This window comes from Dendropsophus ebraccatus, chromosome 6 (genome assembly GCF_027789765.1).
Source record: "Dendropsophus ebraccatus isolate aDenEbr1 chromosome 6, aDenEbr1.pat, whole genome shotgun sequence".
Taxonomy (NCBI): Eukaryota; Metazoa; Chordata; class Amphibia; order Anura; family Hylidae; genus Dendropsophus; species Dendropsophus ebraccatus.
Genome location: NC_091459.1, coordinates 94,564,041 through 94,636,129, shown reverse-complemented (window position 1 = coordinate 94,636,129; position 72,089 = coordinate 94,564,041). Strand labels below are relative to the sequence as shown.

Below are 72,089 nucleotides of genomic sequence, written 5' to 3'. Positions count from 1 at the left end.
ATGCTTCCACCCAGTAGGATGGTTGTAGACGGCATTAAAGTGGCTTCTTCTTCCAGCCAGACTCGATTGCCTCCCTGTAGCTGGGCAGTGGTGGAAAGGAACATGGTGGCATATTCTCCTCCTTTACAGGCCTCCCCATGAAGACTCGTGGACACCAGGGTTCCTCATCCTCCTCAGACCCCCTCTAAAGCACTGTTGGATGCCAGAGCTCCTCACCTTCCTCAGGTCAGGTCACAGACGTAGCTCCATGGGGGCGGAAACAAAGGGGAAACACAGATTTCTAATGGCGTTTAGCAGGCTTTTCTGGCTCTTGTTTTGATGCATTTTTGTAAGGGGGTTATTGCACACCACTCAAAACAACCATGTCACCCATAGAAAGCAATGTGATATTAAACATCTCTTTTTTGCGGTTTATGCTGCAAAAGAGTCCAAATAGTGTAGCTACCATAGTCTAGTTTTAGTACAATTCTTTAACGTTTGGTCTGGACTAACACAAATTTTACGCCAAATATTTGACTTTGTTCCAGTCATTTTCATGTAAGTTTCGACCCCAGACCTAAAAATGCAGCAGACCATACGTTTTAGTCCGGAAAACCCAAGTATGCCTGAAAAATGAACTAAATGTAGAAACTAGCTAACTATGTGTGAGCCATTGAAATCTATGGGGCCTGTGCCTGTTTATGTATGGAAGGGTCTGCATGCCTTTTAAGAATTTCCCTTTGTATCTGGAGTTTTTTTTCCCAATGTATTTTTTTGCAAAAGCTGCCAGATATTTGTTTGAGAAGTCAACAATGAACTATAAGAGTACAAACATTTAGGGGCAGATGTATCAAGCACCACTCAAATTTTAAATTCCAAGAGCATTGCTAGCACTGAGAGGGCGAAGATTTTAAGCCTAATTTTTGGCTAATGAAGGAAACATTTTAATAAATATAAAGCAATGCAGTGCCCCTAACCCCTAAAATTTTGAGCAGGGGGCAAAACTTACAAATGTCGCACATTCTTTGCACAGGGTAGGGTGGGGGAGGGGGATTTCACAAATATTTGCGACTTTTTGCTGGTCTTTTCTGGTTACAGAGCTTGATACATCTGCCCCTTACTGAACTGTTTTTGGGTCAAAAATGGCTCTAGGTGTAGCATTTCTTTCAGGCATTTTCAAGTACATTTCCCTATGGGAATTTAAGCATGCAAGAACAAGGTACTGTTTGTGAAATAAACAAACAAAGAAACACCATCAAAAGTGTAAGAAAAAATGACTGCTTTGAAGAATGACAATCTCTATACTGCGCTATAGAATATGTCGCTGCTATATAAGCAGCTAAATATAAGCAAAACAATATGCACCAGAAACCAGTTTGGATACGGTAGGTTGTGTTATTCCACACTATCAATATCCCTGTCTAAATCCAGCCCTGAAGAAGCTTTACATAAGTTTTTCTCTGCTGGCTTTTCTTGATTTCTATGCTCAAGCTATCATTTTTTAATAGAATCATGGCTGATCTCCCTGCTTGTCAGCCCCTCATACTGTAGCAGGAATGCTATGCACACCACTTGCATTATTCATAATTGCTGTATCTGCAATGCATATGCAGATGTGATATGCATATATATACAGATAAACCCATTACTTTCACGTCCAAAGCAAATAATTAAATGACTGCTGATTTTGACAGAAACAAGGTAACTTTCTTTCCATCACCGGATAAAAAAGGAACGTCTGTTTTAGTCGACTTGTGCAAATATTTACTATTGAAACTAACCAATACAGAGGCATGCATAGGAATGAGCGGGGCAATGTATAATATTCATTCGCCATCTACCCTTGAGTTTTATAGTAAAACGGTTTAATATCTTCTGTTAGGTTTCCTCAGTGCAACTTTAAGATTATACATCCACATTACTTCATGTTTGACTAAAGGATTTTGTTTCAGCTAAGCTAAAAATACCACGACTATCCAGTGATACAGATCTTTAAGAACGTTAAGTGTGGATGCTCAGTGGGGTGTTGTCTTCAAAAGCAAGTGGAAAATCCTAGAAGCAACGTGTTACTACAACAACTGTGAATAGTTAGGAATCAGTGGTTAAAAAGACATAGTATAGGCCTAGGGTGCCCTGCAGAGGCTTCTAGGTATTGTAGACACTGACTTACCGTGTAATAAGTATTCTTCACCGTGTAATAACATAGACATAGGTATACCTCAGGACACTAGCAGAATATTTTACAAACTTTCAGGATATGGACACACGTGCCGGCTGCCACAAGCCTTGCCAACATGCTGTCATCGTGATTTTTTAATTGATTGTTAATGGCTCCATGATTTTAAAGGTAAACAACCTTTTTACACACAAAATGGCGGCATAGTTTTGATGGTAATGCTGATGTTTACCTGTAAAATATTGCAGCCATTAACAATCTATTTCAAGCAGTTTCCAGTCACATGCAGTTACCATTATGTGTGTCCATACCCTCAACATCTTTCGGCTGCATCTATTGACGACAATTAGACAATTTCTTACAACTGAAGCTCTAAGTGCCTAATGTCCACGTACACAATATTGCATCCTGATGATCTTGGTACAATGGTACCCTTGAGAAAGTCTCGTGACAGAGACGGAACACATGGGGTTTCTCGGACCCCAACATGGACCCCCGGGGCCTTATGGTGATATTAATTTATTGATTTGGCTCTCACTTTGTTCTTATTACTTTCTGCCATCATTTGCTTTGTATCCATAGTTTATAGGCATGTACACAGACATATACTGCTTATGCTTTGACTCTATCTTATGAACTTATTTTTCCTCTTGTGGGCCAGTCTTATCAGCTGTAGGGGGGGTCATAATATTTATATATGTCGGTATGTTCTGGTACCATGTTTATCAGACACAGACCTCTTGTATGTTGTGGTTTTAATTGATTTTATTATGCATGTCCTGCACTTGTAGTTTTGTGTACTAATAAAATTTCATGATTTTCACTTGAGCATAGCGTTTACTCTATTATTTGTTTTGAGGATGTGCCACCCATGTATGTGTGACATGGCTTTTCCTTCTTTTTGGATTACCTGTTAGGGGGTGGGATATATCTGGCAGCAAGTGAACTGTCAGTTCTTGAAGCTGATGACATGGCAGCAGAAAAGACGGCCAAGCATGAGGATCTGAGAAACTTGGACAAGGGTCCAAATTGTAATGCCTATACGATTGGGTCAGAATAATTTGACCCAATTTTGTCAGTGGATTGTATCTACCAAAAATTATCTAAGGAAGGATAACTGAAGACAATTTTATGGTTTATTGATGCATGTAGAGAAAAGTGCTAGCCCACCAATGATCACCACTGAAAGGAATTGCTGTAAATGTAACGCTGGCTATCATAGAAAGGAGTCACAACACTGAATATAGGGCTGATATTTACAGACTGTTCAAAATGCCCATGCTGACCTTCTTTCTACTGCTGAAAGTGCCTACACTGGGCATGCAAGTTTCAGAACTCTACCACGGACCATTGGAAAAAAGCTTCCTGGTTGGATTACTAATGTCTTACCATACAAATGGGCAGGTTTAGGAGACATCAGATACACTATGGTAAAAGGATAAGCTAGAGGATGCAGTGTAATGCTCTGGGAAATGTTCTGTTGGGAAGCATTTCGTTCTGGCATTCAAGTGGACATTTCTTTGTGAGGTACCACCTACTCAAACACTGACACCAACACCAAGTAGACTCCTTTATTACTGTAGTATTTCCCAATGGCAATGAACATGATATTGTACTCTGCCACACTGCAAAATTATCCTGAAATGGTTTGAGGAACATAACAAAAATTCAATGTGTTGACATGGCCTCAAAGCAAATTCCCTGGAGCTCAATCTGACTGTTCATCTGTGGGATGTGCCGGAAAAAAATGTCCATTCCATGGAGGTTCCAGTAGACAGTACTGAATCATAGACCTTGGAGAAATTTAGCTGCAAGTCTTGAAGGGTTTAACATGAAGAATCAGAAAAGGTAAAATGGCACGTTATGTAGTTCCCATTAAAATCAACCTCCATAGGCTAAATAGATTGGTTTTCATTTTCATGGCTGGATTCTCTTTCTAACATAAAGGGAATGTACTCTACATGCCTGGTACATACAGTATAAAGTGCACATAGTCAGTATAGATTCATTAGAGTCTGGCTTATAAAGATCAAGGAGCATACATATGATGATTATAGAACAGTCTTTGTTGACATTAGCATTATAATCATACAAACAACACACCTTATATTGTAAATCATAAACCATGATCATGAATCTGCCCCATCCTTGACAACCTATACTAATCCATAGAGGCTTAGGAGAACATATGTGGTCAAAAAGAACTGAAGGACCCTACATACAGTATTCCTACACCATGACACATCCACACATAATTATTTCTTTTTTGTTTTTTATTGATAGCATTTCATATAGTTTAGATTGTTACATCCCTCCCACTGGTTGGCTGGTGTGCAATATCCTGACCATTTCTGAACCCTTGAACTGTTAGACAAGGAAAGGCTTCTGAGAGGCTGCCATCTGAACCATGTTAAGAGGCGAGGAATAGCTTTCTTTTAATGACACGCCTTTCTCCTTAACAGTTGTTGGGAGATTAAAATAATCTAGGTGGATAAAATACGTTAAAGCCTGCTCGCTCTCCAGCTAATAGAGAAGAGGCCTGTGCTTTAAGTTTACATTTGCACATAGTCTGCATTAAACCCCCCAAAATATCATGTGCTTATCCATTATTTTTTTATGAATGCCATCTCGACGTGAAGCCTGCTCTTGACCCCCCTTAATGTACTGTCCACCCTGTTTAGTCATCAGGTGCTGACATTCTGAGTTACAGCCATATTAATTGCTTGATAAAAGCTATAATCCCTTCTCTTTGAAGCCCTAGGCTGATTTTTAGGCAGCACTTCAAAAGCAGCACACAACTAAAGAGGCAAATTTCCTACCGCACAGAACATTAGAATTTATCCTATCTACATCACACACATTTGTGTGTTCAGCAAATAGTGTAACACTGCTCTGTTACAAACGTCTTTTTTTGCGAGGAGCTGCGTTGTGCTATTTATAACATGTGATCTCATCTGGAGATGATTATTCACATTCAGGTAAGATCTCTTTGCTTTAGACATCTTTGATGCTTAACTGATATTCCACAACCAAATGGTTCCATATTTTGCTGCAAAACCATATTTCTTTCCCAAGATCCGATCCGTTGGGCCTTTTAGGTTGAAATATTTGTGTTTCGCCCTGTATAATACTTTATGTTTTTGACAAATACCTGGCAGGGCATTAAACATTAATATAGTATAATTCCAGGGCTGTCTGGCCGGGCAACTGTTGCAGGCTCGAAAACTTTTGACTCTCCAGTGACAGAGTCCTGACAGCTTAATATATTTAGCCCATGTAATTAATTTTTTAAGCGTCTACAGAAAATAGTTGAGGCATTAGGCACTGTCTCTTTTAGGTCCATTCACTTTTGTGCTGTAGGCTTAGTTATGAAGGTATCTGCCAAGTATTTCTAGCATAAGGTGGGAAGGAAAGGTTAAAATTGTTGGAGATCAAAGGGGTGTTTTTGTACAGTCCAATGAGGCTGTGTTCACTTCCACTGCCCAGAATTTCAATGCCATGTCAAGATTTGTGTAGATGCTGTTCATTTACATTAGTGCAAGGCCAACATGCATCCTTCAAAAAGCAGCCAGCTCTGCGTGGAGTATGAGAAAACAGCCAGACAAAGGGAATTTTTTAATTTCTTTAATTCATGAAAAGACACAGCAATGCCAATGATAAGAGGTCCATGGATATTTTCTGTTAGAAGACAAGTGAACCTGATCTCACAGAGTCCTTTTATTCTACAGTACCTTAAATGTTTATTTAAAGCGGCTGAACATTCCAGCTTGTATCTTCTGCTTTATGGCGAGGTCATGACTTGTAATAGTTGAAATAAATATACACAACCTCTGAGAATCCTTTGCCATCAGTGTGCTTGTTAGCGTACTGTAAGGGCGAGAAAGGCTGCAATAGGCAAAAGCATCTTGACTGAATATAATGCCAAGCATTTGTCTTTAGAAAAATAATTTAACAAACCGCATTGAATGGCCATATGAGATTTATTTCAATAGACCCAACTGCAGAAATAAGAACCTAGAATTTATGTGCCAAGAATAGCACTGATCGTTTAGTAAGAGCTAATAAAAATATAAACACCAGGATATCCAGCAAAAAAAAAAAAAAAAAAAAAAGAGGTTTTTGTTAGGTAATGGCTAGAGAATTCATGAGCAACAGCGCCCTCTACATGCCGTACGTTTAATAATTAATAAAATCTGCAAAAATTCTAAGTGTTTGCATGTGTTTCACAGGTAAAACAAACACACATGGGGCTTGTCATGATGCAACTGCACTTTGAACTTATGTCGCTCATAAGTTAGAAACTGTGAATAGCAAAATCTAACACATGGATGTTAGCAGTCTATTTTTTCCTTTTTGACATGTGCAAATGAAATCTCTAATATTGTTTAGAATGACACATTAGGTGGAAAGAAATAAGTGTTTGTTTTCAACTGCACTATAGACGTCTATTCTTTTTATATTTTTATGCATTTATTTAACTTGTCATGTATTTGTGCAACAATATGGTATTATTGTAAACATGGGGGGGGGGGAAGGCTCACCCTTCTGTATCCCTATATATGACTATATAAGATTGAAGATGAAAAATAAATCAGATTTGTAAATATTACACACAATACTGTACATCCTTTTCACCTAAACATATTGAAATATAACATTTCAAGATTCTATTGCAGGTAAGAGTTAAATTGGATTCTATTGTATGGAAGTCGTCAATTGTTCTATTCTTCCATTAACTGCCCAGCCACTACTTTTTAATGAATCCTGACCAATGGTTACTAGTTAAGCGTTTTACTGATAATTACAGTTTATCAATGCTCACTACATTTCAAAGTGTGTTCACAAAGAAACTTGAATCAATTTTAGCCCACTGTGTTGTGTCTAAATCCTGCTGAAGACCAGATAATGGCAATCTTAGATGTTTGGCTGGCACATATAATTAAAAGGTGTATTTAGTGGGGATTTCATTATTTATTTATATATATATATTTTTTATGAATGATAGAGAATGATAGGTGTATATATGTGATATATCAGTTCATAGGCATGTAAAATATCAATAAAAAGCAACAGAAGTAAAAAAAAGAATTGTAGCATATGTATTTTTTTTCATGTTTAGTTTTTTTTTATAATTTAATTAAACAGAATATATATATATATATATATACACATTTTATTGTAATATATATATATATATATATATATATGCCCTTATATGCCTATATAAGTTAAATGACATACTTAATCGATAGTTGTGTCAAGTAAAAACAGATGATTTTATCTTATGTAGTATTTGTAACAATGTTGCATTTTTTTACTTTTTATTTTTGCTTTTAAGTGCTACTGTTTGCTGAATGAAACGGTTCATCTCTCAGCACCCACAGAGTCGGTTAAATATTGTTGCTATCTAATCCCCCTATTAATATCGGCCAGAAATTTAAATCAATATTAACTTGTTAACGCTTGAACCTTTGAATATCTGTCAATTTCGGTCAGGATAGTGTTAAACCATACAGTGCAATGTTAGGACAATACAGCAGCAGTTCCTTGTATCACTTTGTTCATCTGAAGAGCAAATTAAAGTAGTGAAAGACTAGTGAAAATCATTGTTTCCCCTGCTCTTTGCTTGTGACTGCTGTAATCATCAAGGCTGATTTACAAATGCAGCCTTGAAGGTTTCTCAGCTTCCTGCAGTGTAGAAGACTGTTACTTTGGCACTCACACTCATGCCTTTGTAATCACCACTCAAAAAAAACTGTGCCCTGGTACTTCCAATTCCCAGTCTCTTGATTGAACACCTCATTCTGTGCTAACAAGGTGTCCAAGGTTTGTGAACGCAGACCGCAGTCAGAAAATTGTTAATGGTTTTGCTCATTAAAAGTTGCTCTACTAGTTTTGGTAATTTGGTTACTCTGTAAATTGCAGTTTGAGTTTTTTCTTTTCTTCCAATTGATAGAATGATGATAAATTTAAGCCGGCAAAAGAACATCAGTGCTTAAAATACAGGGTCGTTGTGGTGTTCTTCATTTGACATAGGTGAATGGGGTAAGAAAAACATGACAAAATAGGAGTACAAGTCACATGATATCTGTGTATATAGACAATGAGAAAATATTTTTATTATAATTGTACATTTAATGTTGCCATTAACCCTATTTCAGACTGAATGCATACAAGAATCAGGCAATATGCCAAATGTATACATTAGTTTAAGCATTTCTATCACCCTTATCGGAACAGGCTGCTATTGCGATTCCTATTGGTTATCATCCTCAGTGTTAAAATTAAATATTTATAATAAACACTTAATTTTTACATGAGTATTGACACTGCAGTAAATTCTATTTTAGTCCCTGTTTTTACCTTTTTTTTTTTATATTCTAATGTTTTTGTAATGCCCTGAATACTCTTGAAGGCCTCTTTTATATACAAATGTTTCATCCATGTGCTTAAATGTCAGCAAAAAAAAAAAAAAAAATCCAGCAAAGTGTTTAATGTGTTTTTCATCACATTTTTTTTTTTACTAGCCTTTTTATTGCTATTTTTTTTATTTTGCTTGCAACATTTAAAACGTGCAGTTTCTTAAGTTTTTAATGTCCTGTGGAGAATCCTAGGGGAAGAATACCAGAAAGAGCCGCATGTTGAAAAAAAAGCCACAGATCCCCCAAATGCCACAAAAATGGCCGGAATAAAGTGCATTTCATCTTTTATTATAGCTTTTAATGTAACATCTAGCCATACCAAAAAGAATAAACAGCACCATTTAAAACATTATGAAAAAACAGAATTTTTTTTAGGAAAAACTCTGCGTGAAACAAGCCAAAAACTGTATAATGAGGAGAGCTTGTTGTCTCTGTATTTGACAGACTGATATTATTTAATTACTTTTTGACTCATTTCATACGGATAATCTCACCCACATTTTTTCAAGACTACTACCATGTTTTCATGTTTTCTTGTTGATTTTTCTCATTACTTTAAAGCCTATACTAAAATATTATACACACTACATACCAAGTGTTTTAGTTGGTGGCATTTTGGTGGCGTCTTTTCTGTCAGTGGCATTTTTTCATTAGGCAGCATGCTGTGGGTATGGCCAATTTTCTGGCATTTTTCCCATATTCATCACCCGGTACATGAGCAAGCACAGAGTAAAACACATTTATGAAAATGACACTGAATAAACATTACACCAGCAAAAATGCCAATGCCCAAACACGGGCTATGTCTAACAGCTGCTGGCGTATAATGTTGTTTTTTTCCCCTTACCAAAACATAAACCTCTGTAGAAGCCCTAAACTAGTGATTTCTGCTGTGAAGTTCTTACTGAACTTTATAAACAAGGGAAAATGAGCTGCTGCGACATGGGCCAAACCATGAGGCATTACATGAAACAAACAAGCAAGGTAATATTAATCTATAATACAAAACGCCCTTGAAATCAAAGTGTCAAATAATCTATTGTATCACTTGCAACTTCCTAGCATGAAATACAAGAGCTCTGATTGTTAATATGATTTTAGGATTAGCTAGAAATTCTGCAGGCAGAAACATAATCTGTGTTCTACTGTATAATACGCTTAATGCGCAAATTGTGTTTCAGCATGGTTACATCACACATTGTAGCTGATGAGCTGGAAAGTGAATAAACATGTGATTTCAAGCTTTTAATGTTGGCAATAGATTACTTGTTTCAACTGTTACACACACTATCTATTTATCGATCTATCTTCGAAAGATCATTAAACTAGTAAGCAAATTTACAAATTTAATATACAAATATTTACCAAGAGTATAAAAATATTTACAAGAATTCACAAGAAATATGTAAAGGAACAGATGTCAAAGAGTAATGATAGTCTAGTCTAGTAAAGGGAATATGCTGGCTGCTTGAATAATTCCTATAAAGATTATCTTTTATATTCTAAATACATTCTAGTAAAATGTTAAAATATGATTATTTCACAGGTAGTGATACAGTGTATGATATAAAGTGCACCTCTACATATGTATATGCTATATATGTATATTATTATTATTATTACTAAACTGAAATAATATCTAAAATAACTTTTTGCAGCATTCTGTTGGAAAGCCTAGTGCCTAAGCTTCCGTACAAATACATTGAGCCCGAAGTTTAATACTCTCTACTAGATACTAAAGCAGAACAGTGAATAAGTTGATGATTTCCGCATCAGTAACCTCCAGTCCTGCTGATGTGCAGAAACGTTTGATACATTTGCAGCATGATATGATCTTCATTTGCTTCGGAAATGAGATTAAAATAATTGCACATGTACTTTACAGATCTATATGTATGATATGTATAAGACTGAGAAGTTTTTTTAGCGTTACTTGCAAACATCTTATACTGTACATTAGAACAGAAATTATACAGTGAAATAGCAGCTAATCTGTGCATTATAAATCCTATGTCATGAATACAGGAGACACATAAAAACTATAGTCACTGAAGATAAAATGCTATATCTGGAAAACAAATGCCATAAAGGTCACATTTCAATCCTCGTACATAGAGGTAATATTTACATGCTTTATTTGGGTTATATAATGTATCTATTAACAGTTTTTTATTTTCTTTTGACCACTATAATTGTACTTCATACTGTTAGCCAGTTCAATACAAGCTGCTTGCAGGTGCATATTAGCCTGTGGTTTAGCTGTGTAATAGTACTAGTAGTTTATGGACAGGGGGAGATCAAATGACTTCATAGTCTAGAGGATCAATCACCACAGTTGGTTATGTCACACCAAGCATAAGACATAGGTCAAATACTTTGCACTAAACAGACAAGAGCGGGTGCTGATTGATTATTGGGGTTCAGCACAAACTTTGCACCTAGTTGAACGGTTAAGAATAAATCCCTAGTAAAAAAAGTACAGTATATAAAGAGCTAAAAGAAAGAATCAAATAGAGATTGATAAAGGTTAAATAACAGCAGAAGGGAAAAGGGGTAAAGGGAAAACAAGAAGATAGGTGATTGATGGATAGATTGACTGACAGCTACTTATTAAATAGATAGATTTTTCAGTATAATATAGGAGGTGGGTGCACTTTACAATTCAGTTTTTGTAGGCATAAAAATTTACAATAGTGGCACAATAAAACGTTCACAAATAAAAAAAAATCTTTCCAAAAAACTTACAATCTAAAGGGGTGGGAAAAGGATAGAGTGGGTAAAAAGTGGCTATTTTATAAAGTGAACCAGTCACATAGTTGCAAAGATTTTTATATACAGTACCATTGAGTGAAGAAGTCACCCAGCCATCACCGGCTTACACAAAGCTATAAAGTGAATAGGGCTAAGTGTAGTTAATGAACTGATAGAAATGTAGTGAGTACGTGAGTAGATATTAGGGCAGCTAGAAATATAATTGCAAAGGACACATGGTGCTAATGTAATATTAAGAAATTTTAAAGCCGTCCAAAGTAGGTGGGTTAAATTATTGTTACTGATCCTGTAGAGAAGAACATTCCGGAGCAGAGGTGCAACACGTGAGCAGTCTTCTATAAAGGTGTGGGAGGTTGTGATCTGGCAGGACGATAGAATCAAAAGATTAGCAGAATGGACACCTTGAGGAGGGTGATAAGAAGAGATAAGAAGAGAGATGTAGAAAGGTACAGCATGGTGCAAAGCTTTGTAGTAACTTATAGGGAACAGAAGTTATAGCAAAAGCCACTGATAGGAAATTAAGCCTGATTGCAGCAATCAGGATGGATTAAAGCTCAGGCAAAGATGTCAGACATCCGAAAAATAAAATATAAAAAATATTTACACAGGTAAGACTGTCAGTAAAAACGACATCCAATTTGCCCAGTATTGTGCAAGCATAATAAGCATTAGGCCACTATTCACTACAGTTTTTGCTTAGTACTCCTGTTTTTGAAAGTCAAAATAGGAGTGGAACTTAAAACAGAAAAAACTATGCTGGAAAGATTTGGACCTTTTCAACTTTTTGGACCCACTCCTTGTTTTGGCTTAGAAATACTGAAACAAAATACTAACCTGAATAGAGTCATGTTAAAGTGTCTGTATACATAAGACAGCTGTCTACCCTAACCTCCTCATAATCTTATTTAATAAATAGGTGAAAAAAAGGCAAGTTTCAACCAAAAACTACTGACGATGGTTTAGTTTATGGTGGATATTGAGAAACCTACAGTAGCATTTCTGTATGTGTCCTTGTTGGCACAGTACATCTATTTTCTAGACATTCCAAGTATTTCTGTCATGTATTGGAGCCAATTGTAAAAGGGTCTGTCCATCCTGAAGCCTAATCCTGTCTACTTTGGCAGAAATGTAATTAAAAATGTTTCCCATCTTGATTAATAGAGAATTCAAACACATTCAGTTTATAAAAATAACAAGAAGGAAAAAGATTGTGACATTGCTTTGTATAAACCTTATCGTAGCCATATGAAGCCAACATAAAGGACTGTGGACTTAATTCAACCACAAATCACTTTCTTTTTCAATGTAATTTGAAAGTATGGATCAAGGCAACCATTACAGACCATTATATTTCCAAAGCTATTTTCACTAATTAATTAACCCACCTAAAACAAGGTGACAATTTGATATGTAAGATAACCATGATCAGTGGCAAAACGTAAACATTCTAAGTTCCTGCATTGTGGTAAGTGACCATCATCACTCTATAATGATGTGTCCCATGATTATGTGACATGGTCTGAGATGATAATGCTTCTCCTTGAAGAGACTGCTAATGTGGTATAAGCAGCAATAATCCGTGGGAGGAAAGTATGCAAAGTAGCTCTCCTACAGAATCGGAAAAAAGGCAATTTTCTAATGTTTGTAATACATTCTAGGGCTACCATTGACCTGACAGAAGCCACAAGGCTTGAAACCTGCTGCTGCAGTTTTTGTGCCAAAACCAGAAGTGGATTCAAATGGGATGGAAAATATAAAGGGAGGATTTGTACTTCTCTTTGCTGTTGGATCCACTTCTGGTTTGCGCGCTTGCATCAGAACTCCCTACAGCACACTATGAAGCTTGCAGCCTGAGCCGTTCGCTTCATAGTGTGCACTGACATGGTTTTATACGGCCGCTATTCACTGAATAGTTGCCGCAAAAAACTGACATGTCAGTTCTTTGCGGTGCCTCGAGGGATTCCGGCCGGAGCGTATGCTATGTGTATGTGCTTTGGCCGAAATCCCATAGAAGATAAGGCAACGTATATTTCCGTAAAAAGTATGGCCGTTGTTACGGATTTCAATAACGGCTGTACTTTTACGAAAAAATTAGCATTGTGTGAACATAGCCTGATACCACATGTCCTGTACTGCTCTGTTTCTGTGCCAGGATGAGTTGCTCCTTTAGGCATCAAGTGAAAGCATCTCCATTTTATTTTTCTGGGACCCTGTGTGATCTGTTCAGGACCCTGAAAATGCTTCAGTCTTCTACATAGAAAGTAATTACTGCTTCCAGTAGCTCTTTCTGATTGTTGTAAGGACTTGCTTTATCCATATTACTTATTTTGTCAATTTTCTTAAAATCTTTTTCTCATTTTGGGATGACATGTTGAGGCCTTCAGAAACAATTACAAGTTTTCTATAAAATTTTGGTCTCAAGATACAATATTTTCAATATACAATGGTCATCCTGGAACCAATTAATATTGTAACTGGAGGGACTACTGTGACTCTAAAAGAGAGGCTACATTAAAAGGGAATCAATGCTGGTTTCTATCAGGATCAATAAGAATAAAATATGAGAGCTAACATTCTTATATTTGTATAAAAGCAGAATTTTTAGTATTTTTAATAGATGCTTCTCTCCTTGGCAAGAGCCTAGTTTCCCTAATGTATATCTGGTTCACAGGTACAGATTTAGAAGAGCCCACCTGTAACATAGCTCATCATGAAATCACAATTTTCTGTTTGGTACCTACTGGTGAACCTACTGAGTTACATCTTTATATAGCTTTTTCATATATCAACACTGCTGTATCATTACTATATTCTACATTATGGAAACTTTTCAAAGTAAAATTAAGCCTTTCATTATTAAAGGGGTTGTCTGGGCAGAGTCATTTTTTGAATAGTGTCTGGGAATGCAGGGAAAACACCAAAGATGCGTAATTACCTTACCCGCTGCCCCACCAGCGGATCTGGAAACATATTGAAAACCCTCCCTGCCCAAACAAACACCTTTAAATGTGTTGTCTAATTAAGGGCATATGGACACCATAAAGGGGAATCCCCTGCTAAGACCTCTCTCTGGGAGCCAGAGTGAAGCAAGATCTCCTCTTCTACCTGACTCAAACCACCTTTGCATTATGTTAAAATAAATGGGCAGGCCAGGAGTGAGTTGCTGGTGGCAATTGGTCTCTGCTCTGGATAATATGAGGGAGATCTTTAAGGTCCACAAGGGAAATTTATCAAGACTGGAATAATTGTACCCCAGTCTTAAATAAAGTCCCATTCCCTTTTTCCTGGGCGGATTTACTAAGCGGCATACACCAGCAGGTAAATATATTAGAAGTTTTCCTTTAAGGATGGGTTCACACTGCGTTTTTGCTGTCTGTTGGATAGATCCGTCTTAAACGCATACAAAAACTAATGGACTTTTGTGTCATTAGTTAGGATCTGTTTTTCAACTGACTTCCATTATTTAAAAAAAAAAGGATCGTAATGTATGAGTTTTTTTTTAGTGTATACAAGAATGTTAAAAATGTCTAATAAAATGACCTAAATTGGACAGTCACTGGCATCAAGCATGTATTTTGAAAGAGTGAAGAACACAAAGTAAATTTAACAATTCAAGATTTTTAAAGTATAGTTACCAAGCTTAATTTACAAGACGTTTTTATTGCTAAGAGAATGCATTTTCTTTCCTTACAACTTTTAATTAATCTACAAATATTGGGCCAGATTTACTAATGTGTTCCAGGCAGCAAATTGTCAGGCTTTTGTCCATTTCTAGTGGACCAACACATTTACTAAAGTCCTGCGATGCAATTTGTCCAAAAACCTGACAAACCCAAAAAGTGGGCGTTTTGTGGGTGTGTCTTGGGTGTGTCCATTAAAACCCTCCACAATTGACAGATTAACTAAGCAAACTGTCATTTTTTGATGGGTTTTCTATTCTAAATACCAGCCACTTCTAGTGTGGTGGGATGGTCAGGGTTTAGTTCTGTGAAAAACCTTCCAGATTTACCAGAATAAGAAATTTGGCGCAAAAAAACCCAGACAAAATGACATATGAGGCCCATTATTTACAATGTCATATTACTACTAGTTTTATAATGATTCTCATTTGTAATTCAGGGAAAATGGTGATGAAGACGTGATGATGAGCAATGATGTTTGCTTGCATGGAAGACACCTTTTTAAAGTGATACAGGTACCTAGAGCTACTGCATGTAAGTGCTTGCACTGGTAGAATGAATAGAACAAACAATGAACTGCAGAGCCAATAGCATTTTTGAAGCCACTTGTAAGAATTTGTACAGTATATAATTTGTGCTGAACGCTACAGTGATGGAGAGAATGCTAAACAGATATTTCTTCATGATTTGTTTCAGTTTCTTTCTCTAAGCTGTTGGACCTATAACAATGACCCCTGCACAGATATATTCAAACACAATACATATTTTCCCACTTTTCTATGTCATATATAATCTTTACAAAATTTGCCCTAGACGTGGCTCTGTCATGCCATGATGTAATGTAAATGCGTTCTTTTAATAAGCATTTAAAACATTACTCGCATTAGCTGTAACTTTTGAAATGTCCTCAGTCATGTTAAGTTAGTGATTGCAGTGGGTCTCACTCCTTAAAGTGTCAATGCTGTTATAACTTTCAAAAGCAAGTTGGCAATTTACGTTCTTTATTCATTTATTTTTTTAGTTATCATGGAAACACATCACTTTTTCTCAAAAAACAGGAAACAGAAAACAGGAAGTCCTGTGTATCCCAGGTTATATGAGCGCTCACAGAGAAGGCAGTCATGTGACTGATGGACACATTGAGCCGTGACTCGTTTACTGGCTTGAATTCCTGTGTGTTTAGTCTGTTTTTTTCAACCAGCACAAGTCAGAAAATCTGCCTTTAGGAGATTGGACCTGGATTTCTGGTAAGTTCAGCTTTGTTTTACAGCTTGATAACAACAACAAAAATAATGAAAGTATATTGCAAACTTGCTTTATATCACATCTACTGTTGATTTAGATTTTGAAAGTTATAACGACAGTGACACTTTAAAGCCTCTGCAATCCCGAAATACAGCATACCTCTCTCCCCGGCTGTTAATCAAATCTCAGTTTTTACTTTATTCTATGGAGTCTATGGAGCAAACAAGTTGGCTTTCCGTGGTGGCTAGGGAGTGAAGCGTGCTGGAGCACACTTCCCTGGCTATATCTTAGGATTGCAGTGGGTGTCAGGGGTGCAATCAATAACTTTTGACATGTTTGAGAACATTTTAAAAGTTACTGCAAATAACAATAGTGCTTTTACATTAAAGGATAAATCAACTAGAATAGCGTAGGTTATAACAGTTTTTAGTCAACTTAATCTTTTCAGTGATATCATGGGCAATGTATCAGCAGCATCTCCTGCCCCCCGACCTGGAACTGTCCAAGTGAGTGTAACGGTAAGTGAAAATGTAACAAACTTTGGTATTTAGTACAAAAGGTAAGAGGTGGTTTAGTATAAAAAGAGCTAAAAGGAAAGCTCTAGTTTATGGAAGGACTGTAAATGTGGTTCTCTAGTGCACACTAAAACTTGGCAAGGAGATTAGAAATGAGCGAATATCGAGAAATGTTAGGTTCGATTGAACTCGAACCTTCAGCGTTTGATTACCGATGCCTTTCCGTTCTGTGGGGAAGGGGGAGACTGCCCGAGTACCGTCTGAAAAACCGGGATACAGCCTATTAACTAGGCTGTATCCCTGTTTTTCAGGCAGTACTCGGGCAGTCTCCACCTTCCTTACAGAACGGGAAGGCATCAGGAATAAAATGCTGAAGGTTTGAGTTTGAGCGAACCTAACATTTCCCGATCTTCGATCATCTATAAAGGAGATGGCTGGGATAATAGAGGTTTGATAATTACAAGGCCTGGTGTAAGCTGGCACATGAGAAGGGAAGAAGTGGTCTTCAGAAAATACATAGTTGGCAGTATTAATGCTGGGGATAAAAGTGGTCTGACACATAGAAATACTGTGGAGAATTGTGGTCTGATACATAGGAGTGCTGGTGGTCTGACACAGAAGTACTGGGAAAAGCACACATCTGACACACAGAAGTGGTGGGAAAGGAAATGGACTGATACATAGATTTGATCCCATAAGCTGATGTCCCTGTGTTTTCCGCCCTCCTCTGTCTCCTGCCGCTGTGACAATCTTGTGAAAGCGGCAGGGGAGAGAGAGGAGGGAGCAGAGCTCACGCGCCCAGCCTTTCCTCCCCCCGCTGGCCTCCGTAGCCAAGAAACCGGAAGTCTGAGGCTTTTGGTTTCCATGGCTACCATCTGGGCTCTGCGATCACTTCGCAGACCCTCGATGGACAGTGGACAGAGAATTCTCCATCTGTAGAGGGAGAATTCTCTGTCAGAAGCCCTATAGATTCTGCGGTTGTGCTGACCGCAGTATATATGGTCAACTTTCAGCACTGGAGCACTGATAGCTGGGACCCGCTACGGATGACACAGGAGCAGCTCCTGCGCCTGTGTCATCCTGGATCGCAAATTAACGTAGCTGCAGCAGTGGCAGGAGGAGGTTAATTTATAATAAAAATAAATGCAATGAAAGTAGAGAGTTATCCATACGAAATACAGCAAAAACGTCCTCATGAGAACACCATGCAGCATTATATACCTTTTGAATTACTCAGTGATCAACAGCCACTACTTAAATCAAAACGACATCAAGAACAGAGCTTAGTGGTCATGGTTTTCCTTCTTTCACTTTAAGGATGCTGAGTTTACTTTGTACATGCTGTTGTAGTAGTGCTGAGTTCGTAAATCGCTGCGCAGCTGTTTGATAGTAGAACGTGATGTCATGATGTGTTATCAATGGTTTTGCATATGATTAATGTAAACCCCATGCATTATGTTAGCTCAGCAAGTAATTACTATTCGCAAAGACAACATCAGCTCTGCTGCATCAGTAGACCTTTGGTTAAGGTTTAGAGAATTATTATTTTCTGTGCAAGTTTTTCTTGTAAGGAAGACAAATAAGTGAGCTTATATATATATATATATATATATATATATATATATATATAAAACTAATTGTCATTAAATTAATTTCATGTATATAGAGCATTCATATATGTCTGATATACAGCCACTACAAATGAAATTTCCAGATGTCTGAGAGTTCCCCCATTCTCACTCCTTTTCCATAGTTCCCATAAAATTTGATCCGGAGGGTTGTGCAAGGCAACCCTCCATTACCCTTGAGTATAGCGACAAGCAATTCATAATTGAGAGTAATTTCATCCCTGTTCTCCATGTACTGTAGAAGAGAGTCCTGGAGATTTGAGGTGGGGGTCTCACTTCTGGAGTTCTTCTCTACAAAATTTGTATACAGTAGCATATTTTGTGAAAATGCCAAAAATGTCTAGATGGGATCAACTGGTTTTCTTTTGGTTCACATCCTGTTATTATTAACCAACCCAGAAAATATGTCATGAGTCCAACGTTCCTTAATAAAAACAACGAAGAGTTTATTTCTTTTAATTCACTTTTTCAGAGAAATCTCTGCCTCCAGTGAACATTTTCCACTGTTCCTTACCAGTCATACGTACTGAGGCTATTAATAGATGTATTAATCAGCCCACAGAAGAAAATATGCAGTAAAGGAACAATCAGGGAAATTTATGACCTTGATGGGTGAGATGAAAAACTATAAAAAGCACACCCTATAATGAAAGAGATCGGTAAATGTTAAATGTTAAATGTTATCTTGGATATAATTTTATTTAGATTTCACAGCATTTCTACTCTATTTACAAGGTAATTACGGATATAATATATATATATATATATATATATATATATATATATATATATATATATGTGTGTGTGTGTTTAAAAGTCAGAGATGAAGAGTGCTCTCCCAAAATACTGCATTAATTATGCATGTATATATATTTTTTTAGATGAAACACCAGGAAGGATTTGTGGAACTATGCAAATGAGGTAAACTATCCAAAAGGTAAACACGTGTGTAATATCGTTATTTTAAAGAGCTTGTCCATTTTACTGGACAATATTTTTTTTCTACAGGTGTACCCTGGAATGGATTGTCCTGCTTAGAGATGAGCAAATCATATTTGTTTTGCTTCCTACGAAGCAAAACTGATCGGCGCTCATCTCCCTCCGCCGCCTCTGTGCAGAGGGAAGATACTGCCCGGGGACCACCTGGAAAATGCCTGGAAAACTTGGATACAGCTTCATTTCACCTTAAAGAGGTTGTTCAGTCATTGACATACTGTAAAAATAAAAAAAGAGGTCTACTCATGGACACATCACAAGAAAAAAGACACATCAGCGGGTGATGTGGACCAGAAGCATAAGAACAGCAGTTGTGAGGGTTCAAAGCAGGTGAGTATCTGAGTTTCTTTTATATTTTTCATCACCCTCTGACAATTTTAGATGCCATTGACAGACTATGTTCACACAATGTTTTTTTCAGCTCTGTTACAAAATGATGTCCTTCATTTTGAGTCTAAAATAACGGACATAATTTAACAGCCCGCCTCACTTTGTACATTATTCTGGTTTAGGTGGACAAACAAGCCTTTGGGTGTGGCTTAATTGAAAAGCCCATTGAATATATTAGTAAAAACTGAGAAAGAACGGTGACAAAAGAAAAACTGTGTGAACAACTAATAAAAAAAGTCCGCTGTTTGCAAAAGACGTCCAAAAATAATGATCATGTTCATTATTTTGATGTCCGCAATACATTGCCATAGCAGTCAGTTAATTTGCAGCAATAACGGACGCCTTTTCTCTATTTTTGACGTTGTGTGAAAGTAGACATAGACTGTTTGTTAGAGACATGGACATGTTGGAATACATTTTTAGTGACTCTGGCTAGTAAAATGCTAAACAGATGACTCAATTTAATTAAAAGGGTACTCCGGAAAAGAAAAAAAAATCAAATCCACTGGTGTCAAAAAGGTATACAAATTTATAAATTACTTCTATTAAAAAATCTGAAGCCTTCAAGTAGTTATCAGGCTAACTCTGTCCTTGACAGTTCTCGAATATGAAATTTATAAAAAAAAGGAGAACAACAGCACTGGCACAACAATATTTTCCCATATAACAGGTATGCTCCTTCCTTAGGTATATGGCTGAACTTCTATTAGTTGGGCTCAATAGATGATCTTAAGCAGCAGGTAAATCTAAATTCCATATAGGAGGTAGCAGAAATTCATGACACTCAGATCCAAAGTATGTAGAATTTATTAAAACCAGTATGGCAACAATTGTTTTATTGCTTTATTAGCTTCATTGGCTATTGTAAAGCTACTGTAATATAATGAAACTATTCTTTCTGTTGTGGTCCTGTACTGCTTTTAATAAATTCCCGATACTTGGGATGGTGAGTGCCAGGGATTTCTGCTACCTCCTATATGGAATTTGGATTAACTATATAACATACATGTATCACAATACTATATAGGTACAAACATAAAAATAAAAAGGTTCCTTCTATATCCATAGTGCACATACTGTAACTGCAGGCCATGCGATTCATTCTTTAAAACCAAGATTTGATTAAGCTTCTTTTTCAACACTAAAGAGACAGAAAACCAATGAATGGATTTTTGTTGATAATTAATGAGAAGTTTATAATATTCATATACCTTGATAATGGATGATGGAGGACAGGAAAAAAGATGTATCTTTCTATGCATACACTACTGATGTAGATTTTCTAATGATCATATCTTTCAAAACTGAGTAACACTCAGGAATAAAGCAATTGTACTTGGTATTGTGATTATGAAGCTAAATGGTGTCAAGAAGAGTTCCCTAGAAGAGCCCATGACTGTCCAGCCAGGTGTTCTATGGAGGTCTCCAATGAGGAATTATGAAGAAATGTCTCTCATGTTCATTTTATGGACCAATTATGGAGAACACTGTGGGTGGTAGACGAGAAGAACATTGAGCATAAAACAATGAAATAAAACAATTTGTCAAATGGAATATATTCCTGTGTATGAACAATGTAAAGCTGGTATACACATTTCAGTAACAAAGGGAATAATAGTCTCCAGACAGGAGACTTATCTATACTCACCAGAGGTAGAGCTTATATCATAATCCAGGAAGACAAGGAAAGTGGTAAAAGTAGGGTAAAAATTGATGTCAGAACCTACCCCGGACAATGTAAAGATTTAAATATTCTTATACTTTCCTACTGCAGAAGGGGATTTTGAGTCCCACAAAGTGGCTGTATTCATGTTCTCAAGGCAGCCCTAGGACTTCATCCAACTTCAGCAGCCACCGGTAAACAAATCCTGCACGTTTGGGTTCGGTCAAACTTAAGCGTGGTCGAAATTTGCTCATCTTAGTTACAACAGGACAAACAATCATTTCTTAATAGGTAGAGATGAGCGAGTAGTAAAATATTCGACTTTCGAGAAATCAAATTGAATAGGCACCGAGATTCGACTATTCGAATGAATATTCGATCCCATTATAGTCTATGGGAAAAAAATTTGAGGCACTTGGAAATCCAAATTTGACCACTTGGAGGTCACCAAGTCCCCCATGAAACCTCCCTAGACTATGCCAACACCTCCGGAATGACACTGGGACATTAGGGGGAGCATGCCTGGGTGGACGAAACACACCAAAATCGCAGTATACTGCCACTCTCCGCAGTTGCATAGGAAAAATATTTGCTTTACAGCAATGTTTACACATTTCGTTCGTATTTAGAGATGAGCAAACCCGGTTCGGGTTCGAGTCGATCCGAACCCGAACGTTCGGCATTTGATTAGCTGGGGCTGCTGAACTTGGATAAAGCTCTAAGGTTGTCTGGAAAACATGGATACAGCCAATGACTATATCCATGTTTTCCACATAGCCTTAGAGCTTTATCCAAGTTCAGCAGCCACCGCTAATCAAATGCTGAAAGTTCGGGTTCGGATCGACTCGAGCATGCTCGAGGTTCGCTCATCTCTATTCGTATTTCTTGCGCAGCATTACATACATGATTCCAATGTGCGTCTGTAGAGCATCATGTTATTCGTGCATATCACACATCATGCTGTACGAACGTTACTGGAACAGTATGTATGATGTGCCTTTTTGTGGGCTACTGGAACAATATGTATCACGTGCCTTTAACTGGGCTACTGGCACAATAGGTATCACTTGCCTTTTTCTGGGCAACTGGCACAATAGGTATCACGTGCCTTTTACTGGGCTACTGGCACAATATGTAAAAGGTTAACATGCCCTTAGTGGGCTAAACCAGGAACACTATAAGTCACTTGTACACACAGGGTACTGGAATGAATACAGCTGTTGAGGCTGCTGTTATATCATCTATTTCTTTGCACTAAGAAGTACTTTGGATGCAGACTCCAGAGATGACTTTTTTGCTGGATATTAACCCTGAAAAGGACTTTTGGGTTCTGTAGTAAGCCTGCCTAACCCAAACACTATTAAAACCTATATCTCCCTGCTCAAAGAACTCTCCCTGACTAAGTTGAAGGCGCATCTGCGGTCGAGAGGCGGAAGTCAAGTCTGAAATATTTGAGGTCATGTGGTTCAGCTGTATGCGTACTCCCAGGGTCCCTCACGGCCTCCCTGCATGGTGATTGGATTAAAAAAAGCGCCAACTGCGATGGGAGGGCTTTCGAATGTTTGCCGCGTATTCGACACAATACACGAATATTCGATCGAATACCTACTCGATCGAATCATATTCGCTCATCTCTATTAATGGGGACAACTCAATTGGATAAGAGTGATTCTTCAATATATTAAAATTGATTTATCAAATACCACCATAATACAGACTAAATGTTCTGTTAACAAGCTGGTAAAAAATGGTCAATCCATTCTGACTTTCTATCCAGGGCCTGTAACATAAATGGTATGTGAGAGCTGGATACCAAACTATGTCTGGAAATGAATAAATGAAGAGGAGATGAAAAATGAGTCTGCGCTAACGCTGTACATTAAAATCAAGTTAATCTTTAAAGCAAGTTTTGAAAAGGAACAGATTAGGTTTACAGCAATGGATATAAATTTGTTCAATGCTCCCGATGGAACATAGATTGATCTTTGTATTAAGAGCGCGGACTTCTTCTTTCATTTGGTTGCATTACGAGGACATTTTTCAGTCAGGTGGTGCTGATGTTTCCTTTAGTGATTTAGAGTGTGTCACTAATGGGATTTTAAAGCTCTTAGAAATGTGAGTAGGAAGCTTTCGTGTATCATTTTTATGTGAGGTGGGCCTGCACTCTGCTATCTATTGTTAACTCCTAATTACACCGCCTATTTAAATCACTGTTTTTAAGTCAAGCATTGTAAGTAAAAGAGATAGTTATTGTGTTCTCTAGATTATTAAATGAAGAAGCCACCCCGTATGAATATTGAATTAGGCTAAAACTGGAGACTAGGGATTTCTCCTGAGTGAAGTGTCCAAGATGTATTTCAAACTGAATAGGTTTTAGAAAGTAACAATGAAGAACACTACTCTCTGCCTTAAGCTGATTGTAGGTGGATTTACTTAACTCAATGGTTCTCCACTTCTACTCAATAGGAGAATACCCTGATGTGGTAGCTGAGAAGAATAAGATTTTAATCTGTTTTTCAATTAAAACCTGTGAATACTTCCATCTGATATTTTATTTTTTTGTATTAGGAAAACAAGTACCAAACTATATTAAAATTATAAATATGTTTCATACAATGAACAGTTTTTGGTAAAATGCATACAATAATAGAGAAGGATTTTATTCTTTCTTTGCAATAGATCATATAAAATTGAATCTCTTTTCCAATTTACATAAGTAGCAATACCGTACATACAAATATATATATTTTTTATAATATAGGGAAACTACATGGGGTGCAACGGTTGTGTTCTCAAAATAGTGTAATTATATTAACCAGCTCTTTCTTAGTTTCACAGTGCTATATGCTGTAGCAGGATCTGCTTAATGTAAGCACTGGGACAAGTCCTGGCACATACGTTAAACAGATCTCTAGACTCCCATATGCCCAATGCCATTTTGGCCTGTATTGGGGATGTACGTAGCAGGGTCTCCTGGATAAAATAGCATGGACCTACATGCTACTCCAATAAGCCAGACACATTAAAGTGAAAATTACTGCATGGTACATATCATTTAATCACGGGACTCTTTGTATACTGGATGCCAATATCTTAGCTGTACATGTTGGGGGCTTCCCTTAACATATACTGCATAATGTAGTATTAAATAAGCCTTAGCTAGCTCTTGATTCCATTCTCTATGTTTCCACAATGCCTGTTTCATTCTACTGTGAATGGGTATGAGTAGCAATGTTGGAGGTGATAACCTTCCAAAAGAAAACACTTGCACTCACTGCCTATCATAACAACCATCAATACTTTATTAGATCCATTCATTGCAAAATAAGTCGATGGGACTCAATTTTATATACGGCTTGCAATAGTCGAGTAGTACACTGTAAGTAAATGATTATGGCGCACAGTTTCGTGTGTCATTTTGAAATATTTACCCTCGAAGAAGGTAAGCAATGTTCTGGATCTCCCCTTTTTCATATTAAAAGGGTACTCCAGCCCGGCCGTATTTTTCAGATATGGCCAGGGAGGGGGGGTTTTGGATGGCGGAGGTCACTTACGGTTCCAGCGCCGGGTCCCGTAAGTGACCTACGCCATCCATAACCACCCCCTCCCCGGCCATATCTGAAAAATACGGCTAGGCCAGAGTGCCCCTTTAAAGCTCCATCTACAATAAGACCAGTTACATGTGAAGGTTCAGAAGCTCTATTGGAGGTTTTAGTGTGGTCCAGAAGCTTCATGTTACACCAAAATAAGGTGTCACCATTTATTAAAAAGTATTTATAAGCAGCTCATTGTGTAGTAGCAGGTGCAATTTGGGCACTATTCAAAGTCAGTCGCAATATGCTAGTTAAGATGCCTCCTGGTCTGATTGGCCAAAAGACATCACATGTTACTGGCCATGCCATAGTTGTGCTGATGGAAGTCTCAGCTGAGACAATGTGATCACTGTCTTTGCTGTTGGCTTTGCTGTTGGTATTCAGGTATCATTTTGTGGAACAATAGCATTTCCTTAAGCACAGTTCTGTAAGTATCTTCTAGATGCCTTTTATTAAATTGGATTGTAAAATGAAAGATCCCTTTTAACCGTCTATTGTAAAGTAATGTGAAAGACTATGTAAAGTTTTTCTGTAATTAAAATCCATTTTAGAATAAGAATTTTATGCGACTTAAGCCCCTATTACACATGGTGATCTCTGGGAGCAAACGAGTGCCTGTCAAGTCAGCGCTCACTTGCTCCTCTTTTCCAACTCGCTGCTGGCGCAATAACACGCACCGACATTAAGTGGGTAAGTACAGGGGGTGGGGAGGCTCTAAAGGTCGCAGCTCCCTGGACAATCTAAAGATTGGAAATAGTGGCAGTCTGCTGCCACTGCTCCTGTTACATGGACTGATGGCAGCAGATCGTTGCTCTCTAGTCATCTGTCTTTCAACATGTTGAAAGACAATAAAAGATGACAAACAGCCGACATTGTTCATGTCAGCTGATCATTGCCTTTTATTACATGTAGCGATTATCAGCCAAATACAGCCAATAATCGTTTTATGTAATAGGGCTTTTAGACTATGTTCCCAAAACGTCTTTTTTACATGAAAAACGATCGTCTTTTCATAAAGATGGCCGTTTTTAATGATCATGATCATTAAAGATGTATGTCTTTATTTAAAGACGGATGTTTTTGACGTAAAGAAGACATTGTGGGAACATAGCCTTTGACTGTGTAAAGTTAAGTTATTTAATTGTATTTAAACTTTATTTTCAAAACAACACACGTGCTGCTTTTATAGAGAGATGGTCAGACGGCTTGGTGTGCTGACATTTGTCTATGTCTCAACAAGTATTAAACAAATGATAGACAGTTATTAGCTCCTTATAAAAAAATACTTGTATCTTACATATATAAGCCATGGGAAAAATCACTTGGTATTTTCCTTTGGCAACTGCTCATAATTTGATGGAAAATTGATTAATCACACATTTAACTCAATGCAAGATCCTCTGCACTGTAATAAATTATGGCCATTAATCAATAACTACAAAGTAATTCCGGGAGTCTGGAGACATGCTGGTTTCTAATAGAAAACTTGCGCTCAGGCCTTTCCGCCAGTGTCCACTTCATCTGAGGTATTTTGCACCTGCCTCAATCCAATTAGATGACATAATTAATGAACCTCAATGCACTTGATAATTTGTTACATAAAAGCAAAGCGTGTTTTGACACATCCATTAAACTATAGTCCACAACACTTTGTTAAAAATTAAAAAATAATAGTCTTTAATTAAATTTTTTTTATTTTTTATTTAATAGTAAGAGATGTTATACAAGCGTTGCTTGGTGTATATTTTAGTGGTTTGAATTAACTATTGGATAACATCCTATGTTTCAATGTGTTATGTTGTGGTCATTGTATACAGGGTTATATTCTTGTGCAGTGCAGTTCTTGAAGATAAGAGATAATCAACCTGCTGCTAATTCTGTCACTAGGAGACGCCATGAGCAGATTTTGTTTAGGGACCGAAAAAACAATTAGCTGAGGATTATAGGACTAAAGGACCTTTCCTTGCCGTACCTGAAAAATACTTTGCCCATTTAATGCCTTCTAAGCTGTCATTGTGCTTGAACTTCAGTCCTGGTGATTAATGAAAAGCTGCAGGGCACAGCTAGAAGCTAAAGTCTCAATTATGAAAAAGCAGTAACTAGTTTAATGTGCTGATGCTTTTATATTTAAACTGACAGCTGTGAAAAATTGCAATATTTCCAATCATGCCTTAATAATGTATCATTAATTTATTGGCATGTCCAAAATACTTTTACTCCCACTGCTCTTTTTCACTTTAGGCTTGTGGCATTTTAAATTTGTTGGGACGACAAAGTCTCTTAGAAGAACATTATTCACTTGTATTCTGAAACCTAAGAATCGGACAGGAATTTTATCTACATTAGGTTTTGAGAATTGTGATGGAACCAGCACGTTCTTGCAATGCCTGAATTCTAAACAAAGTAAAATACACAGGATATGAATATATGCAGATGCTAAGTATTCCTAGACACAAAAACTAAACAGCAATTACTATTTGTGTAGTTTTACAATTAAAAAATATATTGTATGTGAAAATAGATTTATGTACAGTACAGACCAAAAGTTTGGGCACACCTTTTCATTAAAAGAGTTTTCTGTATTTTCACGACTATGAAAATTGTAGATTCACACTCAAGGCATCAAAACTATGAATTAACACATGTTGAATTATGTACTTATCAAAAAAGTGTGAAACAACTGAAAATATGTCTTATATTCTAGGTTCTTCAAAGTAGCCACCTTTTGCTTTGATTATTGCTTCGCACTCCTGGCATTCTCTTGATGAGCTTCAAGCGGTAGTCACTGGAAATAGTCTTTCAACAGTCTTGAAGGAGTTCCCAGAGATGCTTAGCACTTGTTGGTCCTTTTTCCTTCACTCTGCGGTATAGCTCACCCAAACCATCTTGTAGCACCCCATCATTCTCCTTCTTGGTCAAATAGACCTTACACAGCCTGGAGGTGTGTTTGGGGTCATTGTCCTGTTGAAAAATAAATTATGTTCCAACTAAACCGGTTGGAATGGCATGCAGCTGCAAGATGCTGTGGTAGCCATGCAGGCTCAGTATGCCCTCAATTTTGAACAAATCCATAACAATGTCACCAGCAAACACTAACACACCTCCTACTCCATGCTTCACAGTGGCTACCAGGCAAGTAGAGTCCATCCGTTCACCTTTTCTGTGTCGCACATAGACACGGTGGTTGGAACCAAAGATCTTAAATTTGGACTCATGAGACCAAAGCACAGATTTCCACTGGTCTAATATCCATTACTTGTGTTCTTCAGCCCAAACAGTTCTCTTCTGCTTGTTGCCTGTCCTTAGCAGTGGTTTCCTAGCAGCTATTTTACCATGAAGGCTGCTGCACACAGTCTCCTCTTAACAGTTGTTGTAGAGATGTGTCTGCTGCTAGAACTTTGTGTGGCATTGACCTGGTCTCTAATCTGAGCTGCTGGTAACATGCGATATCTGAGGCTGGGGACTCAGATGAACTTCTCCTCCGCAGCAGAGGTGACTCTTGGTCTTCCTTTCCTGGGACAGTCCTCATGTCAGCCAGTTTTTTGTAGCACTTGATGGTTTTTGCAACTGCACTTGTGGACACTTTCACAGTTTTCCCAATTTTTCGGACTGACTGACTGACTGAGTAATGATGGCCTATCGTTTTTCTTTACTTACCTGCTTTTTTCTTGCCATAATTCAAATTCTAACAGTCTATTCAGTAGAACTATCAGCTGTGTATCCACCTGACTTCTGAACAACACAACTGATGTTCCCAACCCCATTTATATGGCAAGAAATATCACTTCCCATTACATCTGCTTTCTCCACTGGCCTCTATTATTTCCAGCTCACTCCATTAAAAATGCCCTTAGAAAGTCATGAATCATCGTCTCACTGCAGATCATGAGGACACTACTTCACACATCTAGACGTCCCCTTACCTCTTCACACTCTATATCACTCACTCCTAAAAAGGTACTCCCAACTCACAAAGTTATGCCCTATTTATAGGAAAGGGTTAACAAGCTATCCTGTGTGTGTGTGTGTGGGGGGGGGGGGGGGGGCTGGCTTCTCCTGGTGTATTATCAACAGTACAAATGTAAAAATGATGATTAGGGGGAGAATACACTCACCTAGTTAGGTTGTGCAAACAGTAGGCACAACCCTAAAATCAAGCATATCCAGTCGAAGGCACCTCAGGTACTGTGGGTCTTTACCAACACCAAGGTCAGTGTCCAAGGAATCCAGAAGGTAAATGTCTGACTAGGGCTAGTCGCACCAGTAATCAGCATCACTTGCGCTTTCCATGCGTCTCTGGATGTACTTTTACTGATGCGACTAGCCCTAGTCATACATTTACCTTCTCTTCTGCTCCTTGGCACACCACTTTTACTCTTGGCACAGTTTACAAGCTTCATCATATCATGTGCCAGTGTTCTTTAACCCACACACGATAATCATGATCTGGTACTCATGTCTGTCATCTCAAAATACCTCTGAGATATGTTGAGGGTGAGATAACAAGTAATACCCTTTTTGATCTATGGTAATCCCCTTATTGCTGGCAATGTATGATTAGGGTTGGCCAACAAACAAGGCTAGACTGGTAGACCAGTGACAGTGACAGATAGTTTTAAAAAAAAATGTAAAAGAATGTGTAAATGTGGTTCCACAAATCAGCTGTAAGTGGACAATCATATAGTTCAACTGATGTGGGCAGGAGGTAGGTAGTCTACTATCATAAACAATAATGTGTTTAATTTTAAAAGAACAATTAGCTGAATTGGTAAAATTGACCATTTTATTAACTAGCTTCTTTTCATTCTAATTTCTCAAAAGTAGCAGATTAAAATAAGTTTGACTCTGCCAAAAAGTGTTACTTTTTTTTTTTTTACTTAATTATTAATACTATTGCAATTTACTTATCTGCTTATGGCGCTAAAATACTGTACCTTGTCCTAGTCCTGACTTCAAGGTCATTTTGTTGGTTCCCAACTCTATAGAAGATGGCTCTGTTGGGAATATTTCATCCTATGTATATAGAATAAGGGTGTTACATAGGAGTTGCCAGATTGGCTGTTTACATGTAACGACCATAAATGTAAAGGTAACAGGTAATGCAGTTATATTAGCTTACAGCAAAGATATATATTTTTTTCTGAGTAGGCAAAGATACCACTGGATCATGAGGTGGTGGCATAAATTGGTGATTTGCCATTGCTTTATAAGACGGAGATAGCCCTTAAAAAATATTGCAGATGACCTGGTAAAATATTGCATAATTCCCTTGTTATCATGTACTTATCACGTATCATGGTATCATGTTCTTAGGTATAAACAATTGAAAAAAAAAATAACAGATAATTAGAGATAAGCTAATTTGCAGTAGGAATAAAGTGAATTGCTTCGTTTCTATCTGCATTCTGCTCATCAGGCTGTGGGCTTTGAAGTGTGCTTCGCTCCGTGCCGCTCCCCCCTGGGTGCTGGGGAAAAGATGGATCCAGTCCTGGGAAACGTCTCCCAGTTTCTCGGGACTGGATCCGTCTTTTTCCATCACCCAGAGAGGAGTGGCACAGACTGAAGCAGACTTAAAAGCCTGCAGCCTGATGAGCAGAATGCAGATAGGAACAGAACAATTCACTTTCTTCCTACTGTAAATTTGCTAAATAATAATAATAATAATAATAATAATAATAATAATAATAATAATAATAATAATGTGTTTGAAATGTAATAAAAATTACTAGCAGCTAACATACGGCCAATCATTGTCTCGGTGGTCACATGCAGTACTACTAGCATTACCATGATAAGAGTCACCATACCAGTAGCACGGGGACATTTATGAATGATGTGCCCCAGGCATACATCATGGAAAACAGACAGATCTGTACCTTTCTCATGGCGAACACCAGCTATAACCACTCGTCTGATGAGTGGACAGGGGGAGCAGCAAAGTGAGGAGAAGACATTGCCCTATTATTATGGGTTACACCTGCAAACCTGGTGTAAACAATGAAAAAATCTAAACATACTCCATAGCAGGTGTAGATCTTTGCAGCATCCCTGGGACAGACGCAGGAGGGAGGACTTTATTTAATACTTGTACACTAGCCTGAATAAATTTGACAATTGAGGCAATTAATTGGTAGCATCAGTTAATTATGCTAAGCAAAGATTGATGCACTCACCAGATATTCTATAATGGGATCAGAGAGGTGAGTTAAGATTTTTGTATACTTTTATCACATTTCAGCCCATTTTTAAAAATTTTCTTCAAACGCTTTACTTTGCTGAAACACGTTGTTTTTTGAGTCTCTACGGGAATCCGTAGGTTCCGTGAACCTTTTTTTCTTGGGGGGTGGGGGGGTGGGTTAACTGCCGGTCGGGGCATCCCTATCCAAACAGCTTGGGAAAGATATTGCACATTTCTGCACCATAATTGGACCTTGGAGCAACGCCAACGTACCAGATCTCGGTCTGCCATTACCACCAACATTGGAGGACTACTACCCCTATGAAATTTTTACTGCACGATTTCTACAGGTACTTTCATCTATTTCACAGTGATATCTAGCGTACAACTATAAGAGAGTTTTATCATTGCCTTTTTAAGTACTACAGCTCATAATATCTATGCTTGGCACTTTAGTATTCATTTGTAGTTAACTTTTATCCATTTCATAGGGACATACAGCGTGCAATTATATAAAAAGAGACCTATTGTTGCACTTATAGTACTACAGTACATGTTTACTTGCGCTTGGCACTTTAGTATTTATTAGTTCTTACATTTTATTATACTGAGTAGCTAAATGCCTGGAATAATAGTCAAACCAGTGGTTAATTTTTCCGCCTCTGGAACCAATGGCAGCTTGTTCTGTCTCCCTGGAAGGTATATTGTTTACAGTAATAAGCTAGAATTGCCCCGATCAATTTCAGAGTGATGAGCTCACAAACACTTTTATGTTTTTATGGCTTAGCAGATAGGCTGACTATTTTATTATGAACCTACCATTTACCTTTCCAAAGACAGAATGGGTATTCTCTTGAAAGCCGCCATGTGGAAGACAAGCTATCTGATTCCTGATTGATACAGTATTCTTTTCCCAAGTGGAATGTTTGAAATATATTGCCTACTTTCCTTTTTCATACAATGTTCAATTCAGTGGCATATCTAAAACGGTACATAATGCCTCGATGTCAAAGTGTATAAAGATGACTCATTTCTCTAGTGTCATAGCAGATGGAGTCCTTTCAATTTTTTGATGGCATAGTTAATATAGCGTAGCCAATCTCATCTCTTTCCTTCACTGTTCCCACCTATTATGACACCATTATGGTCAAGACATTATCTTAACCTATACAGCATACTTTATGATGAAAGAGGCCATGTTGAAATTCTTAGTACTTATGAAACCAAGTTTGCATTACTACTCCATTGAGTGGCGTAACTATAATTTTCACTAGATTTTTTAAAGGTTTCTCAGTCCTTTATATTGTCTTTTAGCATATAACTTATAATAGTCTTATATTAATCTTCCACCAAAGATGTGTTTTTCATGGTGATCACACTGCCATCATGGTTTCCATTTTGAGCGTAAAATAGAAACATTGAGTTCAGACAGTCTAGTCTGCCCTGATGTCCTTTTATTTTTATCCTAGGATAGACCTATGTAGACAGACTCTAATAAATCATATTGACTGTATAATTTAAAGATCCAAGTAGTTAACAGAAAGTAAGTAAAACCATAACGACTCATTTGTTTTAATGCCATTGCCTGTGGCATAATACTTAAAATTTAAGTCTACAAATAAATTTTTAAATGGTAGTTTTTGTTTGACAGAAAACACTCTATATTATATGGGCCATATCACACATAAACAAATCTATTTCCTTCCTGATATTTATTTGCTCATTTCAAATTCTAATGTGTTTCTAACTCTGATTCCTAAATATCATGCTATAACTTTATTTTAACCCACGTGCAATCAAAATGTATTCAAATAAAACATGATTTAAACCAGCAATTTCTTCCTTTGTCCTTACACATGTCATAGTTTATCGTTTTGCTGAATTAACAAATAAAGCGTAGAGCTTGAAACTAGATTGCATATTTACTCATCCGCTAATCTCCAAACTATTTGTGATGAAAATTAATTTGGCCTCTTGGCAGACTAGAAAGAAATTCTAATTACTGGCTCCTACTAAATTAAGCCTATGCATCATTTTTTATATGGTTAAGAAAGACTATTTTCTCATTTTATTCATTCATCTAATGGGACTTGGAAATAATTGATAGGATCTTAGACAAAATTGTATGTCATCAGAGATACAGTTCATTTATGGCTGCTGTCCCATTCCATGTTTAACATTATAAATGTACAAACAAATGTTTTTGGGTAAACCATTATGGCCTTGTGTACATTTTATGAACTTCAAAAACAATAATAATTTTTCATAAAAACAGCTCGAAACGTCTATGCATGTAGCAAATGACAAGTCATAATACCTTTTTTGGAAAACTAGGGGTGTATCCCTTCCACAAGTATCATTTTAATTTGCATAAAACAATAAAACAAAATTTTGACTCCTTCTTTTGGGGGCTTATTCACATGGGCAAACTGTGGGGTTTTTGATGCCTTCTTATTTACTGCATAAAAATGTGAACTTGTTTTTTCTATTTTGAAAGCCACACATTGTGCTACTTGCAAAGACAGTGGGCAGTCTAGAGAGCGGTGAAAAAACAGTACAAGTCGTGGATGAAGCATAAAAGCCTTTTTTTATTGCAAAAACAAGAAGATATAAAGCCACACAGTAGGGCCGCCAACCTACAGTCCTTACTCATAGCCTAAACAAAGCTATTACATACAGTAGCTAAAGACTAAGTTCCAGTCCAAAATGCGTCAACAGCTGTCCCTGCCATGTTTTTTATTTTTTTTTCATATTTGTTATACAAGCAAGTAAGATTTGTATGATTACATTATTTGTGTCTTGCTGGAGTTGATTGGATTTTTCTTCTCAAGTAGAACTGTGAGTGTTTAAAGGTTACATATTACTAAAGCATATCTACTGGTGAAAATTACTTATAATAGGTAAAATTCAAGAGTGCTAATCTTATGGACTACTGTTGCTAATACTTACCAGAAAGAATGTCTACAGAACTCTCAGTGCTTTGGACTATTTGGGTTACAAAGTGATTCATATGTCATATTTCACATGTCTATGTGAAGTTCAATAACAATAAATTTTATTTCTCCAACGTAATAAAACAAACATTCTTACACATTTTATAGGTGTAGCGCCTTTGCTGCTAGGCCAGATTACAGTTGCTGCCCATTTCTTAACCTGGATGACAGTGTTAATTCCTGTCCCTCTATGGAGACCTTACTTCACTTTATAGGTTCCAACAACCCCACAGTATTAAATATCCAGAATCTGAATCTTTGCCCACTGGTCCACCTAACCTATGTTTCACCACCCATTTAGATCACGTTTTAGGAGTACATTAAACACAAGGAATTATTTATTCAGTCTGGACAAGCACCCTTGTGCTGTCTTGTGTACACCCATGTTAATTCATGTGGCAAGGATGAGTTGTCTGTCATTTTGATTCCTATTCACATTTCCTGTTATGTCTCTGGCTTTGCAAAGATAGGCAGATTGGAGTCTCATCACTTTACTGAGCCTTATCTAAGCACAAAACCCGTGTTTTGAGACTCGTAACTGAGGCTCCACGGACTCTTGTTTTGCACCTTATCTAAGCACAGAAAGAGATAGATCAGTGACACAGACCTTCTATCCTGTAACCTACTCAATAAAGTCTGATATGACATATAGCTTTAGGCTATGTTCACACAACGTATATTTTCGTAAAATCACCACCGTTGATTGTTACGAGAATATACATTACATTGCTGTCTATGGGATCCCTAGCGGCGCCGCAAACAACTGACATGTCTGCAGTATATTCATTGAATAGCGGCAGTAGAAACATGTCAGTGCACACTATGGAGTGAGCGGCTGCCGCCGCTCACTCCGTACCGTGCAGTGGAGCTTTCTGATGCGGGCGCGTACGGATGCACCCGAATCAGAACCCTGCAGCCGAAAATATCATCCGGCCGCTACTGCAGTACCGGCTGGGATGATCTTTTCAGAGACCGGACGTTCTGTGACTGCAGCTAACCACTGTATGGACTAACCTACTAAATCCCTGCTGACATGAAGCTGAGCTGTGGCTAATGGCATGGCGCCATCCCTGTTGCCAGGTACAGTATTTTAGATGCTGCTGTTAAAACTTATGTTGTACACTGCATCCATGGCTGGCGTCAGCACCTGGCTTACCTGGGAAAGTGCTGGGGCCCAAAGTGCCTCTAGGTGCCAAGAGAGGGAGAGAGGCCTGGAGCTGTAATGTTGTGTCCGCTCACTGTAGTGCATGGTGAGCAGTCTGAGCATCAGAAGACAGAGAAGCAGCAGGACCTGTGAGCATTCTGGAGAGAGAGAGAGAGAGAGAGAGAGAGAGAGGGGGTGAAGAACCTGATCACATGACCCACAGGTGATCAATCTTACAGTGTGGAGATCAGCCTGACAGAGAGGAGGAGGGAGAACACTGAGCTGTAAGTGCTGTGTGTCTGTGTCAGTCAGTGTCTGTGTGTGTGTCAGTTAGTGTCTGTCCTCCCACTCCCTTCTGAAAAAGAGGTCACATGAGCTCTATTTCCTCTGTTGCCAGACAAGATGTAACACTTCATCTGCAGCCCTGCCCACCACTGACATCACATAGTGATCACCTGATCAAGGGAAGGGAAACAAAAGCCTCTCCTGAGTAGTATGGGAGAAAGGAGACACTGCTGGTTTCATCCCTCTCTCTCCCTATTTCTCTATTCTATTTATGTAGATCAGGGGTGGGGAACCTTTTTTCTATTGAGGGCCATTTGGGCATTTCTAAAATCATTCAACGGCCATACACTATAGGGCCAACGCAGTCATTATTATAATGTTATACTGTGCACGCTGTAAGGCAAGTATTGTGCCACCCTGATGCCCCTGGTATTGTATTCTCCAGCAGTCTGTGCAAGTCTTTTCCTACAGGCGGTGTGTGATGAAACAACATCATTGTGCACGGCCTGCAGGAGAAAGGAAATAATGTGCGCTGCCCTGGCTTACAGGAGCCAGCACGCATAGTGCCCTCTCATGTCTGGTGGCTTATACTGTGCAAAGCCCACTGGACAGAAGGATGTTGTGCGTGGCATTGCTGGAGTTCCCCTTTAATATAGGATAAAGCAACAGACCATATTACTCCTTCAATATCTCTGTCTTTGCACAATTGTGCAAGATATGAAAAAGAAAAAAAAAGCGCTAACACAGAATGAACATGAAAGGGGTTATCCAGCGCTACAAAAAATGGCCACTTATGCCCCACTCTTGTCTCTAGTTTAGGTGTGGTTTGCAATTAAGTTCCATTTACTTCAATGGAACTGAGTTTCAAAACCCCACCCAATCTGGAGACAACAGTAGGGGGAAAGTGGCCATGTTTTTTTGTAGCACCGGATAACCCCTTTAAAGGTTGTTGAATTCATTTCTATAGTAATGCAGCCAACATGTGTATCAAGTACAATGGTGTCCAAGTTAGTTCAATGGATCCAATTGGAGAGAGCTATGGACACCTCAAGATTCAGTCTTTGTTTGGAGTTGGATCCAATGGCGACATTACAGTACAGAGAGAGAGAACAGAAGCCCTATAGAAACCAAATAGTAGAGGTTCTCAGAAGTGTACTCCCACTTTTCAGAAATTTATGGCATATTCTATAAGTATGCCTTTAACATATGTGGTGAGGAAAGTCTTCCAGCGACTGTAATAATAGTAAAAAAAAAAAAAATCCTTTTTAATTTAATTTTTTTTTTTTTGTAACAGAAAAGTCATTATATCCCACAACAGCACTATATGTAATCAAATTGCAAAGAATTAATTCACAGACAGTATCCACAACATGGGATTAGGTGTCAGTTTTGCAATCTTATCTTCCAAGCAAGAACATGATGAATATTGAATTTAGAAAAAAAAAGAGAGAAAAAAAAGAAAAAAGCCTTATTGCTTCCAAACCGTCTGCATTGTTGAGTAAAGTGTATGAAGATTCTAATTACTTCCTCTCAGCAAATTAAGGCAATATATCATTATTTTCTGCCATTAAAGGAGAGACTATGTCCTCATTTTACTCATGAATGGTATATATGCTTCTAATTGAGTGGAGCTGAAACTGTTTTACATGTGATTAGACAACCTGCGTTTCTGGCTTCTTCTTTGCCAGATTGCAACGTGTGGTCGCCATAAATCTGGTGGGATGGCTTGCTAAATTCGTATTTGCATTTGTAAGCTTTAATATTAATAGGAGTGGATGTGTAAAGTGAGTAAATTGTGAAAGTGGCTGAAACAATAGTTTATAAAAGAAGATTAGTGGGCTTAATATGCACGGGAGAGCAAAAGAGAAATCTTATTACTGTATGGAGAAATTGCCTCATAAAGAAGCTAATACAGCAGGCTAGGGAGTCATTTTTAATAAGGTTTTTATGATGCACAAGTGTAGGCAAGTTAATGAACTTACTGTATCTTTCTAGTTATATTCAGATTATAACAATGAGTTTCGCTTTCTATCTTATGCCACGGAAAGTAAAATTCACTTAATCACTTATAATAAAAATGATTTCATTACTTGAATAAATCAGCAGAAATCATATATGTTTTATGACAATGGCAGCGATTAAAAAATATCGAATCAACTTTTTTTTTTCTTCCTTTTTGACTTTCAGATTTTCATATGTAGAATGGTTGACATGTTTACTGGAATTAGCAGATGAATAGTAATTAATCGGAGTGGCCAGGGTTAGCTTACACACTACATGTAGAAGTCTGGCTTTATTGGAAGCCTCAGACTTGCATATATCCTTGGAAGAAATTCTAGTTAGTTTTATTAACAACCCCTGTATACTGTTGCAAGTGATACAAATGTATTACAAATAAATATCTTTCATTTAGCTCAGTGGTGGCTGCAGTCAATTTATAGCATTAAAAATAACACAACACCTATTTGTTTGCCAAATGGTACTGTATAAGCTTTTCATCATATTGGAAGTAACTAATGTAGCACATTAAAAATGATGGTTTAGTGCCAATTTATGAGGAGGAATTTTCAACTACAACAATAGTCATGTCGCTAAGGCGCTCCATGACCATGTAAATGCATGATACCTGGCTGGGCATGAAGCAGTGGGGGCCAATGTGACAAAATCCCCTCCCCTTTGTGACACGGCTCCATGAGAATCAACACAGAGGGGGGGGGGAGTATCACACTGTGGGTCGGTGGTCCCACCCCCAGTGCGTCATGCCTGGCCGGTGCTTGGTAATATACTGGCTGCGTGCGCAGGAGACGGGCTGTGGTTAAAAAAAAGGGCCGCAGCACTGGCATCACCAGTGCCGGTCTGTTCATATAAAAAATACCAAGTGATGTAACTAGTGGTACATTCAGTTTTAGGCTGGGTTCACACACAGTATATTTCAGTCAGTATTTGGTCAGTATTTTGCAACCTCAACTAGGGGTGGCTTAAAAACACAGAAAGGCTCTGTTCACACAATGGTGAAATTGAGTGGATGGCCGCCATATAATGGTAAATAACTGCCATTATTTCAATATAACAGCCGTTGTTTTAAAATAACAGCAAATATTTGCCATTAAATGACTGCTATCCACTTAATTTCACCATTGTATGAACAGAGCCTTTCTGTGTTTTTAAGCTACTCCTGGTTTTGGTTGCAATATGAGCACCAAAATACTGACTGAAATATAATGTGTGAACATAGCCTAAAAGTTCATAGGGTAGTCCTACCTAATGACTGACAGTTTTGCGTATGAATGTGTACAGAGATAGCTGCCAGTCACTGATTAGGACTGCCCAATTTAGCAAGGCTAGAAACAGAAAATGGGGTGCACCATAGGTTGAATCCGTTTAGGTCCAAGAAAGAAAGAAGTGAGCTTAGAATAAACTCAACTATGAATGTTGCGCTAAGACAATAACACTTAGTAGTGCATGAACAACACTCAATCAGCAGTGTTCCATGGCAACCCGGGATCTCTTACCATAAGAAACTGGGGATAGAAGTATTTAGTTCAGTGCTGATGATCTTTGCTGTGTCCCAAAAATCTGATTAATCTGCGGCGCTTTGGCGTCAAAGACATCGATCAGCTCAGATGTATATCAGCTCGGGTGTAGATTTTCATTATGATTTACGCCTGCGAGCAGGTGTAAATCATGATAAATGAGGTGCGGGAGGAGGCCATGCCTCCTCCCCGCCTTATCATACCCCTGCAAGCTCCTCCAGCCCGCCCAGCAGGGCGTACGCGAATCTGCACCTTCTCCCCGGCGTATGCCTTTGGCGTACTCTTCGTTAATCACCTCAATGTGTTTTTGGGCTCTTGGACCCCTTTATCAAGTACAGGAGTACATGTATCCTGAAAAGGGGGTCCAATAGAAGTACGTTGTCTTTGAGACTAAAAAAAACAACAACTGTTTACATCTGAGCTAATCAATGTCTGTGAGACCATAGTGTTGCGGATGCACTGATCTTTGCATCTCTGGGACACACCACTGATCCTCAGCACTGAACTGAGTAGGACTGCCCAAAAGATAGGGTGCTAATTCAAAGTGATTTTTGACGATTAACGATAAACGATCTTAAACGACCGCTATGGCAAACAACCTGAAATCATTTACTTAATTACACAGAACAATGACCGTGACACTTATGACTGTCTTGCGGTCGTCCTGTCGTCGCTACTGCGTTTGTTTCAGAGGGAACGACCTAACATCTTATTACACCGAACAATGTGTGAACGATTTGCAAGTGATTAACTATAAAAATAGGTCCAATTTCCATCAAGCGAACAACGATTTCTCATTGGTCGTTTAATCGTTGTCTGCTATAACACAAAACTGATTATTGTTCAATTATGAATGATATAACGATTTTTTGAACGATAATAGGGCCCGTAGAATAGGGTCCTTACACTAAAAATTCCCCACAAAGCTATATATCAATCTGCTCAGCAAGTTTTTCTTTATTACATGCCAATAGAAAATTGTACATATTCAATTGGAATTGGAGTTCATCTTTACTGCCTATGTATATGTAATTTTGCAATGCCATATTTGTAAGACTAATTACTATACAATTTTGATGTGTAGATGCCCTGATTCTAAGAAGTTAAGCACCAGAATAATCAATAAGCAAAGAAAAAATCCCATGTACCTATTAAATATCTTCACAAAAATGAGAAGAGGATCCCCAGAGTGCACTCTTCATTATTTTCAAATATTGTTTCCTTTGTTATTACTATACACCTCTGTATTTGCGTGTATGTTTTGAAGTTTTTTTTTTCTTTTCTTTTCTTCAAATTAGTCAATAAATTCCTTTAGGATCCACATATTTTCGTGCTTGCATTTTTCAAGTTCTGGAAACCTTATTTTCTTTGGTTGTAGAGATCAATAGTAATATTTATCTTGGAGGAGTACTCTTGTTTCCTACTGAGTACAAGCAAAAGTTATGTGGCTGAAGAGGAAGATTAAATTCCTACTTACAAAGTCTTAACATTACTTAGCACAATTTGTATTGTATGTTATACAATGATCATGTGAACATATTGTTATTTTTTGATTTTCCAAACGTGTTTCTAATATCTTGTAGACATTGAAATATGCTATAGTTTGTTAGATACTAGTTCAAAAGCATTTTCAGGTTAATACCATGTACACTTAGATTTATCTAGCATGTAATGGGAGGGTTACCCCTTTTCCACTTATGATATTCTAGAGGGAGCCCCCCATGATGTTGGTTTGTCCCTGTGTACCCCACACCTTTTGTGTATCATATACTGATTAAGACTATGTTCACACACAAATAATGTCCGTTATTTGTCGTTAAATGGCGGCCATCCAATAAAAGCGGCTGTCATTTAGATAGTCTAACTGATGTTATCATTTGGTGGTCTGAAGCTCCAGTGGCACTGCTAAATACTGTTAAGCATTAGACGTTGGCAAAAAATTGGTATTTCCAGCACATGTAGTATGTAGGTCCCTTTTGTGCCCCAATATAGTAAATAATATGCCAAATGTAGGAAGTTCTCTTGTAGGCAGGCATCCCCGTGTAAGTAATCCCAGTTGTCATTGACCCCTCCAGTATATAATAATAATATTTATTTGTATAGTGCCAACAAATTCTGCAACACTTTTTTTTTTTTTTTAAATACAGACAAGACAAGGGGTTACACTTACACATTACAGAATTAAATATCTGAAGGAGTATTCAACTCAAATATTGTCATGAATGTGACTGTGCTGAACTCTGTGCGTCCCTCGGCTCGTGCTGTGCGGCTGAGATGGCGCTGATATTCAGTGTTTTGGATGTCTTGTGCAGTAACCTGAACCCTGTCTGAACACTGGCCTTTTTCTATCATGATGTTCAGCCCCACCTGTTTGCTCTGTGCTCTGGCTATCAAGGAGTTACACTGATGCCAGTTCTGTCCACAGGTGATTTTGTTTGAAACCAGAAGCCTTGTCCAATAGGGGCTGAGACTGTCTCCTGAATCCCTATAAGTGTTTGTCTCATTCAAGTGCTGGATATTGAGCTTGTCTCAGCCTGCTTCTGCCTCTGTTACTCTCTGTGTTTATTCTAACCATTCTGCCTTGCATTCTGACCTTCCCTGCTTGCTGCCTGCCCCTGAACCTATTGCCTGTTTATTGACCTTACTTATTGGATCGTGATTTGTACTGCTCTGTCCGATTGTTATGACCCGGACTGTTGACTCTCCTTTATTGTGTTTTTTGTCTTGTCTTTTGTTTCATGTATCCAGGCAAGGGACCGCCGCCCAGTTGCCCGCTGCCATTTTAGGGCAGATTGCGGCAAGTAGGCAGGGACAGTGGGCAGGGCTTAGCTTAGGGTGCACTGCCCGTGTCTCTCCTGCATCTCTCTGTGAACTGAGTCATACAAAATAATAACTATTGATATGTTGCTGCCCAAGGTGAGACTAACAATTCATTCCAAACTTGTTACTATCTACTCAGTCTCCTTCCCCCAGTTTCGAGCTGCAGCTTTCTGCTGAAAATACAAAAATCTCAGTGTGACCTTTTCTCTTTGTCTCCCCCTGCTTCTCCCTCCCATCTAAGACAGATGATGTAAACAAGCCCCTGCCTGGCTTTATCTGCAACATTGTAGCTTCTTTGTGATGCTGGGAGGATTAATCACAGTGAGTTTATTAGCAACTTGACCTCAGAATAATCATCCCAGCATTGCTAAGAAGCAACAATGTTGGAGATAAAGCCAGTAAGGGACTTGTTTACATTAGCTGTCTCAGAAGGGGGGTGAGGAGGGGGAGACAGAGAGAAAAGCTCACACACAGATTTTTGTGTCTTCAGCAGAAACCAGCAGCTCAGAACTGGCAGAAAGACACTGAATAGATAATAACAAGTGTAGAATGAATTATTAGTCTCACCGTGGCCACAAGATATCAAAATTTATGTTTGAATGGAAAACCCCTTTATTTAATTCTGTAACCCCTGTATTGTGTGTATATAAAAAAAATGCTGCTGGAATCTGTTGACCCTATATACAGAGTAGCCTGTCATAAACTTAGACTAGACTTATATTCAATCTTTGTAGAATAATTGACCTAAAATGACACATTGGGGAAAGGTGAACATTGACTTTAGGCTTTCTATACTAGTGGATTATACTATTATTTTTTTCTTAACATTTTTCATCTTTTTGTAACAATGGCTTAAATATTTGAAGGCTTTGGTGAATAACAATATACACTTTGTTATATGTATACAGTATGCAAATTCTTTAAATGAACAACTCCCGTTGTAGTCTAATGTTGGTTGCTTATGATAGCTTGAATAAATTATTTATTTCTGATGCATTATTTATATATTGCTGATTTTTTCCACAGTGCTGTACTGAATGACAATGCACATTGGCCCTGCCTTGTCTCCACTTAGCCTCAATGTCCAATTTCCTTTAATTCTCAGGAACACATGGTAATCTTTATGTGAATCCATCTAAACTAGAAATGCTTTTGGAATTGTAATATTAACCCATCAGCTGAAGTCATTGCCCATCTTGCCAGATAACTGTAGCACCTCTAATCTTATCTAGAATTGGAAAATAAAAATCCAACCTGCTTTTCTGCTGATCCGCCCTGCCAAACTTGATGCAATCTACAGATAAACATGGAAAATCTTCGGACAATGTAACTTTTCATAAAAATCAATGGAAGATGCAGAACAAGTTAAATGAGGGGTGTTTATGTCTTTGATGATCTTCACATTCTTGACAATGGATGTGGGACGTTCCTTGTCAATCATTCTTTTATGATTACCCTTCTCTCCATTCCCACCTGCATAAGATGACTTGTAACCTGGTTCCACAAAAACTTGAAATCTGCAAAATAGAAACGAGCGAGATGGCATTTCTAATGGTGTTACTATCCGACTTGCAGTTTGTAAAGTCTGTTCAGAGGATCAGATGGTTTTCCACAATGGGGTGCCAATGCCTGAACTAAGGGTATGTTCACACTATTAAATTTCAAGCAGAGGCCCTTACAGCAGGCCTGTGCCATTGACAGAACGATATTCTCGAGCTCAATGCACCGTCCACCCAAAAAATTAACATGTCCATTCTTTGGGTGGACGGCGGATTAAGCTTGAGACTATTGCATCCTCCCCTTCAAAATATTGCGGCCTCCGCTTGAAATTTCTAAGCGTCTTCCGTAGTGTGCACATACCTTTACAGTTGCCATTACTTTTTGCCAAACAATGTATTGATCATCAATTGTGTGTTGTGCTGTATATGTAGAGTGTCCCTAGGGAAAAAAAAACTAAGCACAACAGATGAGAAGACTATTTTGCCAGTCCAGATTCATCAGCACTTTTGGCAGCATAAGCAAATGAAGTGTACCTAAATTTATAGAGATAACAAAGAGTAAGAATTACTATTACAAATGAGACAGACTTTTAACCCAATTTGTGCCACCAAATTTAGAGTGACTTTGGCAAAAGGGTATGGCTTTTCTAAAAGAGTCATGGTAGATTAAGCCAACTCATAGTTGGTCTAAACATAGATTAGACAGTTAAAGAATGAAACAGTTTTTTTTAAACTTTAAGGCTTTTCTCAGACCTAAATTTTGCAGTGTTTTCTTGGGCTGACCAAAAATGCCCCTAAACTGCCAATGGTTTTCCTGATTTTTGGCATTTTCTCTGGCATTTTCTCATTTTTGTGTAAACTAGTATTGGTATTTTATCTCTGGTATTTTATCCCCTGGGTTTTTTTCAGTGCAAGTTATGTTTTCTATTGAAGAATTAGGGAACAAATGCAAATATGCATATAGACATAACATTTTATAGCCTATGTTCACACAATGTAAAAATGAGTTCATTAATAATGGCCATTGTTTTGCAATGGCCGTTATTTGCACTTCTTGTTACATTGTGTGAACATAGCCTTATAGCGTTTTTACCCACCTATAGGGAAAAACATGCACTCACTTCCCAGACCCCCACATTACATCTGGTATTATGCCACTCTGCCCCTGCTGTGCAGCTTCTTCTGAGTTGGGAGTTGTGATATTACAGGCCCCCATACCATGGCATTATACCAGCAGTGGCTCAAAAGCCTTGGAGTTGGGTGCATGTTCTTGTTTTTAATCACCCCCTTCACAGGCATATATATATATATATATATATATATATATATATCTCCTGCCTGAACAATCCTTTAAGTTTACTTAGAATTAGTTTGTTTTCAAATACTAAATTATTAGAATTATGTAACTACCAGAATGTGATATATTTTTATTCACTCTATTAAGTTTTTCCATGCAATCCTCTTGCAATGAAACTGCAGTACTGTTTGCCATTGTTTACCAATGTCAATGAATTAGTTAAAAAACCCTTTGTATCTTTGTAAAATCCAGGCATGCTGCAGGGTCATTTGATGCCTAGGAGCTGATGAGAGTACATTGCTAGGTACTGACTTAAATATATGCATGTTTTACTATAATATTATTTCACAGTGTATTATTTTCCATTGTACATTTGTCATTGTGTAACACTAAATGATCAGAAAGTGCACCAGTGCTAGAACAAATGTACTTAGGATATGCAGAACCATCATAATCAGGAGCACTCTTGTTCTGTTAACCACAGGGCAAGTCTGCTGCCTCTAGAAAAAAGCACAGCATCTATTATAGGCGGTAATGCAGAGAATTGTACCTTGGTAAGATCATACTATAAAATCATAAGCGTTACATGATACTTTTTTTCCCTGTTACTTCATAATGTAAAAATATTTCCATAATTATTATAGTTGAGACTGGGTTATCATTCTCTCCTGTCCCTTCTGGTCAATCAAACCAAGTTATATGTCGCTGAACTTTCATTTCAGTAATTAGTAATTTTTCTGCTTTATAATTTAAAGCAATGCGGTTGATTTGAGCAAGTCATGTAATGAATCATTATACCATACAGAGGCTTTTAAGATCACCAAAGTGATTTTAAAGAGGTTGTTCTAGAAGGTCTAACTATGAGGGTAAAAATGTCTAAATTAAAAGAGCGCTAGTCTGCAATCATGGCTGTAAAATAAAGGTGCTCAGTAAGAAGTCCTATTACAATCAGAAAGGGAGAGAAGTATATCTCCATCTTGTGCAAAGAAGCCGAGGAAAATGATGAATACCTTAGGTAACTCGTTCCGTGCAAAATCAATCTTTCACTGTCAATGCTAAATGAACTCATTTGTTCTCAAATCTGCTTAGTCAGTTTGGAAGTATACTCAATTCAACCATATTAGCAAATCCTTTAATCTTGACTAGTCCACTGAGTAAGAAATCTGGAAATGTGTTAATATGACTGGACATATCGAGTAGGATAAGAATTGATTCTTTTAATTACTGTCCAATCAAATTATGTTTCCTTCTCTTACTGAACTATTGACCTGTTGATACATTGTGGGGTCTCGGCTGAGATTAATGCATTGTCTTGTGCGCTCATGAACTTGCAACAATTACCTGCAAAGTTAAAGTCACTCTCTTATGTACAGTATAGTTGCTGTATGTTATGGTAGTGTGTAATTACAGGGCAGGATTAAAGGGGTTGGCTGGGCAGGGTCTTATTAATTATATGACCAGGGAGGGGGTGATTAAAAATCATAACTTGCACTCACCCCCCTGGCCTTCGCAATGCTGCAGTTATAATTATAGTTCTGTTTTTGCTATGCGGCTTCTTCTGGGTTCTGGGTTTGTGATATTGCAGGCCCGTCGTGTCCGACCTTCAGCATCTCGGCCCCAGATTCTGGAGGTGGCCTCATAGTGGGGACGGAATGGTGCAATACCAGCATTGGAGCCAGAGAGGTGAGTGTAGGTTATTGTTTTACCCTCTTCCTATTAAAAAGTCTCTTGCCTGACAGGGAATGTGTCAGAAAATGACCTACTGTTTAAAGTCTTTGGGGGAGACAAATCAAACTGGTGTAGAGTAAAAATGTCTCAGTTGCCCCTAGCAACCAATCTGATCCTTTCATCCTTTCATTTTCCAAACAGATTGTAGGGAAAGAAAAGAAAAGAACAGGGGAAACTGATTGGTTGCTAGGGGCAACTGAGACAGTTCTATTTTACACCAGTTTGATAAATCTCCCCATTTATGTTTTACATATTCTTTAAGATTATTGGTTTTTTTTTATTCTAATTTTACTATCTATATAACAAAATATTCCAGAAATCTTGCATTTTGGTCACTAGGCTTGAAATTAAGCTGAGATTTCCTGATCTTCATAGATTATTTTTCATCAGTGCCCTTATTATCAATACAAACAAGAGTGCAGTGACAGGGGACACCAGTATACAGATAACTTCCCAGTCTAACGACTGGAGTCGTGAATCCGCTGTAACACCACAAGTAATGAAGTAGGCCACACCAGGGAATGGAGTCTAAGGGGTCGCTGGTCTTCCCCAGTGCCCTCCGCAAGGCCGGATGGACTTGCTGCAGCAGGCGACCCCCAGGCCGCTACCCCTGGCTTTGCTTTCTAGCAGTGGCGGGCAAGGTGAAGCTGGAGACAAGTAGGCAGGCAGGCTGGAACACAGCAGGACTCACGGATAGAAGGGGACACACGCAGCCGTGAATGACAGCGCGGTTGTGTCGGAAGGTACGCGCCGTGGTTGCAGCTGTAACACACAGCAGGGAGTGATTAAATCCATGGGGGATAGAAACAGTACAATGATGTAAGTAAAGGCCCATTACACAAATTGGCTGTATTATTGGCTGTACTTTGCCCATTACCGGCTGTTCAGGCTGATAATCGTTTGGTGTAATGTTGGTTAGCTTCAATTGGCCACTTCCGCAGCACTCACTTCCAGGAAGCCCCTTCCGCAGCACTCTGCTCGCTGTCTGTTTGTGTAATAGCACAAAGAGCAAGTGGGGAATGAGGGGAAAGCAAGAGCTAGCCTGATAGTTTGGCACTTGCTTCCCCTGCCAAAAGTTGTGTGTAAAACGGCCTTTACTAAAATTAGCACATTTGTACTATGGCGCAATTTTTATATTCAGTTGATCATAAATGACAAATCTTATTGTAGTGATATGACACTATATTGCAAAGAAACCAAACAAAATATTCAGGTATATTTTGTCCTACTTCTCACAATAAGGCAGTCATGTCAGTTGCATGTTTTTACATATTATAAAAGCCAGACGGGCAGATTATTTTTCCTCCGATCCTGTTGCGTAAATGATTTTTATGCAATTCAATGGGGGCAAAATCCCATGACTCAAGAAATTAATTTGTGCCAGGTATGACAAAATCGAAAATAATAATAATAATAATAATAATAATAATAACAATAATAATAATTAAAAATATATATACAAAAGAGAAGGAAAATAAAGAATATTTTGGGACCAGACAGAGCCATATAGGAGCCTTAGGGGATCAGAGCTAGGTATTATTATTATTATTATATTTACTCAGGGGTTGTGAGTTTGCTGTGTTCATGTTCAAGTGCACTCCACCTCATTTTACCTCTACCCATTAGTCAGGTTGGTGATTGACAGACTGCTGTGCATACATCTATTCAGAGCAACATGTCCCTACAAAGAGAAGTGGAAGAGGCTTGATAAAGAGGAGGAAGTGAGCGTCAACCTGACAGCTTAGTGCTCGCTTCCTCCTCTTTCCCTGCTCGCTGTCTGAATGGCTCATTAAAGAGAGCGGCGTCTGCTGCTTCTCCTATTACACAGGCAACGGCCAGCAGACCTTCACTGTTGAAATCTCTTTGATTAGAATAGGGCCTTACTCCCTCTACTCTGATTTGTTAACTGATGCCGTCCCAACACAACAGCAGAGTTCTGGCAAGGGCAAAAAGTGGGGCCAAGACTTAATATTATTATGCGTTCTAATTTTGCTTTGGACAGCCTAGGACAGAGTTCTCACACCAATAAAATTTTGTTTGCTTCATTGGTGGGATTTGGGCTGGATGTAGTGAAAACATTTCCAATAGTATGTGTAAATAAATCATAAATACACAACTATTGCATAGTAAACAATAGCCAAGGAGTGATTCCCTCTTTAGATGACAATAGCTCAGGCACTGACAAATACGATTCCTAACAGTGAATGTTGTTTATTCCAGATGGACACATACTGTAAGTACCATGCAAACAAAAATCAAGAGCGAATGAGTTTGGTAAAGTCCTAATAAGACACTATGTGACCTCACTAGGATAATAAGTTAAATGTGACTATTAATAAACAAGTGATCAAGCTAGTTTGGAACATAACCGATCAGCCATAAAATGAAAACTGATGATAGGTGAAAGGAATATCATTGAATATCTTGCTACAGTGGAATCTGATGAGGGATGAATTTCAATTTTTGAAGCTGGAATCTGCTAAACTGTGTTATGATTATGATATGATAACTGGGTTAGGGTATGTCCAAAATGGCAATTACCTAACCTTAGGGGTTCATTGATGTGCATAGGAAGTCAAAGACTATCCTTTCTGGTTTGATCTCACAGAACAGCTGCAGTACAATCTGCTGAAAAGTTAATGCTGACCATCAGGGAACATAATTAATTAAAAATTGCTATGTATGGGACCCACACAGCCCCATATCAGAGTGCTGTGTATGAAGATGGTTGGTCTGATAAATGTTTTCTTTCACATTATAGTCGGGTACATGTACATTGCTTACCTGGAAAAAATGTAACACCGGGATGCACTATGAATGGAATACAATATGTGGAGCTTTCATGCTCTGGGCAATATTCTACCGGTCAAATACACTGTTTCATGACAACTGTATTCCCTAATGGCAGGAACTTCTTTCAGCAGGATACACTACGGAAGTTGTCAGGAATGCTTTGAGGAAAATGGCAAAGAGTTCAAGGTGTTACGTTCCAAAGATCTCAATCGGTCTGTGTGGTATGTCAGAAAAGAAGTGCAATACAGAAGGAGCCTGACCCAACAACTTGTTGGACTAACCAAATCTGAAACTAACATTGTAGCGCTAAAAACCAAAGGACAACTTTACAGGCGTTCTAGGACCCATGTTTTGAATGGCCAGGACTGTACTGGCCATCAAGAGGGACCTACTGAATATTAGATCAGCGATTTTAATGCTGTGGCTGATCAATATATCTATAAACTGTAACATCAATTTTTGCAGAAAAATATGGGGAATGATGTTTTTATCTATTGATTAGGCTTCTATATATGGGGAGCTTACCTATTAAGGAACTTCATAGTACATATGGAGAACCAGACTGCTTGTCACTATGGAATAGACACTTAATTTTCTGTGTCCAAGAAAGTAAATACTGTTACATATGGAGGAGTAGGAAAGAATAGATGGATGATTATTTCGTCCTCAGCATGACCTTCATGTAGTCAGTGGCATGCTTCTCATTGCGGAATTACTGGTGTAATGCTCAGGTCTACTCACCATGATGTATGAAACCTGTGTAGAGTAGAACTACAAAGTTTCTAAAGGCATTAGGAGAAACTGTTGTCTCCATACCGTGAGTTGTCAGTGTTTATTCGAAGAAGGCAGCCAAGCTGAATATTCCCTACTGACGGGAAACAAGTTGCTCACCAAGCTTGCCTTGTCAGTGAGAGTTAAACCAGTCACTGATCCTAATTCTGACACTGTTGTTGGAGCATACCAATTTTTAATCGCTACATGACTTGTCAGGTTTAATATGCACTGCATGGATAACTTAGAAAACGTCTTAATAACTAGACGCCACTGAGCACTTGTTTCCAATTAATTCATATTGTAATTTTCAGAGCTAATATACTGAGTATAGTGACTTTTCCAGAAGAAAAGCTGCATTACGCAATTGCACAGTTTATTATAGTTAATATTTCCTCAGTTAATGCTAGTGTGACTAAATAGTAGATAAGACATATTTATAGATTTTAATTATTAGATGTTTTTAGCATCTTCATTACAATGGAGACAAGATCCAGAACATTAATACATATAAATCTAATATAGTATACAACTATTGCCTATTTATACTGGTGGCAAGACATTCCTGTAAAAGATACATTCGCTGGTCTATAGTACTTTCCATTTAAAGTGAAACTAACAACTGGTTAGACGCATCTAACTTGCTGATATGTCCCTATAGCACACAAAGCACTGAGGATAGAGGTATACTCCAGAGAAAAGCTTTTTCCCAGCAATTGAAACACATTACAAAGTTATATAACTTTGTAATATGCTTCAATCACCTATCTGCCCCCCTTCTCTGCCTTTTCCCCCCTCAATCCCCCACCAGGAAGTGAAGTAAACTCATTCTTACCTAATGACTGTTGACCCCAGAAAGCCATTTTGTGACAATGAAATCATCAAGAGGGAGGCGCGTCTAGGCCCTCTTAAGCTAGCCTTCCTTTGTCAGATAACACAGGTTGCTCAGCCCTGATTGGCTGAACAAGATATAAGCCATCTAACATTTTTTCAGAGTCAGTTAGACATCATAGAAGACAAAGAGCATCATGGGAAAGCCTAAATCGGGAAGTAAAGAAAAAAATGAAGCCACCAACTGGAGCTTCAGGGACAAGCAAACAGCTGGAAATTCAAACTGAATTACCTTGATCCTAGACGACATTTGGGGGAAATTTGTTGTTAATTTCATATGTAATTTTAATGGCTTAGTGTACTGGGGTGTGGGACTACCACCATCAGTGCACTGATTCGCCCCGGCCGGGTAACTGGGTATGGGTAAGTTACTTGTTTATACTATTTTACTTCTAAATACTTTTTCTAAATACTGCTAAACAGTATACACTGAATACATTGACAGCGCTGTTGTGCATTTTCCATACCTAGTGGTCATGTGTAAGGAAGTAGAGAGCCCCCAAGGGATGGAACTTTCTAAGTTGATCAGAGGAGTCTCTTCCAGTTTAAGAGCTAGGTCTATAGGTCACCAAGCATTAATTTGCAGTAACTTGCTATCAAATCTACAGAGAGGGCCCTCTATGAGAGAGGGCCTCTGAACCCAACCTACTTCAATTCCAGTCTAGAGTACCTGTAAGAATGTAGACCCCACAATAAGCAGAAGATTGTGCTTTTTGTGACCCCTTAATCGGTTTGAATATCAGCTACCCTGATACTAGCAAGTCATTTTTTATCCAGTTCCTGTTGTCATATTTACTAAGGACAGATCTGGGTCGCATGGAGCATTACAGCATTGTGTGGTGTCAGGAAGTTTTGCTTAACCCCTTAACGACCGCGGGCGTATATTACCGATTACCGTTTGCAGCATCATCCCTGGTGTCTAGTGGGGAGATCGCTCCTCCGGGACAATCGATCTCCGTTTCTGAAGCCGGCCGGGGACCGCTCCAAGATGGCGCCGTACCCGGCTCGGCACTCGTTTACTTCCGGCTGCAGCAGCCGGAAGTAAACGAGTGCCTATCTCATGGATCTCTGCAGCATATCTATGCTGCAGAGATCTCTATGAGAGATCAGTGCACTTATACTAGAAGTCCCCTAGGCGGGCTTCTAGTATAAGTGTAAAAGTAAAAAAAAAAGTGTCATTATTAACCCCTAGACGACCCTGGACGTAGGGTTACGTCATGGAAGTCTGTCCCCAGACGACCCATGACGTAACCTTACGTCCTGGGTGTTTTTCCCGCTATGAAGCGCGCTCCGGAGCGGAGCGCGCTTCATAGCAGGTGGGGGCCGGCTGCAATCAGCAGCCAGGACCTCACCGGTAATGACACGCTGCAGCGATCGCGCTGCCGCGTGTCATTAACCCCTTAAACGCCGCGATCGCGGCGCGACCGCGGCGTTTAAGTGTAAGTGACAGGGGGAGTCCCCTGTCACTTACCGATCGGGACCCCCGCAGTGTGACTGCGGGGGTCCCGATCGTTGAAACGGACTGCCGGAGGTCTCTTACCTGCCTCCGTGCGGTCCGATCGGCGATCTGCTACACTGAGCCTGCACAGGCAGGCTCAATGAGCAGATCGCCGATAACACTGATCAATGCTAGGCCAATGGCATAGCATTCATCAGTGTAAAAATCAAAGTAGTGTATGTAGAAGTCCCCCAAAGGGACTTCAAAAGTGTAAAAAAAAAAAAGTTCAAAACACTAACACACTACCCCAAAACCCCTCCCCCAATAAAAGTCTAAATCACCCCCCTTTCCCATTATATAAATAAAACATATAAAAATGAATAAATAGATAAACATATAATATACCGTAGCGTGCGTAATTGTCCAATCTATTAAAATATAACAAGCATCATTGTGACCGGTAAACGGCGTACACGAAAAGAGGGGAAAAAGTGCGCAGATTACCGATTTTATGTTACATTATATATTTTAAAAAATCAATAAAAAGTGATCAAAACGTCCGATCTTCACAAATATGGTATTAATAAAAACTAGAGATCATGGCGGAAAAAATGACACCCCATACAGCCCCGTAGGTGAAAAAATAAAACTGTTATAAGCGTCACAATAGGCCCATTTTATTAATATTTAATTGCCAAAAAAAAGGATTTCATAAAAAAAAATATATATAACATTAGAGAATCTGTGTAACCTGCATATGGTTGTGTTCGGACTGATCTATAGAATAATAGTATCATGTCGCTGTTACCATATAGTGCATTACGTAGACACAGGAACCCCCCAAACGTTACCATATTGCATTCTTATTTACGATTTCACCTATTTATATCTTCATAAATAATATATTTGGAATTCCATCATACATGTTATGGTAAAATGAATGACGCCATTACACAGTACAACTATTCCTGTAAAAAACAAGCACTTACATGGCTTGTAGATAGAAAACTGAAAGTGCTAGAGCTCTTAGAAGGGGAGGAGGGAAAAAAACGAAAGCACTAAGATCAAAATTTGCGCGGTCCACTGGGTCATTTTGGGCCTGGTCCTCAAAGGGTTAATAAAAAGCCCCCTCCCCTAATAAAAGTAAATAAATAAACAAACATGTTTGGTATCGCCGCGTGCCTAATCGTCCGAACTATTAATTAATCACATTCCTGATCTCGTACGGTAAACTGCGTAAGCGCCAAAAAATCCCAAAGTGCAAAATTGTGCATTTTTGGTTGCATCAAATCCAGAAAAATGTTAATAAAAAGCGATCAAAAAGTCGTATATGCTCAATCAAGGTACCGATAGAAAGAACATGTCATGGCGCAAAAAATGACACCTGACACAAAGGATAAAAGCGCTATAAGCCTGGGAATGGAGCGATTTTAAGGAATGTATATTTGTAAACAATGGTTTTAATTTTTTACAGGCCATCAGATAAAAGAACAGTTATACATGTTACATATCGTTTTAATCGTAACGACTTGTGGAACATATATAACAAGTCAGTTTTACCCCAGGGCGAACGGTGTAAAAACACATATCCACTAAAAACACAAAATGTGGGTTTTTTTTTCAATTTCACCACACATTGAATTTTTTCCTGCTTTTGCAGTGTACTTTATGCAAAAATTCAGCCTGTCATTGCAAAGTACAATTAGTGGCGCAAAAAATAAGGGCTTATGTGGGTTTCTAGGTGAAAAAATGCAACTGCGCCTTTTATGCACAAGGAGGAAAAAACTAATTCACAAAAATCAAAATTGCCCCGGTCCTTAAAGGGTTAATACTGCCCACAGTCTATGCCAAGGCGAAAGTTTTTTCAACCACTTGTTCCTGAACCAGACAGAGGAAATTGGCTAGTTAAGAGAGGTAACAGTTCCTCAAGGACTGTGTTGCTTCAATTAACTTTTTGCCAACTAAAGCTGGAGTTTCTGCCAAGAGGCTTAAAGGGGAACTCCGGATAAGAAAAACTTGTTTTCTATTAAAAGTACATTAAAAGTTACATAGATGTGTCTATACAATGTAGGGCTTGGTTCACAAACAGTATATTTCAGGCAGTATTTGGTCCTCATGTCAGGTCCTCATAGCATTCAAAACCAGGAGTGGATTGAAAACACAGAAAGGCTCTGTTCACATAATGTTGTAATTGAGTGGATGGCCATCATTTAATGGCAAATATTTGCTGTTATCTTAAAACAATGGCTGTTGTATTGAAATAATGGCAGTTTATTACCGTTATATGGTGGCCATCCACTCAATTTCAACATTGTGTCAACATAGCCTTTCTGTGTTTTTAATCCATTCCTGGTTTTGGTTGCTATGAGGATCTGACATGAGGACCAAATACTGCCTGAAATATACTGTGTATGAATCCAGCCTATTACTGTATCTGTATGGTTCTGCCACACTGGTAGCTGATAGAAATCCACATTGTCTCCTGCTCCTTCTGCTCTCCCACCTTATGAGACAAATCTTCCATGTCTCTGTCTCACATTGTGTGTGTTTACTGATGGTACAGGCAGGGAGAAGGGCATGATTTCTCAGGAGGCTTGGCTGGATCCGCCAATGCCCTGAGTGATTCACTATCTCTGTCTGGCCAGAAGCAGCTGCTGCACTAACTTTACTGATTGCAATGAGTTGGGGTTGTGATGATCACATGAGGGAAAGCTAAACCAGGAAGGACAGAAACAAAAAAACAGAGCAACCCCCCCCCCACACACACAAATGGATTTTTGGTAGTTTCAAAACTGGGATAGACAGGTAAGTCATGCATTATGCTTCTGCAGAAGTTTCATTTCTTTAACCTCTACCTGGAGTTCCCCTGGGCCTTTTACAGGGGCTGATTATTGGCATGGGGTGTTGCTAGAAACACCCCTACGGGTAATAGTCAGCTCTTGCTTTCAGTTTGCAGATCACAGAGCAGTTGCATACTTTACCTAGTGCGTTGCTGCTTGTGATCTGGCATCCTTCTTACCGGCTCTCTTATACAGCTGCTGTCTTCAGGTCCAGCCTCCTCCAGAGTGGAGAGGATGCTGGATTATAAGCAACAGCATACTAGGTAAGTATTCAACTGCTGTGTGTTTAGCAAACTGACCACACAGATATATGTATATCTGTGCTGTCATTTTCGATGGCTGCACAAACAGTACATGGATCATTCATGCAGCCAGGCCACCTGATTTCTTGTTCAAACAAGCACAAATCTTGCTGATCTTCACTCATTTGTGGTGGCTAGAGATGAGCAAGTTCCCTGCCACTCCAGGGTAGATACAGTCCAGGGAAACTGGGAGAAGTTTTCCATGACTGGGGAAGGAGAAACAGGGAGCGTAACAGAGTTCAAAGGCATGTGGCAGATAAGCCACCTACCGATTAAATGAAGCGATTTGCTTTGTTTAGATGGGTGAATCACTTATCTTTAGTGGAGGCCCATGAGCTACAAATTACCACATGCAAAACTGTCATAACTGTCTCTTCACGTGAGATTGCTGCTACTGAACTGTCAGTAAGAGTCTACTTCTGTACACTACACCACAGTTACCCAAACCTTATGGGAATCCTCTACAGCAGTGCTTCTCAAAATGTTATGCAGGCCTCGCCAGTGAGAAGACCCCTAGTTGCTGGTGAGGCAAAGCTGGGGAGACAGTTTTCACAAAAATGGCAAGAAGTTGCAGTTTTTTTCCCCTTTTTCTCTGGTTTAGGAACCTTATTAACTTCTTTTTCTACTTATTTTAATGTTATATAGGAGACAAATGAAGGGTAGACTGAGGTGTAGTTTTTATTTTTGCATGGATTTTCACTACAGTTGGTGGGGCCCTGGCTCTATTGTGTCCAAAGTTTTCATTCTTGCACAAAATTACCTTGACAAACAATGTGAGTTACACAAGAGACATTGGTTTAGCAATGCCACTCAGCCATGTTACACATCAAGTGAACTGCAACACCCTGCAGCATACCATTAGTTGCCTTGGGCACCAGTAATAGTGTAATTTCCAAAAACTTTTGCCCACTAGAATTATGTATCCTATGTATCCTATGTATCCTAACAGCGAAATCTAAGAAAGTATTGTAATAATATTATTAACTAGAGAGTTTCAAGCCATGCTTTGCTCTATATCATACTAAGGTTTTACTTGTTATTTTACAATCAAGAGAGATCCATGAGCACACATTACCATGATTTATCACAGCTTCCAAGCCAATGGTTCATTATCAAGAAAATATTTATATATTTTTTTTAAAGGGAATGGAGATCTATTTCGGCAATTTCTTTCATCTATGTGTGGCATGGGAAATCACTATTTAACACATTGCTGCTATATGTCATCACATAGCGTGTTTTATGGGACATAAAGGAGCTGAGTGTCTGACATTATCAAAGGCATTGAGAAGTCCAAAAGTGTGAGAAACAGAAGCACATTATCCGCTAATAGAATGAGCTGCCAACCTACAGTCGACATTTATAAGTTACCTGAAGTTTAGATGAATTACACCTTTCCACTGGGTAGAAGGTTTAAGAATGACTTAATCTTCATTTGCCCCAAGCAAGCTGAAAAATGACCCAGAAAAGCAGCCTCCTGTGGCTGATTTTAACTCAACAAAGGTTTTTTTTTTTTATCACCCTTGAAAGAGATATCATTCATTTTTTTTCTCTTTTGGGCTTTCTAATTCATTGTAAATGTTATGATATGGAAGACATGCAGTAAAAAGAAAAAAAAAATCTGAAAACGTGCTAGGTACTAAACAGCTTTTTAAAATGGAAGAATAAAATAAAATTGAATGCCTGCAATAAAACATGCAGAACACATCCAGCTTATCACAAGTTTAAATGTTAGATTTAGAGATGGCATACGAATTATAATATATTTTATATCTCAACTTTTATAAACGGTCATGATTTTTAATACATTTAAACTTTTTATCTGCCCTACTGGTGGTAACCAATTTGCCGTTTTATTACATCAAGCATCTGTAGTCTGAAGGAGAATGTCAGCATTAACGTAACTCATTTTACAGAACATTTCAGCTTGTTGTGCTGGCTGATTTAATATGGTGAGGAAAGTTTTATTTTAGTGATTGTGTTTGCAGAATAGTAAGAAAAAAGTTTCAGATAGTTTGATTAAATCTACTGCTGTGTTTTAATGCCAGGTGACGTTTCTAAAATATTTGTGTATATTGTCTATGACAAATTGGTAGTGCCACATTTGCTGGGAAACCTAGACCCAAACTATCTTATTGAGGAGTTCTAGTCAAAGGTAGTTACCAATAAAGGTTTTTTTTTTCTGTGCTTAATTTTTGTTTTGGTGACCTAAAGCCTGCCATCTCAGGCCACCACAAACAGACTGGAGGGTGCTGGGAAGCCATGATTTTGCAAGCTGAAAATACCCCTTAAATCAGAGAGAACAACAGGACTCTGGTTTGAATCCTCAGTTTACTCTGGGTCTGCTAGTGCAAAAAAAAAATAGCAGAGTCTGGTGCCTCTTGTTTTTGTCTAGTACCGAAGGTGGTATCTAACCAAGCACCTGCCTTGTAGTGATATTTGAGCCGCAGGGAACCCCTATATTAAAGGAATACTGAGAACAGAATAATCACTAATAATGTTTTACAAATCCTCTCTTTATTCCCTTCTTTCCTTTGCATCATTTTGCAATAAAATGAAGTTGGCCACTTTATAGTAAAATTGTTCAGTGTACAGTATTAGGCCATGTTCATACAACGTGAAACAATGGGCATTCCGTGACCAAGCCGGTGTTAGTGAAGATCATCCTGGCTGGTATTGCAGTACCGGCCAGAATGCAGGCATCCCAATTCACCATTGAACACAATAGATTGTGTGGCTAGAGCCACACTGTCCATTGTGTGACCTGTCAGGCTTGCGTGGCCACTATTCTGTGATGCACAAAACTGACATGTCAGTTTTTTGTACGGCTGCTAGCAATCCTAGCCGGAGTGTATACTATGTGTATACATTCCGGACGTAAATTGTGTATTAACCTTGGCCGTTGTTGCACATGTGTATCTCATAGAGCTTATATCAGACTCTCCTCCTCCAGACTGTACTGCCCTGCCCTGTGGTGAGTCTGTTCATAAGATGGCCAACATGGAGGAGGATGTAATAATTCCCTGCCCCCCAGTGTCCACCACTAAGTCTGTAAGTGCCTATGGAGTACACTAAGAATGGGGAATGGTCACATTCTCCTTCATGTCAGCCATCTTATGGACAGACTCACCACAGAGCAGGACAGCACAGCCTGGATGAGGGGAGTCTGATTTTAGCTCTATGAGGTACACAGGGAGCTGCTGTCAGTAAGTGCAGTGAGTACACTTATACTTGTATTGTACACTGAACTGTTTTACTAAAAAGTGGCCAACCTATTTAAGAAATACATAAAAAAAATCTTCACAATGGTTCAAGGAAATCAGGCTATTTCCTTCTCACTGTCCTCTGTCTTTTGGCTATATAAGAGGCCCTCCTCCTTCCTTTGCCCTATTTGCAGTAGGACACAAAGATTGTTAAGCCCAATTTTGTGTTTAAAGGTAGCCATACACATTCAATAACTGACGTTCAACCATCAGTGGCTCTTCCGGTCCCCATCCTTCCTAAACACATGAACCTTAGACATGGCTAAGTGAGCCTGTGTTTTCTATAGGGAGGGTTAAGACAAAGCCAGAGAGCTCTGGCTGAAGCTTATCGCTCCCAGAATGAAGGGATTTGCCTTTGATTTTCCCATAACGCAATACCCCTATGTCCACCAGCATAATCTTTCTGTGATCAGTTAAGAGGCCCCATACACCATATACAAATGACCAAACACACCACTAGCTGCAGGAACTGCCAAAAAAGGTATAAGGTGTAAGGTGACCTTAGATCCCCAGCTGATATAAATAGATCAGCAGGAGATGAATCCCTCTATTCTCTATGCAATTTCTAGACTATTTTTTTCACAATATTTTCCTGTTTACTTGTATTATTTGTAGAGTCTTTTAAAAGACAAGTATGAGAAATGGTGATGAAAAAGTATGATGTGTAATTTAGAGGACAAAATAATAAGATGACTTGCGGAACCAAAGAGCAAAAAATAAAAATAAAAAAATACTTTAATGTGATTGTTGTTTTCAAGAACCAGATAATTCTTAAAGCCTCCTACATACATTTAATTTTTTAAAAACCCTATAAATTATCTTAAACATATAATTACACTTTGGTCTACACTGAGATAAATATTCACAAATGAAGGCAAAGCAAATATAAGCAGTATGCCAAGCGTGTTACCCTTTGTGGATGCCATGCTTTCTTCAGTGATGTTCAGGTTGCTTCTGTCTTTAATAAACTATAAAGTCTTTGACCTCTTGGAATAGTCAGCTGCCTGGGATTCTAGCTCTCATTTTCAAGACAAACATTATACTATGACCCCATGGCAGTTTTTTTGCTCATGAAAGCTTTTGTACATGTTTTAAGTTAGTCCGGTAACTCAGTAGACTTTGAACACAGAATTAGCCCTGCATTAAAGGAGTTTGTGTTTTAACCTAAAACAAACATACAAATTCATGCTGCAGCCTCCCATGTAAGATATGGCAACAATGCCCATGAAAATAGAGATTTATTACGGTGTGCTGTACATACACAGATATCCTCTTATGGGTTACTTTATGATTTACTGAAATAAACCAAAATCACCAAAAAAATTATGGTCACAATAGGCAACTACCTAACCATAAATTCCACTGGTGGGTGAAAAGTCTGATAGAGTGATGAAGCTATGCCACAACAGGTACTATGAAGACAAGAAGACAACTTTTTAAGGAGGTTATCACTTGCTCAAAATATGTTTTTTCCTTCACAACTAGAGAGGTATGTCCTGCTTTTCTCTCTGTATTCCCAATATCAATTAGTGTCAGTTTTGAAGTACACAAAATGGATCAGAATATCTTGAAGTATGGGAGAAAATTAAAATATCTGGCAGAATCCCATGTGAATGCCAAAAACCACATGCAGGACACATGAACACCATACAGATTATACTGTACCTTTGCTGAGTCCTTCTCTGGAGGGCTATTTGGCTAGTCCCATGTTTTGAGGCTCAGCGGACATTTTTACATACCTATTATAACAAAGAATTTCAAAAAATGTAGGTAGGATTTATACGCATGCTTTTAGATTTGTAGTAGTAGGAGAAGTAATGGGCATTTGTTTTAGGCTATGTTCAGACAATGTGAGATACGCTGTGTATAAGCTCCGGCTGGGATCCCATAGCAGATAGGGCAGTGTCCACAGGCGCATAAAGTACTTTTACGTAGTGCGAACATAGCCTTAAAGTGGTATTTCAGGCACGCAGCATGTTTAGATTTTTCTGAGGTTGCACAAAAAATAATAAACAACACATACTCACTAGTGATGAGCGAGTACTAACATGCTCGGGTGCTCGTTACTCAAGATAAATATTTCCCGATACTCGGGTGCTCGTTTTGAGTAACGAACCCCATTGAAGTAAATGGGAACCTCAAGCATTTTTGCAGGGGACCCAAGCTCTGCCCAGGGAAGATTGTGTGAAAACCTGTCAACCTCAGAAAATGATGGAAACACCACGGAAATGGACAGGAAACAGCAGGGGCAGCATGCATGGATGCCTAATCGCACCATTACGCCAAATTCTGTGCAACAGCATGGCAGTGTGAACACCGGAACCATTAAAACAGAGGTAGCATATGAGCCCCCCCAAAAGCCTGACATCACGGAACACCACGGAAATGGACAGGAAACAGCAGGGGCAGCATGCATGGATGCCTCTGAAGCTGCCTAATCGCACCATTACGCCAAATTTTAGAGGTTGTCATATAGTCTGTGGGTAAGTGCTGCTATAAGGTGTATGCAACTCACTTACACAGGACAATGAGCAGTGAGTTTGGATATGGCTGCACAAAATAATAAAGCAACCCAGCTGACTGGCTGCAGATGACAAAAGATACTGGTCACACTAGTTTTTGGAGGTTGCCGTATAGTGTGTGTGTAAGTGGTGGTATATGATATATGCCACCTGTTACACAGGACAATGAGCAGTGAGGTTCTATGCAGCTGTACTTCTAATCACAGCAATACAATGTACAACAGCAGCAGCACCAGACACAAAAAAATATAATAGTACTGAAGACTTCTTTGGGGTCTGTATGCAATACCTGCTGTCCCCTTTCTGCCAGCAATCGATCATCACAGTGAGCAACTAAAATTGTGGAAACTGCACTGCAAGTCCCAGCCAGCAGTCTTGAGTAATCAAAAAAAATAAATAAAGAAAGATTTTAGGCCCTTACAAGGGCTGTTGGGTTCTGTATATAGTATCCCTGCCTACTGGAACCCTAATTCACTCCCTAACGCTCTCACTGACAATTAGCAGCTCTTTCCCTCATCTCTTCCAGCCTGCGTCTGACGCGAGCACCGCCGGCCCAGATTCTTATATGCCAGGGTCATCTAATCTGGCCAGCCAATCGCTGCTATCGACATGTAGGGTTCCCACGTGATGCTACGAGCTCCCAAAGACTCTCCTGCATGATGATTGGCTGAGAAAAAGCCACCAAACATGCAGGAAGAGGAAGATGGCATTGTCTCAAGTATTGCGAGATGCTCGTCCGAGCAACGATTATTATCAAGTACCGGACGAGCATGCTCGCTCATCACTAATACTCACCCAACACACTCCCTTGGCGGCCTCCCTTTGACATCTTGGTGGGGGCTTAGGGGTTTCCCCTGAGATGGACTTGTCTTGGCAGTAATAGCCTCCTCAGCCAATGCACAGAGTATCCCTCTATAGTTCAGTTTTTATTACTTTTACTGCACTAAATCATGGGAGGGAGACAAAAAGAAAAAGGGGTGTCAAGAATAGCAGGTAAGACAAGACACCAGACAGTGGGCCCTGAATCTGACCCCACCCACTGTCACCTGCCTACTTGCCTCGGTCGACCCTAGGCGGTCGCGGACAACCACGAAGACAATCCCTATGCTGTATACGTGCACAACATAAAACGCAGACAGACAGACAAACACAATGCGGGAAGTCAACTAGCCAAGTCAGAAACCAAACGAGCAACGCAGTACAAAATCAGAACCAAACGGAGAGTCAGGGGACAGGCAAAAGGTCAGAATCCAGGCAAGACAATAGAGACAGGATAGGGCAGAATGCAGGGAACTGGGGAGCTGGGATCAGAGACAACTAATAGCCAGCGAAGTGAGCTGGTAAGTGAATCATACTTATACTGGGTCAGGGGGCCGGATCAGCACATCATTGGCCCGACCCCCTGATCCCAAACACACATCAGCTGTCATGCTATGGACTGAGTGGGGAAGCGATCCGCCCCTCAGCCCGAGCATGATGCCGTTCAGCTGAAGCGTCTGGACGGCCGCCGCGAGTGACTCGGAGCCGCGGCGTCCCTGGTAACCAAGGACGCCGTCGGGTCTCCGTGACGTCACCCGGCTGGCGCGGCCGCGTCGGCGCTGAGTCCTAGCGCCGACCGACGGAGCCGGGAGAGCAGATGACGCCGCAGGAGCGCTGGCAGGTGAGTTCTTAACATTACCCCTCCCTTTATGAGGGGCCTCAGGACCCTTACCAAAAGGACCCGGCTTGAAAGGGTTACATGAATGATATTGCTGAACAAGGCGAGGCGCATGCATGTCCCTACTTGCAACCCAAGTGCGTTCTTCAGGGCCAAATCCTCTCCAATGAACCAGGTACTGCAAGGACCTCTGGACCCAACGGGAATCCAGAATTCTCTCCACCTCGTACTCCAGCTCCCCCTGGATGACCAAGGGAGCAGGGAGAACAGATGGCAACACCGGATCAACATATCTTTTTAACAGTGATTTATGGAACACATCATGGATCTTCATACTCTTAGGCAATTGTAACTTAAAAGAGACAGGATTAATGATCTTAAGAATTACATAGGGACCGATGAATTTTGGCGACAGTTTACTAGATGGGGTTCTTAATTTTAGATTTCTGGTAGAGAGCCATACCTTATCCCCCACCTTGTATTCTGGGCCAGATATGCGTCTTTTGTCTGATTGTTTTTTCGAACTTTCTTGGGCTTTAACCAGGTTCTGCAGAGCCTGGGCCCAGACTGTGCACAGTCTTTTGTAAATCCTTTCGGCGGATGGGTTAATTGACTCAGCGGCATGAATGGAAGAGTACCTAGGATTAAATCCGAAGTTGCAAAAAAAAGGTGACATCTTGAGAGATTGATTCTCTCGATTATTAAGGGCAAACTCAGCTAAAGGTAAATATTCCTTCCATTTGTCTTGAGAACCTGCAACAAAACATCTCAAAAATTGTTCCAATGACTGGTTTACTCGCTCATTTTGTCCGTTAGACTGAGGATGAAAAGCAGATGAAAAAGACAAAGATATACCTAGACGACTACAGAATTCTCTCCAGAATTTAGATACAAACTGTACCCCCCTATCAGATACAATATTTTCGGGAACCCCATGCAGGCGCAGAATATGATTAATAAACAGGCAAGCCAAGCTACGTGCAGTAGGGAGTTTACTAAGAGGAGTAAGGTGACACATTTTAGAAAATCTATCGGTGACCACCCAAATCACTGTCTTACCCTTGGAGAGTGGTAGGTCAGTAATGAAGTCCATAGAGATATGGGTCCAGGGTCGAGTAGGCACTGGCAAAGGTCGAAGGAGTCCCTCTGGCAATCTACGAGACACCTTCGACCTAGCACAAGTCTCACATGCTTCCACAAATAATTTAGTATCTCTGGCCCAAGATGGCCACCAATAATTACGAGCTAAAAGATACTTAGTTCCAGCAATGCCTGGATGACCCGCTAACACAGAGCAATGAATCTCTTCCAGGACTTTAAGACGAAGATTGGGGGGAACGAAGAGTTTGTTTTCTGGGGTGTCCCTAGGAGCCATAGTTTGTGAATTTACTACTTGGGCAGCCAGATCGGGCTGCAATATGGCTACCACCACCCCGGGGGATAAGATGGTTTCAGTATTCTTTGTGGGAGTGCTACTGATGTCAAAACTACGTGATAAAGCGTCTGCTTTTACATTCTTGGAGCCAGGCCTGAAGGTTATCTCAAAATCAAATCGTGTGAAAAAGAGAGCCCATCTGGCTTGCCGGGGAGTAAGACGTTTAGCTTTATCTAGATAAACAAGATTCTTGTGATCAGTCAAAACCTTAATCTTGTGTCTAGCTCCTTCTAAAAAATGCCTCCATTCGTCAAAAGCCCATTTAATGGCGAGAAGTTCTCTATTGCCTATATCATAGTTACATTCAGCTCTAGAGAACTTCCGAGAAAAATAGGCTATGGGTTTGAGATTAGTGAGCGTCTCCGATCCCTGTGAGAGAACAGCTCCCACTCCCACCTCTGAGGCATCCACCTCAACAATGAACGGTCGTTCGAAATCTGGTTGAGTCAACACCGGAGCAACAGAAAAACACCTTTTAAGTTTGTCGAATGCCAGAACAGCTTCCGGAGTCCAGTTTACCAAATCAGCTCCTTGTCTGGTCATGTCAGTAAGGGGCTTGGCAATTACGGAAAAACCTTTAATGAACTTTCTATAATAATTAGCGAACCCCAAAAATCTTTGTAACGCTTTAAGACTGTTGGGGCGCTCCCATTTTTCAATGGCCGTTATTTTAAGAGGATCCATCTCAAAAGACTTGGAGGTGACTTTGTATCCCAAAAATGAAACCTCCTGAACACCGAACTGGCACTTCGACAACTTAGCAAACAATCGATTCAACCGCAACAGTTCCATAACCTTACGAACATGGTATACGTGTGAGGACCAATCAGGGGAGAAAATTAATATATCATCCAAGTATACCACCAAGAACCGACCCAGATATTCACGAAAAATATCATTGACAAAATGTTGGAATACTGCAGGCGCGTTGCATAGCCCAAAGGGCATCACAAGATATTCGAAGTGTCCCTCAGGGGTATTAAAGGCAGTCTTCCACTCATCCCCTTCCTTTATCCTGATCAGATTATAGGCTCCACGCAGATCAATCTTAGAGAACCATTGAGCCCCTACAATCTGATTAAATAAATCAGGAATTAACGGAAGAGGATGTTGGTTCTTTATAGTGATTTTATTTAATTCTCGATAGTCTATGCACGGACGTAGACCACCATCTTTTTTACCAACAAAGAAAAACCCTGCCCCTAGTGGAGAGCAGGAAGGACGAATGTGACCTTTGCGTAAACTATCTTTGATATATTCACGCATAGCCTCCCTTTCCGGCCTAGACAAATTAAATATCCGACCTTTAGGATATTTAGACTCCGGAATTAAATCAATGGCACAATCGTATGGACGATGGGGAAGTAACTCGTCCACTGATTTTTCGTCAAATACATCAACAAAATCCCATAAGAACTCGGGGACCTCCTCTTCCAAGGAGGAACATTCAGTAAGATGCAAAGAAATACAATGAGAAGCACATCCCGGTCCCCATTGAATGAGTTCCCTGTTTGGCCAATCAAACACTGGGTTATGCTGGGCCAACCAGGGCAACCCCAAAATAATGTCAGATGACAAATTATCCATAATCAAAAAATCAAGAAACTCAGAATGAATAGAACTTATGTTTACCTTGAGGTGAGGAGTAATATACCTCACCTTACCTTGCGCCAGTGGCGTAAAATCCGCCCCAGTGATACTCAGCGGGCACTTAAGCTGAAGTGGACATACCCCCAGACTGGACCAGAAACCAGAATTAATAAAATTAGCGGATGCCCCAGAATCAATATGGGCTGATCCCGAAATACTTTTTTCCCCTAAAGAAAGTGCAATAGGCACCATCAATTTATTCTTTTTGTCGAGCGGTACCTGTGCGCCTGAGTGACCCCCTCGATAGTCACTCAGGCGCTGGAGTTTTCCGGCGGTGATCCAATTCTGGAGGTACACTCCCGAATACGATGTCCCGATTTGCCACAGTATAGACACAAATTATGTTGCAATCGATAGGCACGTCTTGTCTTAGCATCAGTGGCTCCAATCTGCATAGGTTCTTCTTGTGGTAATGACAGAGAAGAAGAAGGTTTAGGGGGAGAGAAAACAGAGGGTAAGGACTTATAAGGACCAGTGGTTGCTCTCTCTCTCCGTCTCTCCCGCATGCGTCTATCAACCCTTATCGCTAAGGTCATAATCTCTTCTAAAGACTCAGGAGGGGGGTAAGCCACTAATAAATCCTTTAATTGATCGGAAAGACCTACACGGAACTGATATCGTAGTGCAGAGTCATTCCAACCGGATGGAATACACCACTGGCGAAATTCAGCGCAATAGTCCTCTACTGGTCTCTTTCCCTGTTGTAACGCGGTCAATTGGCGCTCAGCCACTGCGGTCCTATCAGGATCGTCATACAACAGGCCAAGAGCTGAAAAAAAATAGTCCACAGAACTTAACTCAATAGCGTTGGGAGGTAGGGAAAATGCCCATTCTTGTGGGGGACCTTGCAGAAGGGACATTATAATTCCCACCTTTTGACTTTCGTCCCCAGAAGAGCGTGGACGCAACCGAAAGAATAATTTACACCCCTCCTTGAATGCCCGAAAATCCTTTCTATCTCCCTTAAATTTCTCCGGGAGCTGTACTGGTGGTTCGGGAGGGGAGGGGGTCGTCATAGTCACCTGGCGTGGAGCAGCCTCCTGTTCCTGAACACGTTCCGCAAGACCCTGTACCAACGTGTTCAGGTTTTGCATCTGCTCCACCAATGTCTTAATGGGATCCATGGTGATCCTCGGAAGACGTATAAAAAATTTAGGGCTGGCTATTCTGTCAAGAATAGCAGGTAAGACAAGACACCAGACAGTGGGCCCTGAATCTGACCCCACCCACTGTCACCTGCCTACTTGCCTCGGTCGACCCTAGGCGGTCGCGGACAACCACGAAGACAATCCCTATGCTGTATACGTGCACAACATAAAACGCAGACAGACAGACAAACACAATGCGGGAAGTCAACTAGCCAAGTCAGAAACCAAACGAGCAACGCAGTACAAAATCAGAACCAAACGGAGAGTCAGGGGACAGGCAAAAGGTCAGAATCCAGGCAAGACAATAGAGACAGGATAGGGCAGAATGCAGGGAACTGGGGAGCTGGGATTAGAGACAACTAATAGCCAGCGAAGTGAGCTGGTAAGTGAATCATACTTATACTGGGTCAGGGGGCCGGATCAGCACATCATTGGCCCGACCCCCTGATCCCAAACACACATCAGCTGTCATGCTATGGACTGAGTGGGGAAGCGATCCGCCCCTCAGCCCGAGCATGATGCCGTTCAGCTGAAGCGTCTGGACGGCCGCCGCGAGTGACTCGGAGCCGCGGCGTCCCTGGTAACCAAGGACGCCGTCGGGTCTCCGTGACGTCACCCGGCTGGCGCGGCCGCGTCGGCGCTGAGTCCTAGCGCCGACCGACGGAGCCGGGAGAGCAGATGACGCCGCAGGAGCGCTGGCAGGTGAGTTCTTAACAAGGGGATAGGGAAGCAAATAGTATTGTGCCATTTTTATTCAATCTAATATTTAGTAAGATGAACTGGAGTTAAAAAACATTGAAAAATAAAAAGTTAACCAAATTTGTAGAAATGTTACTGTTGACCATATTTATTCATAATGGTTTTTTCCCAGTTGATGGGAAATATTAAACTGTACAATAATCCGCCACAGAACAGTTAGAGCCATTGCAACATTTACCCACAATCCCACAATTATCCGCACCATTGTTCATTATCAGCCATAACACCTGTGTATCCTCATATTTTTGACTTTCAAAATGATTTCAGCTCTCAATCCTTTAGCAACTTTGAAGTCCAAATCCTTCGTCAAAGCATTTGTTCAGATGCCTTTTTCTGAATTTTTATGTTTGTTCTTTCTACGGTTGAATTTAACCTAAGTTTTTTTTTAGTATCGTCTCTACACATTTTTCTCCTGCAACTTAAATTAATTTTTCTTCTATACTACAGAAGCAACATTCATTTTTCTCTCAGCATATTTGCTTCCAGATTAATTTTTATAGGTTATATGTATGAAAAAAAGCATAAACATCTCAGGCATGGAAGAAAAATGAGAACAGAGAAAAGTCTTTAGATACCCACAGTGGGTGGCATCAACCAGTGACCTACCTACTAATAAGGCAAATGAAAGGAAAATAGCCTGAGAGGAACTAAATACCAGAACTGAATTCATAAAGCAAAGGAAAACAAAGCCATTCATAAGGTGCCAAGGCCAGAACAATCAGTATTAACTAAAAAAGACCCAAAATCCACAGGTAGAGGATGCAGCGCTGGATGTAGACAAAGCAAATTTACAAGGGGTATTTTCTACATGCGGCTTAAGTACTGCTTTGCATGCTAAATAAATAAGTTAACAAGATAATTGTTAGGAAACATGCTTAAAATAAAATAACCTGTACGTCAAAATTGCTGAGCAAACACTAAAAAGGTCCCCATGTGAGTTCATGGGTTTGTGGTTGCATAATCTGGAACAAGATAGGAACATGTTCGATGCCTTTGATTGAGTTTAATAACACCAGCGGGAAAATGTTTCCCCAGCAAAATGTCAGTCTCCATAACTATATATGTTCTATTCTCTTTTAACTGTGATTTTGGTGGGTTGTTTTTTGTAATTGAATTTTGATAAGATTTTTGAAATCATATAGTTTGTCTTGATATGATATGCCATGCAATGTTTGTATGTATGGATAAATTGATATGTAACACGATTAACTCATTAAACATATTAATATGTATAGGCACTGAGATGAATACGATTATATCAAATATTTGAACATTTAAACACATAAATACTTGAGGAGTTTGAGCTGTGTACATTTCTTATTTTATGATATATAGACAAGGGGGAGTTTGAAGTTTACAGAGCTGATCCAAAATCTGTATTGTGTATTCCCATTTCCACAAGTAACATGTGCAATGATGTTCATATAATAAAAAGTAACATTATATTTACATATACAGTACAAGCGATTCTTGTGTGGAGCTAGGGCCAGTTTTATACAAAGTGTGCCCCTGGGTACTAATTTCAAAAGGGATTGTTCTCTAGTGCTTCCATGGGCATTATTAGTTTGTTATAGTGTTAGGGCATTGGGGTATATCCTCCCAAAAATAATTTATATGCATACATAGTTATGAAATGGTACCAATTTGACAGGACCAAATACCATGTCTATAGTGTTATTAAACAGGACACAATACATGAAGACCATTATTGTCATGGATTTATACTAGATCCAGCTGATACTATCACACCATGACCACTAAATACTGACCCAGAACTTATGTACTCATATTTGTAGCACTTTACAATATAGAAGACACAGATGCAGGTGAATTTAGACACTACATAGTAACAATCTCCAAGAACATGCTACACTATTTAGTAGAGATGAGCCAACATTGAGTACGCTTTAATTCATCCGATGGCTGAAGAAGTTGAATACAAGCCTATGGAGTCCTGGAAAACATGGATAAAATCTATAATTGTATCAAAAATTTTCAGGCAGCCTTAGGGCCATATGCAACTTCTTTATCTACCGGTAATCTAATGCTACACACTTGGGTTCAGATGAACCCGAGCTTGCTAGAAGTTCACTCATCTCTAATTGTGAACTACAATGGGGACCGGGTCTAATTTGTGTGCTTTACAGCACCAGAGAAAATGTTTGCATGCTATAAATAAAGGAAGTATTATTATTATAATAATCATTTTTATTACCATTAACCTCTTAATGACCGTTACAATACAATTTTTAATGGCGGTTATTAAGAGTACTTATTCTAGTCTGCATCCTTTTCATGGCGGCCTGGAATAAGTGATTGTAGGGCCATTGTGCAGGGATCGCAGAAGCTTGGTTATCAGTATAACAGTCCCCAACTGTATCAATCAGGAACAAAGAAACCTTAGTTTCTAATGGATCAACCCATAATATGGTGTGGTCAGATCGTGACTGTGACATGTAAAGCATTGTAACGCCCGGAGTAGTGGATCCACTGGACCGGCACCAGCGATGGCACAAACCTCACCAGGGAGCGGAGTCTAAGGGGCCGCTGGTTTTCACCAGAGCCCGCCGCAAGGCGGGATGGACTTGCTGCGGCAGGCGACCCCCAGGTCGCTACCCCTGGCTTGGTTGCTGGTGTCGGCAGGCGAGGCGTGGCAGGAGATGGCACAGGCAATAGTCTGCAGATGAGAGAGCACGTGACAGGCTGGACACGGGAACAGGTGGAGTGACAGGGGAACAGGAACCAGGAACAGGGACTTGGGGCCAGGTAACGGACAGGACTCTGGAACAGGGACTTGGGACCAGGTAACGGACAGGACACAGGAACAACAGGGAGCTGGGCCAAACGCTATGGGAAGCATGTAGAGGCTCCAACACAGGGAACAGGGCAAGCTGGGATTTATAGGGGAGTGATTAGGTGCAACTACCAATTAGGAGCGCACTACCCCTTTAAATCTGAGACAGCCGGCGCGCGCGCGCCCGAGGGGGCGGGGACGCGCGCGCCGGCCGGCACAGCGGGAGACAGGAGCGTGGAGAGGTGAGGCGCCCCCCGGGGCCGAGGTGATAGCAGCGCCGGGTCCCCGACTATGGACACCGGCTGCTGCATGGGGCAGGAAGCGGTCGCGGCGGCGGCCCGGAACGCGGGACGCCGCCGCGGCGGTGACAGTACCCCCCCCCTTTGGCCTCCCCCTCTTTCTTGCCTGCAGATGGCACAGGAAGCCACAAAGTCTTTGACATCTTGAAACAAACTGGACCACCAGTAGTGGCGAGAGATCCGTTGGCCGGTCTTACGGACTCCAGGGTGCCCGGCCTCCAACGAGGAATGACCCCACTTCAAAATACCTCTTCGAAGCGCAGGGTGAACATGAGTCTTTCCGGGGGGTACTCTTCGAAGCGAGGAGGTGACGACTGGTGCTAGGCGATCAGGCGGAAAAACATGGCAAGGGACTGTGGGTCTGTGGACGAGGACCTTCTGTAAGTTCTCCCGGTGGTGAGGGGACCCGACCTTAGTCTTGGGTACGGAGAGAGGGTACACCTCGGCAGAGAAGGCATCCGCCGAGTCTTGGTCTTCTGCCGGTAGGTCAGATAGAGGCTTGGCTGGGACAGGAAACGACATAGTACACTTGGTCTGAGGTGACCTGAGACACTGGTTGGAACAGTCCTGACCCCAACTGAGAATCTCCCCGGTTCTCCAGTCCAGTTGAGGGGCATGTTCTTGCAGCCACGGGAGTCCCAGGAGGACCGCGGGGGAAGAATGGGGCAGGACGTAGAAGGATATCTTTTCTTGATGTAAAGGACCCACCTGGAGGACTAAAGGGGCGGTCTGGTAGTACACACGGTCGGTAAGAATTTCGCCTGTGACCGAGGAGATAGTCAGGGGCCTGGCTAGTCGGGTCACGGGTAGCCGCCATCTTTGGACCAATGTTGCCGCAATAAAACTGCCTGCTGACCCAGAATCGAGGAAGGCAGTAGTCTGATGATTTCGTCCTGAGAGAGTCCGGATGGAAACTGGCATAGACAGACTTGGAATGGTGGCATTCACACCTAGGGACACCTGTCCCACCGGACCTAGGTGCGAGCATTTT

At 39.7% G+C, this 72,089-nt stretch overlaps 1 long non-coding RNA gene across 1 annotated transcript; it reads right to left on the bottom strand.

Annotated features, from left to right (window-relative positions):
• Positions 1-35,395: 35,395 nt before the first annotated feature.
• Positions 35,396-55,919, bottom strand: LOC138794944 (uncharacterized). The gene is made up of 3 exons (XR_011363538.1): positions 55,841-55,919; positions 43,267-43,529; positions 35,396-35,532 (listed from the first exon to the last, which is right to left on the bottom strand). It is a non-coding gene; the product is annotated as an uncharacterized lncRNA (long non-coding RNA).
• Positions 55,920-72,089: the final 16,170 nt, after the last annotated feature.